At 29.1% G+C, this 72,089-nt stretch overlaps 3 protein-coding genes and 1 non-coding gene across 4 annotated transcripts in view; 1 reads left to right on the plus strand and 3 right to left on the minus strand.

Annotated features, from left to right (window-relative positions):
* The window catches only part of LOC117923130, a 1,438-nt gene extending 180 nt beyond the window's left edge, over positions 1–1,258 (minus strand). Inside the window, exons 1-3 of the mRNA XM_034841372.1 lie at positions 595–1,258; positions 91–135; positions 1–29 (exon numbers count right to left, since the gene is read on the minus strand). The exon at positions 1–29 is cut by the window's left edge and continues 180 nt beyond it. Of these exons, the coding sequence (XP_034697263.1) occupies positions 1–29; positions 91–135; positions 595–1,258 (738 nt within the window). The remainder of the gene's footprint in view (positions 30–90; positions 136–594) is intronic.
* A 4,694-nt stretch (positions 1,259–5,952) lies between these two features.
* Positions 5,953–58,886, plus strand: LOC117923131. The gene is made up of 10 exons (XM_034841373.1): positions 5,953–6,201; positions 6,550–6,797; positions 6,883–7,207; positions 7,821–7,912; positions 32,807–33,134; positions 33,773–33,874; positions 46,555–46,590; positions 57,871–58,118; positions 58,192–58,516; positions 58,847–58,886. The coding sequence occupies exons 1-10, from the start codon at positions 5,953–5,955 to the stop codon at positions 58,865–58,867; spliced, it is 1,974 nt and encodes a 657-aa protein (XP_034697264.1). The 3' UTR covers positions 58,868–58,886.
* LOC117924429 lies at positions 53,861–53,967 on the minus strand. Its single transcript, XR_004652794.1, has one exon. It is a non-coding gene; the product is annotated as a small nucleolar RNA R71 (small nucleolar RNA).
* Positions 58,887–66,258: 7,372 nt separating the features above from the next.
* Positions 66,259–68,478, minus strand: LOC117923132 (protein SRG1-like). Its single transcript, XM_034841374.1, has 4 exons — positions 68,230–68,478; positions 67,650–67,897; positions 67,239–67,563; positions 66,259–66,734 (listed from the first exon to the last, which is right to left on the minus strand). The coding sequence occupies exons 1-4, from the start codon at positions 68,476–68,478 to the stop codon at positions 66,477–66,479; spliced, it is 1,080 nt and encodes a 359-aa protein (XP_034697265.1). The 3' UTR covers positions 66,259–66,476.
* Positions 68,479–72,089: the final 3,611 nt, after the last annotated feature.

The raw sequence follows: 72,089 nt of genomic DNA on the forward strand, positions 1-72,089 counted from the left end.
ATTCAGAGATTCTAACAGCCGCCCTCTGTCTGGGTGAACATTTACACATATAGTTATGATAAAGTAGATATTCACCATTTCTAGTATTACCTCTTATATTTCTAAATGAAGCACTTGAAGATGCCATGATGTAACCTGTATTTCAATGGAAAACAAGTTAAACAAATGTAATGAACATGTACAAAGTCGATAATGATCTTCAAAATAACATTAAAAACATGGTTACAAACCACCCTAAATAATGATAAGATCATAAGTCTAAAATAGTGGCATATGTAATACAAACATCTTTGTCATGACAATCAAGTAAATAAGTAAGTTCCATAACAATTTCTTACAGATTCTAATTTCATAAACCACACATATCATCACAATCAAAATAAGATAAAAAGTAGCATGCCACCATACAAGCATAACACTAGAATCATGGAGCGGGTAATGGATTTTTGCATGAAGCTCGATTATGGCCTGCAACTTGACATCGTGAACAGAAGATAAGCCTTTTTGAACTAAATTGAGACTTTATTCGATGGTGTCGAGGCCTTCCAGGTGGTCGTTTTGAGCATGGAGGTTTAAGTGAAGGATATAAGTGACCTTGAGCATCACGAACACATCCATCAGCATCAACTATAGGCATATTGTGATTTGGAATTGAATTAAAGTGTCCAGAATATATCAACTCTTGCATTGGAAGCTTGAAATATGAGTCAACATATTCATAAACATCTTGTTTCATCTGGCGTATTGCTGCACATGCATGCTCACAAGGTATTCCGGCCATTTGCCAAGCCTTACAAGTACATGTACGCTCTCTCAAATTCACGTCTACATATACTTTCATATTGAATACCTTAAACACACCACCAACATAGGGATATACAGGCAATGACCCACTCTTTATAATGTTTTCCAACAACTTTTCCTCGGTCTTTGGGCCAATTGGAGCTTTCCAATTTTCTGTAGCACCCATATGATAACATGCTAGATGAGCAAACTTATCCATATGTGTCATTACTAAGTTGAAAATTGTGTAATGACGTTCCTCCTTCAGCCAAGCATTGAATGATTCAGCAAGATTAGTTGTCATCTTATCCCATCGTTTTTTGGCAAACTTTGACATTGCCCAATGTTGTGGACTGTTCTCTTCAACCCACTTCGCTAGGTCACTGTTATATGTCTTTAATTTTTCCATGGCTACAACATAATCATCATCCAACCTAGCATACGCAACATTATCAAGTAGCAACAATGCATCCATTTTACATTTTTTTCCCTTCATACTATGTTTCGTCACATAGCTACTAAAATTCTCTTTCACATGACGATAGCAATATGCATGATTTTCTACTCCAAAAAGTTGAGAAACACTACGAAGGATTGCTTGATGCCTATTTGATATTATGACTACCTCTTTATCTTGAAGTATGCCCTTCAATTTCTATAAAAACCATAGCCAATCCTCATAGTTTTCTGAACTTACAACACCAAATGCAATTGGGAACATGCCATCATCAACATCATAAGCTGTTGCAGAAAATAAGGAGCCCCTATAAGGTCCACTCAAATGAGTTGAGTCAATTGCAATAACAGGTCGACAACCCATTAAAAACCCTTGAATTGAAAAAGAATGTGCAATGAACAATTGCCAAAAATGTCCATCTTGTCTGCTACATTCAGCAATCGTCCCTGGATTAATGTCTACCAATCTCTGACATAACCATGGCAACAACATATATGAGTTTTCTGGAAGACCATATATTCTCTCTTTTGCCATTTCTTTGTATGTCCAAGCTTGCTTATAACTCAATGAAACACCATACCGACTCCTAAAGTCTTTGCAAATTTGATGGGGCAAATACTGAGGGGTTGCCCTTATTTCTTGCTCTATGACACGAGCACCTCTCATTCCCCGCATTGAAGGTTGGCTTGAACACTCAACATCCGCACAATGATTGTGTACATCAATGAAGATGTTAACCTTCAAAATTTTGGTTGTGCCTATTGAATTAGCAGTTATTCTCCAAGGGCACCCATCCACTAAAATGTCATATGCTGAATTAGCAATTAATATCCAATCGTTCACATGCCTTTGAAACAAATTCAGCATATGACATCCCTTGTCCAATGTACATGTCTTTTTGTTGCCCACCCTTGTATTGTATTTGTTTATCCTCCTTAGGTACAATCTCCCCTCCTTCATGAAGGTAGCCATAAATGGAATTTTCCAAGTCCATTTACCAATTCAGAAGTACGTCTTCTTTCACCGACAATCAAATCAATCTATTTCACAATATTACAATCAATGAAAATTTTACAACGAATACAAAATAAACAAATGAAAATTATAATCAATTGAGACATATTTTATATAATAAATAACAATATTTGTTGTATATTATACACATTAGGGATATGCTAAAGAACCCATAATTGCCCAGTTTCATAAGAAATTTAACATTTTCAAAATTTTACCTTATCGTAATGTATCGTAATGTTATTGTATTTGTATTGTAATTGTAGTGTATTTTTATTACACCTCTATATTTTTATATAAAAAAAATTAATTTTATAGATTTTTTTTTATCCATCATTGGATTATCATCAACAACTTCATGTATTGAAATTACAATAGTGTATTTTTGTTGTTTTTTTTTTTATATATATATAATTTTGACTTGCAAGGATGTTTTATGATAGGAATACAACATGATAGCCTAGAAATGCCAATTCAGTAAAAAAATAATTCAATATTTTGTCATTTTGGTATATTGTAATGTATCATAATGTTAATGTTTTTTCATTGTAACTATATTGCATTTGTATTGTACTTGTACTTTATAACTGAAATAATGGTTCTTTTACACACCTCAAACTACTAGGCATTTGACTCATCATACCAAAATAATACTTATACAAAGAGGTAACAAATTTATAACAAAAATATAGTGATCTTAACTCTTTAACAAATTCATAATAAAAGACAAAGTGGTCCCAAACAAGCATGAAACAACTGAGAACATTTTTTCTTCAATCATGTCAAAAAGTCTTAACAACAAAACTAAAGTGCATATTCAATATGACCAAAATAAAAACAACCCACCCAGAAAATAAATTAAAAATAAAAACACATATTCAATATGACCAAAATAATATAAAAAAAAATTCAAAATAATAAATTTAAATAACATTTAAAAAAATGTAATTTCTTTCTCAAAACCTCATTCAATATTTCAGATCTAATATCTTACAGCTACATTGTTAAAATTATTAACTTTTCCATCATTCAATCTGATTTTTAAATTATTTATTTATTTTTCCATAAACTGACGTTTTTTTTTGTATTTAAAAAAAAAAAAAACTAACCTTTAATGGATTTCTTGCTAGATTCACACAAAAAAAAAATAAGTTTTGTGTAAACGGTTGCAGATAATGACCTGAAGTGCTGGACCTTTTTCCTTTCCCTTTTTTCTTCTATAACACCAACAAACTCTAGGTAGGTTAAAGAAAACTCTTTTTTATTTTCTGTTGCTTTTCACTTTGCTGTTGCTTTTCACTTATTAAGGATAGTATTTGCATTTAAACAAAATAAGGCCTTTAGAGGAATTATCATAATTTTACCCTACCCTTTACAATAATTATCAAATTTACCCACCCTCATCGGTCATATTTTTCCCTAGCCTACCCTTAAGGGTAATTCTCCCTAGATTTAATATCTTTCTTTAGCTCACGTGGTTGTGTCCCTGAGGAGTACTTCCATCAAGTCCTCACTTTTCATATGCTTGATACGTAATTTTAGGAAGCTATCATATACTCTCTTTCATTTCCTTTTCATTTGTCAAAAAGAAATGCCCATTAATCTCCATCTTGCCAACTAAAAATATTATTTATGCACCTCCCCATGAACATGTATTTATCTGCAAAGCCGTTATCTGTATTCTTAGTGCATGATTTGTCCCAAGAGCCCATACTGGTTATTGTGCAATAGCAACTCTCATTGTATATTTAGATTTCAAAATTAAAGGGAACCAAAAGTAGTAATTAGCCCTAAATAAAATTAGTATTTTGTTTGCATGATTAATTTGTTGTTGGAAATGAAATATTATAACTACTTTGCAAATTTACTGCACACATTTGAAGAGAAAGAGTTAGGCTCTGTTTGAAAGGTGTTTTCAATATTAGGTTGTTTGTCCCATGTGTGGGTTGGACTCATAAATGGGCTTTAGCCCAATTGCCTTCAAAAAAAAAGGGGGGGGGGGGGGGGGGAGTGCATGATATAGAGAAAGAGAAGCCGAGAGAGTGGGAGAGAAAAATAGGGTTTGTGTGAAACTTGTGCAAGATCATTAGGTAGTGAAACGATGTTGGTTTGAGCTCAAATTTGATGTGGTGAACCCATGTGATGAGTTTCTCACTTCTATTGGGCTTGATTTTCCGTTTGATCTCTCTAAGGTGTTCGCCCAAAATACCCACTTAATGAGATCTACACTTTACTATTGGTGTAATTTTGAGATATCCATCTTTATTGATGATGAAGATTATTGTTAGCCAAGAATGATGTATTTCTTGATGATTGTGAGCCTCTAGTCTTATTTAGAGAGAAACTTTGTAAACCCATTGTTTTCACATGGTGGAAGTCGACAACGTACTATGACCCTATCGTTTTTTCCTTCACATTGAAGGGTTTTCCATGTAAAAATCTATATATTATTTGTGTTTGTATTATTTATTATTATTGTGTTGCTTTTGGTTGACATATTTTATGATATTGGTTTTGCTAGAATTTATTTGAAATCTCATTTTAATCACACAAAGAGGGAAAAGATTTCCGTTGCTAGGTACTATTATAAGTAGTTTTCCAAACAAGTGGTATTAAAGCTAGATTGGCTAGAATTGTGTGTGTTGAAATGGAGTAGCAAAATTTGTTTGGGATGATAAAATTAATGTCATCGAATTATTCTATTTGGAAATGGAAAATGTGGGATTTGTTGTATTGTAAAAATTTGTTTAAGCTTGTTAAAGGCATGACAAAACCAAAAGGAATGAGTGATGATGATTGGGAAATATTGCATACAAGGTTGTTGCTACAATCAAATACTGGGTTGACACAATATTTTTCATCATATTTCTAAAGAGACCAAAGCTGATGTTTAGGATGAGTAACAAACATTGTTACATCTCAGCTCCTTGCCTAATAGTTAGGATACTTTGGTGGTTCCATTAAGGAACACTGTTAATAGAAGAATATAAATAAATTACATACGAAGATATATAAGATTTTGACGTGATCCTATCAATCATGTTTACTTCAACGGATGAGAGATATCATTTCACTATGGGATAAAAAATATTATAAATGACAAAAATAAATACAAGTACTAGGTCTTGAAACATCGCATGTCTTTTATTTAACTATTATATTTTTGTTTTGGTATCATAAAACAAATATTCCTTCACATGTTTTACAGACATGGAAAAATATTCCTTGAGCGCTGAGTCTTACATTTCTACAAGGACCATCTTCATCAAAGATGGCCGTGACAATTAACTTGAGTGATTGATGAGATATATTTTCTAATTTTTTGTTTTCCAAATTAGAAAATAATATGGTATGCTTATATAAAAAGTATAAATTTATAATTTTTAAAATTTGAGACAATAAAAATTTGTTTAATAATTTTCAGAATTTATAAAATAAATCTCAAAAAACTCTTCTATTTCTATTTTTAAAAATAGATTAAAGTAGTAAATATATCCAAACAACACCTTATGCTTCTCGTAATATTTTGGAGTAGCCTCGAAGTTATAACGTGAATAACAGTGGTTTGACACGGTTCAATTGTTGTTGCTGCTTTAGGTTTTGTTTTTTTTTTCTTTTTCTTTCCCTTAAGTATATTTGCTTTATAAATACCCACCTTAAGATGGCTCAATAGGTCACTGAAATTAGGTCAATTAACAATGGCATCAACACAGTTTCCAAGCTTTCGAGCTGCTCCTGTACAAAGTGTTCAGGAGCTCATCAAAGAGCCCATCCCTGCAGTCCCACAGCCCTTTATCCTGGATGATCCGCAGTCTCCAATTCTCTCAGCCAGCACTCCCCTGCCACTACTTCCCACCATTAACATGAAACATTTAATCATGAGTGAAACCGCAGATTCTGAGCTAGAGAAGTTGCACTCAACTTGCAAAGAATGGGGTTTCTTTCAGGTTTCTCTCAAAATCAATAATCTTTAATCATTTGTCTATGTAGCACTTGAACTTTTAAGGGCTGTTTTGTTTTGCATGAAATCTAGTTTCATGTGTCCAGGCAAATGAAGAGGACGATGTGGGGCGACAGAAAATTATTAGGAAATTAATAATTTGGCACATATGATATTCATTACAATTTTGTATAAAGCATACCCCTATAATCTGTTTGCACCTTGCATGACATATATATATATATATATATATATATATATATATATATATATATATTAAACTAAATCCAATATGAAAAAATAATAATAATAAATAACAATACAGAAACTAACATGTGTGTTCATGGATGCGCAGTTGGTGAACCATGGAGTCAGCTCTTCACTTGTGGAGAAACTGAAATCTGAGATCGGAGAATTTTACAAACTTCCCTTGGAAGAGAGAATAAAATACAAGATGAGGCCCGGGGATTTTGAAGGGTATGGGCTTTCCCCGATCCGGTCAGAAGATCAAAAACTTGACTGGGGTGATAGGTTTTATATGACAACCAACCCTATACATACAAGGAAGCCGTATCTATTACCAGAGCTCCCCCCATCGCTAAGGTTCTCTCTCATCATCATCATCTTCTTCTTCTTCTTCTTCTTCTTCTTCTTTCAGCTCTATATATGTTTTCTTCTTTAACTGCAGGGATAGCTTGGAATGCTACTTAGCGGAGCTGCAGAAACTGGCGATGATACTTCTAGGGTTTATGGCCAAAGCTCTAAAGTTGGAGAAAGGAGAGATGGAAGAGTTGTTTGAGGATGGGATGCAATCAGTGAGGATGACTTACTATCCTCCATGCCCACAACCAGAGCTGGTTATGGGGCTTACGCCTCACTCTGATGCTACCGGCATCACTATCCTTCTCCAGATTAATGGAGTGGATGGTCTCCAAATTAAAAAGGATGGGGTTTGGATTCCTGTGAGCTTCCTTCCAGATGCACTTGTTGTGAATATAGGAGACATTCTCGAGGTTTCCCCACATACTCCTTTCTACATTTTGGAAACCGTAGCTACCGTTTTCAAACTTAATTTTTTCTGTTTTAATTAAATATCATTTTCAGTCCATGCTTCATGGTTTTAATAATTATGGGTTTATTAGAATGTAGGCTCCGTATATGCTTGGATCATGTAAAAAGCCTAGTTGTTCTTTCATTCTTTCTTTCTGTTTTTTTCTCTCACCTTTTAAATAGATTTTAGGAATTATGAGTTTAATTATTAGAACATAAGCTTCCACTTATGATTGTAATTTTTTTTTATTGTGCTCTAAAAATAGCCAAATAAAGTAAAATATAATTAAAATTAGTTAAAAATTTATATATTTTTAAATCATTTAATTTTTATATTAAGAATTAAAATAAGTAAAATAAATTTAAATTAATATATAAAAATAATTTATTAGTTTTAAATTTATTTTTTATTTTCTTGCTTTTTTTGTCTCGTTTTATTTTTAGGAATCAAATATGGAGAACAGGGGAAAGAAAAAAGAAAAGAAGATAGAAGGCACACACAACACTAAATAATGAGTAGAACTTAAGAAAAAATTCCACTTTTTTAACCAACTGCCGCGTCTTCCTATTTTGCAGATTCTGAGCAACGGGGTATACACTAGCATAGAGCACCGGGCAACAGTAAATGCAGCAAAAGAGAGGATCTCCATTGCCATGTTCTTCAACCCCAAATCCTCAGCTCAGATTAAACCTGCAACCAGTCTGATAAATCCTCACAATCCGTCATTGTTCAAATAAGTAAGCATGGAAAAATACGTCAAGGATTTCGTCTCCCGTAAGCTGGATGGAAAATGGTACATAGAGCATTTGAAGATCAAAAATGAGGAAGAATACCGTACCTGAAGCCTGGCTACATGTATATGGTTATGTTTAATTATGCTATGCTATGGTTTGGTAGTTGCATGGATCCAAGAAATACTATAGCTTTGAGGTTGGTGTGATGTCGTTGCCTTGTTATGCATAAATATATAAAGAAGGAAACCCTTGACATTGCACCGGAGTTACTTGATTTTCTGATCACTTAAATATTCAAAGTAATTAGTAATAATAAACAAGGGCCCGTTTAAGAAAAATATATATAGTGTTTTAGAATAGTTTTTAAATACAATAATCCATTGTTTTTAAAAACAAATTTTCATTTAAAAACTTATATATATACCAATTTACTCTTTGTGAAAATACACCTATGTAGAATGTAAAGGTTATTGGCGTTTCGGATTTGTTCTCAAAAATCAATATACTTTGATAATAAATTCTCAACAACTGTTTTAAATAAAAATTATTCAAATATTTTTTTTTTAAGTTAAAATTTTATTTTTATTTTAAAAATAAAAACTATTTTTCAGAACAAATTTCAAACCAAGCCTGATTCATCAAAACTTATGTTGTTAGCTAGAATTTGACTATCCATGTCAAGGTGGTAGAAATGAATTCAGGTTCTTGCACAGATGAAATTGGATAATGTTGGGTCCAATTTCCAACCTAAATGAACAACTCTCAATTTAACCTTGCATTGTCTATTCTTAAATTATTTTGATTAAGGATAATTTTTCTCCTCCTTATACATAATATGACCTTCCTCAAATTTCACAACCTTTCATTAAATTTTGGATTATTAGACAGATCTAAATATTACACTACAAAATTTACCTTTACTTCAAAATACTATATTAACCTCTTTGTCATTGTGATTAAACAAATTAAAAACTCAAAATGATATTTTTACCCTTTCTTGTATCATGATGGAAAGAAGTCACTTCAAACATGCATGCTTTACCTTCTAAATTCTTCTTTTTTACTTCTTAAACTCATTTCTCTCATAATCTTATCAACATCACCAAACTTAATTATATTTTCCCTTTGAAATGTTGTTTTAAACTTCTTCCTATTCTTAACCTCATCTCTTCTTGAACCCTAATCAACATCACAACCTAATTTAACAAATCTTCCCTAAAAAACTTAATTAATTGCAAAATATTTATACTAAAAGCAATCAATATCTCGATTTTTTGTCTTGTCCAAAGTCATATCCCCTATCAATATGTTGAGAAATTTTAAGATAATTCCCTTTTTTTCTTTTAACCCAATGTTGAAGTTGAAGTTAAAATTATGATTTTCAAAAAATAATATCAATATTGTAAAAGTTTTACTAAATATAAAATAACTTTTTATATAAATCAAGATAAAGCTTTGTTAAGAAGTAACATTTTTCTAACTTTTATATTGAGATATTTTTAAGTTATAAACTCTTTAAATAAAATTAATTAGATAAATATAAAAAAAATTATTCATCTTTAAAAATATAAATAAAATAAAAAAGAGTTTTTTACTCCTCAAAAGTCATTTCACGCGTCTTATGATTGAAACATGTTAACTCATGATGTCACTTTTGAGAGTCATAGTTAAATCACTTTTTAAATATAAAAAGGCAACAAAAATATGATAGGTTAGCAACACTATTGAATAATCAATAACAAAAATTAAAATGAAAGAGAATGAAGGAAGAACAAGCACAGTTACTTGAAGAACATGATAGGCAAAATGAATGAAATTAAAGAGTTGAACATAATTTTTGGAAATTGATTTGTTAATTAATAAAAGTGAATATGATTCTCAATATCCTATTCATTTTCAAATGGTTTCCCATGTGAAGCAATTCTCAATCCCTCATTTGAAACATACATTGAAGCCCGCTTTTATGGTGTTCAAAATGAACATTTTGAGGTCGGAGATGGTGTCGAGAACTGCTTTTATGCCAATGGCAGGCGCGGTGGGACAATGCCCTTAAGGATGCATGTCCCTATCAGAAATAACCTTGGTGTTAAAAGCATTGATTAGCTTTTGTAATTATTTTTTATGGGAAGAATAGAAGAGAATGGTATTGATGGAAGAGGTGCACTGATGATAAATTAATGAAAGGGGTGACAAATGGTGTTGATGCATCATTTTCATATTGTATTTAAGTTTTAAACCAACAATACATTTTATAACCTATTTAACCTATTTCATGATTAGGTATTGTTTAATAATCAAATGGAATTAAATCTTGTATGAGTTTATATAATTAACCTTACGATTTTACTTCGACTTGTTTATTCAAAATCAAATTTTTAATGAATTAAATAGGTTAAAAGTATTATCACTATTATCACATATATCAATTTAAATCAAATTTATATAATATAAGTTGGTCAAAGATATAGAATAACATATTTATCAAACAAGTAATATATATTTACATGAATTTACTCTAAATATGAATATATATATATATATATATATATATATATATATATATATATATATATTCAACCAAAATTTATAAAGGAACAGTTGGATTCTAATCATGTTGTGTTAATCATTTTAAACTTTGTGACCCTTACAAAGGATTGGGCCTTTTGGGGATTTTATGAAATGATAATTTTTCACATAAAAGTTAAGAAAAGAAAAAAATGTGGGTGAGATATAACTCAATATGAGAAGATATATTAGATGAGATTTTAAAAAGCCAAAATTGAGAAGAGGTAGATGGTTTTCAAAAATTAAAAAAATAAAAGATTTTGTGAGTTTGAGCATATGAGAAATAAAAAATATTTATGAAAATGAAGATGAAGATGATTTACGAAAGATATATGATACTCTCAAGCTTAGAGTAGAATCTTCAAATTAGCCAAAAAAAAAAAGGTTTTTCATACTAGAGTTTCATCTACACTAATTAAGATGGGTATTGTGTATTGAAAAATAAGTTAACGTTAATTAAAGTAATTTAGTTTAGATTGAAATTAATTTACACACCTTTATACACATACGCAACTGGTTAAAGGCAAGTCAATAAAGCGATTAGTAAATGAGATTAGGTAAAAACGTTCATATTTGTCAAATATTTCAAAATAGATCACAAGTTGATTTGGACAAATCGTTAAGATAGGTTTTTTATTAATCTTGAGTAGCTTGAAAGTCTATGATTGTTCAATCCTCTATATCAAATTCAGTCTTGTTTGATTTTAGAGTGTTCAGTAAATGGAATCCTGGCCTGTCGATGTCCACAGGAGCTGAGAATGCCCAGTCTGTCCCATTCAAAGGAAGCTAGTTAACCATTCATGTATGGGTTGAGTCATACTTTGTGTTTTCTAGTTCTACACGAGATTCAAATTTTTTTGCCTTACATATGTTTTTGTCCCTTCTTTTGTATGATCCACCGGAGCTTTTCTAGGTACATCCCCCAGTACAGCGTGCCTGCTGTGCCATGTATTATTCTTACTAAAACCCTAACGAGGGTTTTGGGGTTAGTCGACACAATAGAAATGGAAAACACACTCACAATTATAGAAAAAATAAACGCGAAGACATGATGTTTGAGGGGCATTTGTTTTGCAAATTGACCTCTTTTTGAGGCCACTTCCATCTAACCCAACCTTCTTTTGTCTAAAATCCAAGCCGAACCAAACCCCATTTTCTCATAAAAATCCAGATTTTCCACCAGACCCACCAGCTAATAATGGAAGAAGTAAGAGAAACTGGTAGTGGATAATGAGAGAAAGTGAACTTTATTTGTCCCAACATGGCACTCACTTTCTAAGTATAGCTGTAGGGTTACAACCCACCAAAATTGGGGCCTCTTCTCTTGTTTTAAGGGATCTGCTTCGGAGAGAACTAATGAGATCCCTCTAATCTGCATGACACTGTGACCAACCCCACCTCACTCCATTACTACACCTTGATTGCCTTCTCCCCTGTACTATTCCCTACCTCACTTGTAACTGCTGCTCCCCATTTTCTTTCATCCGGCGGCCCATCCGCCTGACCCACCTTGTTTTTTGTCCTTAGAAATGATGGTGAATTGGGTTTTGGCCTCATAATTATAACCAAACTTTTTTTCTTAGCTTAATTTATCACATTTGAGACCACCTATACCCCTACTTAATATGCCTGTTTTGGCCACTTCTAAAGTTCTCTACCATAATTATGAGAACATTACAATGTCTTTTGATTATGTTAAATCACTAATTTAATTCTTGATTTGGACTTTAGAAATGATGGTGAATTGGGTTTTGGGCTCGTTATTATGACCAAACCTTTTTTATTAGCTTAATTTGTCACATTTGGGACCATCTTGATCCCTACTTAATATGCCTGTTTTGGCCACTTTTAAAGTTCTCTACCATAATTATGAGAACATTACAATGTCTTTGATTATGTTAAATCACCTTAGAAATGATGGCGGATCCGGTTTTGGGGTCATAACTATAACCAAAGCTTTTTTATTAGCTTAATTTGTCACATCTGGGATCACCTTTATCCCTCATTAATATGCCTGTTTTGGCCACTTTTAAAGTTCTCTACCATAATTATGAGAACATCACAACGTCTTTGATTATATTAAATTACTAATTTAATTCTCGATTTGGACTAAAGCCCCAACACCGGGTTTCATGAGTGACTTTCTTTTGGGTTAATTTGTATGTGAACGTACAATATGGTGAGGTTCACAATCAAGACTTTGATATATGTCATGTTTTAAGTTACTGATTTAACTAAAAGTTTTCAAGTCATTAGCTAATAACTAACAATAAAGTGTATATAGTAAGTTGACTTTAAATAAAATCCTAACAAGTAACCACTAAAAACCATTTATTTCCACAAATGTCTTATCTTTTGGTCCTTAATATTGAAAGAATGGAGAAGGAAATGAGAGGAGAGATTATAATTTGGGATTTGAAAATGGAAGGCCTTTTTGTCTTGTAGCTAATACATAAAGATAGGGGGCATTACGTGAAGTTGACTAGCTTATTGCATTCACAGTTAGGATCCACCATTACGTAGATGCCCCAAGAAGAGTTTTGCAACTTGTTTTATGACTTCACATTGTAATTAGTATAGTTGACTCCACCTCAAATTGAATTATGATCACTAGTCAAGAAGAGTAGAAGATTATTGAAGAAATTGGACTTTTTGAAATGCTTCCACACAATCATTCAAGTATTTTAGTTTCTTCTATCTCTCCCTTTAAAATCATATCAATCCCTTGCTCTCAAACTAGTCTTCCATAAAGCTCTTCCACCACTCATTGTGGTCGAGACTTATTGCTTATATCAAATTGCAAGTAGTCAAAACATATTAGTATAAAATAATGGTTTATCTTGAGTCTTGATTAGTTTTCCACCTTCCACTTGAAATCTCCAAGCATTCTACAGATTTTGAATATGTATTTATACGTATCTCCATGAGCAACCATGAGTGGATATCACAATCACTACTTATAATTTATAAAGAGCACATGATTTTATTAGGAGTTTTGAAGTTTTAAATATCACTTTTATATTTGTTATTCAGACCAAATGATGAATCTCTCAATGGGATTTACTATATTTTGATTGAGAAAAACATTTCTTTCAAAAACATTTCTTTAAAAAGAGGATTAAGTGCCAAATGACTTTCTACTTTAATTGGAAAAATGAATCATATATTGAAAACTATATATAGATTATCACAATGATAAAATTCCATTACTAGTATAACATGAGTGGTTTACATCAAATTGTATTTTATACTTATAATAAATAGGAAATATAACATTTGTGTCCCACATTGACTATATGTAGTAATTTTTCTTAAAACTCATTTTAAGTTATGAGGGTTTATTAGACCTAAAATAGATAATATCTATATAGGAGAAAGTAGCTCATTACAAAATGTTATCAAAACCCTATTCATAGAGTGAGACTTTGAATGGTCCCATCAATCCCGTGTAGGGATGGCAATGAGGCGAGTTCGGCTTGCCCCCATTTCAACCTCATTTCTTTTATTCAAAATAATTATTATCCTCATCCCATTAAAAAAATTAAACAGGGTTGGATGAATTTGTAAATTTCCCATACCCCATTCTACCTTATCTCGTTTAACTTAAAAAAAAAAAAAAAAAAAAATAGTTTAAATTTTTCTAAAAAAAAATTAGTTTAATTTTTTTAATTACATTAAAATAAATATATTTTATAAATAATTAAAATAATATAATTTTTATAACTTATTTTATTGAAAAGTATTCTATTATTATTATTATTACATTAAAAATAGAAAATTAAAATTAAATTAAATAAATTCAATATATAATCGGGGTGAGGAGTGATGGGACAAGACAATACTTGAACCCGCCCTAAACCCATCCCACGTTTAAAAAAAAAATTCCAAACCCAACCCTAACCTGTTTATTTAAATTTTAAACCTGTCTCATTAGGGGCATGGTGGGATGGGTATCCAAAAAAATCTGTCTCATTGTCATCTCTAATCTCATGGAATAGAATGATGACAATATATTTGCATAAGGCGAACTATGATATCTCATATCAATTCAAGGAAGACGTTTCTGACATTATTTATGTAATGAGTTTCTCTTAACTTTTTGAACATGTTTTAAAGCCAAAATGACTCATGGGTTCAAAGTGAATAATATCTATACATGAAGGAATAAATTGTTGTAAAATGATATATCACATGGGACACAATAAGGATATTGTATCTATATAAAGAGGTGATTGTGATATCTTCTCATATTAGATAGAGGGTCATGAGGGCCTATTGAGCCTAGAATGGACAATATTTGCATGAAAGAAAGTGGATCCTTATAATGGTACGGTCAATCCTTGACTTGAGAATGAGATTTTGAGTGAGTGTTCTAAGTAGTTTTGCAATCCTATGAGACACAGTGAAGATGTTGTGTTTGTACAAGGGATGATTGTAATATCATATCCCAAAAGAGAGAGAAAACTTTTTAGCACTATATATATAGTGATTTTTTATTTATTTTTATACATTGCTTGTTTTAAAACTATGAGAACTCATTGGAACCAAAATGAACAGTAACCATACAAGATCAAGTGAGTCCTTACAAATAGTATTAAAGTCAATTCTTATTTCTAATGTGGGGCTCTATTTATTTAACCTCATAAGGGTGTCTATTTGTCTAATCCCACAATCTCAAGGTACAAGATGATAATATTGTTTATATGGGAGGAGGAACAAAGGTTGATTGGATGTCTTACATCACTTAAGAAAAGAAATTACTGGCACTATATATGTAGTAAACTCATTTTAATCAAGTAGACATATTTGAAAACCATGAGGGCTCATTGAGTCAAGCTGAAAAAAATCTGCAGGATAGAAAACATGTTACTACAAGTGGCATAACTAATCATCAACCTTAGTGTAGGACTTTGAATGAGTGTTTTGAGTGTTCGTATTCTCACAATCTCGTGGGATACAAGAATGACATTTTATATGTATAAGTGGTAATTGTGATATCCCACTTCAATAAGGGAAGATATTTCTTTCATCATATATGAAAACTTTTTTAAACTGGGCATGTACGTTTTAAATTTGTAAGAACTTATTAAACCCAGAGTGGGCAATATCTATTTGAGAGGAAATGAATCATTACAATTTTTATTTCTACTTTTTTATTTGCTCAATTAACATGTTCCATAACATGGTTTTCAATGTTTAATTTTTAGAACATTTTATAATGTAGCATTATGAAAAGATCCTAATAAATTTTTTGCAAGTAAATGTATGTTTCTTTTATTTACTAAAAATTTTAATTTAATTGATTATATAAATTTTTATAATAATGTTCTTTTAAAATTTGAGCATTGACATTTTAAGTTTAGTATCTAACTCATTAGCAATATAACATCTTGTATGGGCAAACTTTTTTTGGGAAAAAAAACTTACACATGGAGTTAACAAACAGAGGAAAATAAATATCCCAATTTCTAACATAGAAAAAAACATTCAAAACAAGAAGCAATTTTTTTTATTGTTTTCATTTTTGTTTTGTGGTATATTTGCAGCTAGTGTAGCTTGCTTAGATGATAGCTATAGGATTCACATGATATGGCATTCCACTAGCTGATACTGATTTGAGTGCTTCGTTCATAAGTCTTGGTGAAGGCAGAAGACAATGCTGTGTCTTCACTATATCCTTTAGTTAATTTTAACTTCAAGATTAAGGTAAAACTTAGTTTGATTAAATGAAGAATTTTAGTACCACACGTATGTAAGTTTGATTAAATGTAGGACAAGTAAATTATGTAAGAATCATTTTTATCCTCTTGTATGAATTAATCCGATACAGGTATTATATATAAATGTTTTTCCTTCAAGATTAACTAGAGGATGACAGCGATGGTTTTCCTTCAAGATTAATTAGGGAATGATAGCAAAAGTAGGTTTGAAAAGTTATTATTATCCCAATTTGTCTTAATTATTTATATTTATATTTATATTTATTTTTATCTTTTTTAGATAGAGAAAAATCAAAATAAAAAAGCAAAGGAATTTTCCACCCCCTCCCTCCTTCATTTATCAATAATTTTTTTTAAAAAAATTATATTAAAAATACGTATTACTTATAAATAAAATATAATTTAGAAATAAATTTTATTTATTTATTTGTATTAAAAATTGAAAAACAAACAATTAAATTAATTTTTATTTAACCATTTTTATAATCAATACTGGTGAAGGTAAGACAATAAACCTAACTTGGAAAAAAAAAAAAAACCAAATTCTTGACTCTAACCCATTTATAGTTATTCTAAATCAATCATCTTATATATATCCCTTCAATCCCTTTTTAAATTCCAAACAAGGTCATTTTCAATCACGTGGGGGAAAAGAGATATTATTTTCAAGCAAGGTTAAGTGTCTGGAGAGATGTTGTTGGTGGCCAAATCCCATCCACAATAATCTAATTAATTAGAATCTGATAAGAAAATACAGAATTAGTAACAAGTCAGTCAGTTTAGGAACCTCCTTTGATTTTTAAATCATAGAAATGAGTGGTCCAGTAGGCTTGCTAGTCAAGTCAATAATGCACCCATCACGGATGTATACCGGCAAGACCAAATTAAGATAGGCTCAAAATTCATGTCAGTATGACACTTGTGACAGGGAAATCAATGGTTACTATTTTCGGGCTCAATAATTTTTGGATGGAGTATGCTGACTAATTGTCTGCCTCTTTTCCACTAAATTATCACGTTTTTATTATTACTTAAAGTGCTGAATGATGGAACCTGCCTGCATCATCTGTCAGTCCCGATAGAATCCGAATAAATAAAGGGATACACTCTTTTGAAATATTATTAATAATAATAAATAACCCTTTGAAAATAATTCATGGTTTATCCCCTTGGTATTAGAAGAATTAGAGTTAGAGGAAGCCTCCATAGAGAAGATTGCAAAAATTATTATTATTATTATAAAAAAAACTATAATTATTATTATTATGAAAAAATGTGTGGTTTTATACCCACATGAAAAAAATAAATAAATTTATTTAAAAACAATTAAAAATTTATGCACTTTTTATTTAAAGTTAATATTTTGAGTGGTTGAAGTACTATCCTTATTTTAGAGTACAAAAGACTTGGGATGACTTTTAAAGGATTGTATCTTATGAATATTTTCAAATGAGCCCATGAATTTACAGTTTTCCCTGTTAAACTTCCTCTTTCTTTACTTGTCAATCTTCTCTCCTCGTAGCCTAAAGATTAAGGTGTCAAATGTCAATGAACACTGGCTTCTCCCTTTCCCAAAAATGCTTCTAAGCCATAGCCACTATCCCCGGTTAGCATAGGAAATGCTAAAAACCCTTTGAAAATAATTCATGGTTTATCCCCTTAGTATTAGAAGAATTAGAGTTAGAGGAAGCCTCCATAGAGAAGATTGCAAAAATTATTATTATTATTATAAAAAAAAACTATAGTTATTATTATTATGAAAAAATGTGTGGTTTTATACCCACATGAAAAAAAAAATTAAATTTATTTAAAAACAATTAAAAATTTATGCACTTTTTATTTAACGTTAATATTTTGAGTGGTTGAAGTACTATCCTTATTTTAGAGTACAAAAGACTTGGGATGACTTTTAAAGGATTGTATCTTATGAATATTTTCAAATGAGCCCATGAAATTACAGTTTTCCCTGTTAAACTTCCTCTTTCTTTACTTGTCAATCTTCTCTCCTCGTAGCCTAAAGATTAAGGTGTCAAATGTCAATGAACACTGGCTTCTCCCTTTCCCAAAAATGCTTCTAAGCCATAGCCACTATCCCCAGTTAGCATAGGAAATGCTAAAAACCCTTTGAAAATAATTCATGGTTTATCCCCTTAGTAATTTTTGGATACACTCTTTTGAAATATTAATAATAATAATAATCAATAACCCTTTGAAAATAATTCATGGTTTATCCCCTTAGTATTAGAAGAATTAGAATTAGAGTGAATTCATAAATCTTACTAAATGTATAAGATAATAATTTAAAAAGAAAAATCATGAGCCAAATGAAATATAAATAAATAATTGATGAAATAAAAATAATAATAAATAAAAATTCATAATATAATACTAAGTAATTTTTTATAATTTCTATGTTTTTTCAACTCTTTCTATAAATTATCGCATATTTAAAATCTTTTTATCTTTTTTATATTTAAATCTTCAAATAAAGCATAACAGAAATTAGGTTAAGTAATCAATTGCATGAAAGTGTTTGTAGTGAAATCAAAAGCCCTAGATCGTTTAAATCATAAGAATTTGAATTTATTTTCTTTAATTGTTTAATTTACTTTCTTCTGCATCTTTGAAAATTCAGTTGATCAATTAGTAGTAGAAATAATAAATTTTAGTAATTAGTATCATAGTATTTGTGGGTTTGATATCCGTACTTAGGTACAATTATATTACTTGAACGATTTGTATACTTGCGAAATTGCACATCAAGTTTTTGGCGCCGCTATCGGGGACTATTTGTTACTAATATTAATACTAGTTATTTTTATGCTAATTTGATTTATTTTCTTTTTATTCTTACTTAATTGTTTTTCTCTTTTTAGGTTTTCTTAGTGTATGAGACGTACAAGGAGTTTGGACTTAGTACCAATCAACCTTGATATCAATAAAACACTATGAAAGCTAAATCGGAAACGCAAGCAACAAGTAATTCAAGAGGTTCCTACAATGGGGGATGAGAATCGCAATGATAATGGAGTCCCAAATAGGGCACTCAATGATTATTATGTTCCTAATGTGGGTGTCTCAAGCATTCGAAGGCCACCCGTCCAAGCTAACAATTATGTTCCAAATGACAATAACGATTTTATTGGTGATACTAAAGCAAATTTCAGGAACCAAGGTGCAAGTATTTTACACCAAAATTAAAAAGAAAAAAGTAAAGTTCCAAAACATCACATTTTTTATAGTTGGTGTATGGTTAGATGATTTCCCCTAAATTAAATTAGAGATCTTAAATCTCTTTCTATTTTTGTTGATTGATAATTTTTGTCAACAAAATATAGTTTTAAATTTAATTGTTATTCATAATTCATAATACTCTAAATTTTTATTTTTATTTTAAAGATTTTAAATAAAATTTCAAAAATCTCTTTTTTTTTCTTTCTTTCTTTTTTTTTTTTTTTCAACTGTATGTAAATTATAAAATGGGTTTATATTTTCAAGAATAGCTTTTGGAGAAAATGGTTTTTAAAAATGTCATTGCACTTCCCACCCTAAATCAATCCAATAGGAGAATTTAGATTGATTTTTACAGTTGTCTTGCTTTCAAGAGGAAGCTAATTTCCTTGATTCGACTGAACCTACACCCATGTATGGGATTAATGCCTGCAAGATGTGCTCATCTGATTGAAAACTTGTAAATAATAGTATTATCCAAACAAATCCTTTTGGTGGATTTCCAGTCTGGAACCTGTCATCACTGATGACGATTTATTATTTAAGTGGATTTTACATGTGTCCCCTGCAGGATGGCCTGTCTCAGTCAGGAATTCATATAAAATATACCTATTTTTAATTAGTCAAACCTCATGGTTCTTCTTTTGTGCATAAAGTAATTGGTAATTAAGCACATTGCTACAGAAGAAGCTTAAAAAATTCATGCCTTGAGTAACACGGAAGTAGAAGAAAACGACATCCATCATCCATTATACAATCAAGACCTGTTCAAGCGATGCCACATATATTACTTTTAATGAAACATAACTTCCCTTGACCGCCATGGTTTTAATATTTTTCGTTAGCCCAAGTGGCTGTGTCTCTGAGGCGTACTTCCGTCAAGCTCTCACTTTCATATGTTTGATGCGTAATTTTATAATCCCTTTCATTTCCTTTTCATTTGTCAAAAAGAAATGCTCATTAGTCTCCATCTTGCCAACTAAAATTAGTATTTATGCACCTCCCCCATGAACCTTTATTTAGCAACTTTCATTGTATATTTAGGTTTCAAAATTAAAGGATCCAAAAATACTTACCCTAAATAGAATTAGAATTTTGTATACATGGTTAATTTGTTGTTGGAAATGAAATATTATAACTACTGTGCAAATTCACTGTAAATATTTGTTAAAGGACAATTAATGTTAAAGAAAATTAAAGAGTTAAGAGTCTATTTGAAAGGTATTTTTGATGTTGGGTTGTCTACCCCATGTGTGGGTTGAACGTACGTATCAATGAATGGACTTTAGCTCAATTGCTTTAAAAAAACAAACAAATAAATAAAAATTAGGAGTGCGAGATACAAAGAGTAGAAAGCAGAGAAGGAGAAAATTAAAATAGGGTTTGGGTGAAACTTGTGCAAGACGATCAAGTGGTAAATTGCATTGATTTTAGAATAAATTTGATTTGGTGAATCCTTGCAATGAGATTTTTGTTTTTATTGGGCTTAATTCCCCATTTGATCTCTCTGAGGTGTTCTTCCAAAATACCTACTTAGTGAGATATACACTTTGCTATTGGTGTAATGTTGAAATATCCATCTTTATTGATGATAAGAATTATTGTTAGTCAAAAATGATGTATTTTTTAATAATTATGAGCCTCTAGTTTTATCTACAGAGAAACCTTATAAACTCATTGTTTTAACACAGTGGAAGTTAATAATGTACTTCGACCTTGTAAATTTTCTTGTGTGTTGAAATGGAGTAGCAAAATTTATTTTGGATGATAAAATTAACCCCATTTGTCAACCATGCTTTTCTATTATTTTATTTTCAAGATAAAGAAAGTTGTTTTAAAAAACAATTCTCAAACGTGGCCAGGTTCCTGAATCCACGCAAATGAGGAGGAAGATCATACCGGGGTGCTAAAAAGTCGTTTAGAAATAATGTGGCCATATCATGTTAATTGTTGTATTTTTTTATAGAGTATACTTAAATTATGGCCAAATGGACCTTCATATTTCAGTTGTGCCATGGCCGGCAACATGGTTATCGTAAAATGTACCAGGAAAAAAATAATACAAATTAATATTATTTAATCTAAAGGGCTTGTTATGCACCGTTTATGAACCCTGGTCGGCTCTTTTGGAAAATACAAGATGAGGCCAGGAGATGTTGAAGATATGGAATGTCCCTAATCCGATGACAAGATGGAAAACTTGACTGGGGTGATATATTTTATATGATAGCCAGCCCTATCCATAGAAGGAAGCCATATTTATCGCCAAAGCTCCCTCCCTCCATCACTGAGGTTCTCTCATCATCATTATCATGATCTTTTCTTCATACTTTTTCAATCATTTAATTTACGTTTTCTTCTCTTGATTGCAGGGATACATGACTGTTACTTATCGGAGTTGCAGGAACTTTGCGTTGACGCTTGTAGGGTTTATGGTCAAAGCTCTAAATTTGGACAAGAGACGGATGGACAAGAGACGCTTGTAAGTGATGATGACTTATCCTCCATGCCCATAACAAGAGCTGGTCATGGGCCTTACGCCTCACTCCGATTTCACCGGAATACCATCCTTCTCTCAAGTGCATTTGTCGTGAATGTGGGAGACATTCTAGAGGTGTTCCCATACAGCTCTCACTGGCAACAAATAATAATAATAATAATAATAATAAATATAGTCGGATCAACATTTCAAACCTAATTTATAACCGTTCTAATTAATTTTCTTCCAACTGGCTGCAGCATTATTCAACTACTAATTCAATTGGATATCAAAATTAATAATACAAAGTATAAACATCTTATTTTGAAACATAAAATGGTTTTTTTATCTTAAAAACATAAAAATTTTATTGTTATTTTGTTTTTTTTACTTTTTTTGTCCTTTATTTTTTTTTAAACTTTCAAAAAATAAAAAAGAAGACTAGTTTTTACTATCACAATAAATCAAGTCAATGCATGAAGGGTGACCAAATGACCATCTTGGATAAAACAACTAACCCATCAAATGAATCTCTTGCATATATGTGTGTGTGAAAAATGTTAGTGGTATTTATCAAAATTCAAATTTGAACTTTTAAATATATGTAATGAAATTAAAGTCATTAAATGAGGGTATAAACAAACGAAATTAAGATACAAATTATAGATCTTAATTAAAAACATATATATCACTATAGATCTTAATTGAAAACATATATATCACTCTCTGATTGATAGTGCATTTTCAATATTGAGTGAAAAAACACCTTTGGATATTCTAAATGGACCCATCAAATGTCATGTCATGTATAAAGTTAGTTAACCTAATTAAGATGTAGAATTGAAGGATTTAGATTTTACATAGATATGACAAGTATGATAGAGAAATCAATGACTTCAATTGGACTAAACAATTTTTAGTCCAATTTTTTGGATTGAATGTCCCTTACTTTTCTTCTTTCTTATCTTCTCACTTTTTTCTTATTATGAATGATGGATGTGATAAGTATGGTATACGTATATGTTATGCTACAAGCGTGTCAAGAATATATAAGACTTAAACCAAAATACAAAAATTAAATGAAGTCTTATCATAATATGATTGATTATTATTTTTCCTTTGGAATGATTGTTAAATTATGGATGGGGTGATAACTCCCAAGTTTACTGAAAAATTGTTATAAGAATAATGTAAATGCTTTTACTTTTACCAAAAAAAATAAATATAAAAATAAAATTATATACTTCAATCTAAACTTATTAAAAAGAAATTTAAATAATAAATCATTTTCTTAATGAAATAAATTAAAGGGGCTGTTAATTTAATTGCTATTCTATCAAAATGAATTATTGGGACATCATTTCTCATTCTTCCTAATCGGATTTTGAGATATAATAAGAAAATCTATACATAAGTAATATAACATGAATGTATTCAATCTATATAAATTCTTTAATAGTTTTCTAGTTTGAGCAAATTTATTGTTACGAAATTCATTGTATGTTGAGGAAATCCACTATTAGGGTCAAGGCATGTAACAAGTAAAGTCTAATTCAATACCCCAACTCAGACCCATTTATGGGAACATCCCTAAATATCCAATTTTGTACTCTAATTATAGGTTAAGATTTGTTGCTTCAATCCTATGCATATGCATGTGTTTATACTCAACGTATACTACCATTCCAGTAAGATAAGCGTCAAAGATAAATTGCTAAGACGAGCGAGCATTATATTTTACATTTACAATAGGCCATGTTTGATTCATTCCATCTTGAGAAACTTAGTGAGCATTTTCGTTCCTGTAAGACAATTCAAATCCATCATGTTTCATTTTTAATTCATTTTTGGATGCTTATTCTAGACACTTCAGTAAAATTCTTCCACTCCATTTAGGTTCCTTTATAGTTCACAAATACGGTCTAGATCGATCATCCAGTCAAGGATTTATTATAGGACCTTGCAAATTAAGTCAAGGCTGTTTTTTTTTATTTAGTCAAAACCTGCCACATGTTTTGGTGATAAATTTATAAATTAGACACGTTTATATACTGAAGAAGCTTAGAAAATTTCTGCCTCAACCAACACTTAAATAAGAGAAAACGGCATCTATCCATCATACAACCAAGACCTGTCCAAGGTTTTGGTATGTCATTGGTTGAAAATTATCTGCCATTTGCTTTTGATTTGTCAGAAAACAACTAGATCTTCATTAATATCCATGTTGATTTGCCATTTGCTAAATAAAAAAGGACTAGCATGTTGGTACAAGCTGTTCACATTGTTTACTTCTTGAAACATGGGCATCTAAGAAAAGCTCCAAGAAGAGCTGTCACTTAACGTGGTTTACAGTCAAGGAAAAAAAAAAATTCTTGAGCACCGAACCATCTTCATGGATTGTAGATGGGCAGAAACAGTGAGCATAAAGCTAGCTAACATTATTAACATATAGAATGAAGGGGTTGAAAGTTATACATGGACACGACAAGTATGATAAAGATATTAATGACTTCAATTTGGCTAGCTACTTAGGTTTTGGCTTGCATGTCACACATTTAATGTTCTTATTATTGATGTGACAAGTATGTTTTACATTTCTATCATAGGCATGTTTATGCCATTATATTGAAATGAAATTAGTGAGTCATTTTCATTAATTTCATTTCCGTGTATTAAGAATTGGAATATAAAAGTAAATATGTCTCACCTAGTATGAAAAATCTCATTTCTCACTTTTAAAGAATGAATCACTTAATTGCACAAAGTACCTACATAATGATAGTATAATAGTTATTAGAAAATTCTTTATTTTTACTATCAATCTAGAAATTGGATGTGATAAATAATGGTCTTTTTATTTTAATTAACTAAATGCAAGTTTGTTTTAGTAATTAATTTCAATCAATTAGTACACATGCAATGAGAAATTTGATTCATTTATATCTTAAAAAACTAAACTCTATTTGTTTTTAAATTTATTTAAAATAAAATAGTATTAGCAATTATTGGTTTTGAATTATTATTTATTTTTAGCAAAATGAATGCATTATTTTTTTTAATAAATGAAATAAGGAATGAGATGTATTTTCTCACTCCTCATTGTCATGTACCAAATATTACCTTACAATCATGGAAAACATTCTTGAGTGGAGGTCTCATGTTTCTACATTGATTCACACCCAAATTATAAATGTATCAAAGATGGGTGGTACGTAATATTAATTAACATATGCTTAATTACAGAAGTATTTTGGAGTGATTTAAAGGTTATAACATAAATAACAATGGTTTGATAATATTAGTTAGTGTGTTTATTTATTTTTTTTTTTTTACTCCCTTGAGTATATTTGCTTTATAAATGCTCACCTTAGGAGGGTTAATAAACTCATGTAAGGGAACCTTTTAAATCTATTGATTTTTGGTTTTTACAAGGAGACAAGTAATGTTTTATATAGATGTACATGGTTGAAACTTAGATGGAAATCTACATAGCAGGAGGATACATGTATGGAAATTTAATATAAATAGGAATATGGTTATTCTATAACAGTTGTGTGATTAACCTTTGACAACCTTCCTTACTACTGCAACAAGCAATGACAACTTTCCTTGTCTTCTTTAGGAGAAGAATCTCCCTTAACAAAAGAATCTTCCTTAACACCCTCCTCAAGTTGAAGAGGGAATAGAAGTTGACTCACAACTTATCTTAAAAGAAAGAGAATGTCATCAGAGGTTTTGTGAAGGTATCAACGGGTTAAGAGGATGAAGAAATGTATTGGGTGACAAGAGTACCCATAAAAACTTTCTCATAAACAAAATGGTAGTCAATCATGATATGTTTAGATCAAGCATAGAACATTAGGTTGATGGATATATGGAATACACTTATCACAGAACAACTAAGGAGGGTGAGGAAGTGTCGTACCAATGTCTTGTAGTAAGAATGTTAACCAAGTAATTTCGACTATTGTAGATGTCATGGACCTATGTTCTGCCTCAAAACTAGAACATGCAATTGTCGGTCGCTTCTTTCAACACCATAAAATACAATTTGCCCTAAATAAGACACAAAAACCAATGGTGCTTCTCCTTGTAATTGAACATCCAGCTCAATTAGCATCACTAAAGACATATAATGGATTTTATGAAAGATAGTGTAATCCAAAGTGTTAAGTGCCCTTTAGATACTAAAGGATTCGCTTCATTACCTATAAATGAATCGACGTAGGATCATTGAAATGTTGACATACCCGATTTACAGTGGGCATAATGTCAAATTTTGTAAAGGTTAAATATTGCAAGACACCAACAACACTATGATAATCAATGGTATCAATAGAATTTGTCAATAGAAGTTTCCTTCTCTTGGAGGAACATTAGTGTGACTATGGGGGAACTGTGAAGCATCTTCGTTCTAGTGAGAAGGTCTTGAATTTATTTTGTTTGAGAAAGGGAAATCACGACTAAGTTGATGTTCTTTATTGCAAACTCACGACTAAGTTGGGTAATTAAATCTATAATAAAGGGATCATTAATTATTACCACCAACAAAAATGTCATCCACATATATAAAAAGAACAATGCTGATATTACTTGTATGATAAATGAACAAAGAAGAGTCAGACTTGGTATAATAGAACGTGTGAGTAAATATTGAAAGGGGAAAAAATTATTTTGAAATAATTTGGCGCATATCATGTTAATTATATTTTTGGATCGAGTAGACTTAAAGTTCGGGCAATGGATGTTCTATATTTCAGTTACACCATGGCATATATGGCTATGCTAAATAATAATAATAATAACATTTAAAGTAAAACGTGTGTTATGCACACTTGATGAACCATGGTCTGCTCTTCACTTTTGGAGAATCTAAAATATGAGATTGGAGAATTTTACAAGCTCCCAGGGGAAGAGAGAATTTCCAACCGTAATAATTAACTGAATTCCAACTGACAGAAGCATTATCCCACTACTAATTCAATTGGATTTTTAAATTAATAATGCAAAGTATAAAATCTTATTTTGAAATGAAAGGAGGATATAAATAGAAAAATATGTTCAGCAATCAAAGAATAAATAAATCACTATAAAACAAAAGATATTTTAAAATAAAAATAAATAAATAAAAATATAGAAAGTAGATTAAGAACATTTTAAGTTTTCAAAATCATTTTCAAAAAACACTTGGCAAACAACTTTTAGGGTCCTTCCTCAAGCAGTTGGAATAGAACTCAATATATAAATCAATCTTGTGGCATAATTTTGCGAAAATGTCCAAAAGCTAGCCTTTTGGAAAAGGTATGTTTCTCTCTATAAATATGTATAGCCTTTATCAAATACTATATAAAACTTAATAAAATAACTATATATGAAATTTCCACTAGTGAGGGTCGAAATTTATAAGTGATTAAGACGGCAGATCTAATGGTGAAGACTATATAACTTATAATTTAAAAGTATGGAAGCAATTGTCGGCACGGTCCCATTTTTCATTGTTTTAATAACCACCATTTGTTAACTAAAATATTTAACGGGTTTGTCGGGTCAACATTGGAGTATATGCAATGGTGTCTTAGCCCCGAAGGAATCAACATACCTGATTTGGAAGGGCATGTGGTTCTCTTGGAAGATTTAAATTGGATGGGCAAAATCTTCCCCAAGTAGTTGGAATCAGTAGTATAACTCAATCTACAAATCAACCCTCTTGCGAGATCTAATTTGCAAAAGGTTCAGTCACATTTAAACTAGCCTTTTGAAAAAGGGTATGTCCCCCTCTATAAACATAAATATACAGCCTTCATCTAAAGTCATGTAGGCTACCAAGACAACATTATAACAGATTTCCATAAATGAGATTGATATAAAGTAGGATGACAAATCTGATACCTTATAACGCCAACATTCAGTTGAAAACCATGAGTTATAATTTATAATAAAACCAATTGCCGTCCCATGTTTAATGGTTTTAATGTCTATATTTTCTTAACTAAAATACATAAGAGCAGGGTTTTTTGGGTCAAGGTCAATTTTAGAGTGTATGTGATTAATTGTGTTTTACCTTGTAGAATCATTTAAGAGAATCAAATATTTAGAATTTATTTCACAGTAATTCTAAAAAGTGTTTATATCTTCTTTTTTATCTTCTCACATTTTTCTTATTATGGATGTAACAAATATGATATTTTATCCTTTAGGATTAATTATTTTTTTTCTTATTGAATGATCCTTGAATTATTAATGGAGTGATATCTCCCAAGTTAACCAATAAATTGTTACAAGAGTAACCTAAATGTTCTTACTTTAATAAATAATAATAATAATAATAATAAATAATAAATAAAAATAAAAAGATCATATACCATTATTGAAAAGATCTTACTTTGATAAAAAAAATTAAATAAATAAAAAGATTATTGAAAAAATTTAAATAATAAATCATTTTCAAATGAATTTAATAAAAAAAAATTAAAGGAGTTGTTAATTAAATTTATATTCTATCAAAATGAAATACTGACACATTATTTATCATATAACACAATTAAAATATTCATACATAAATAATAAAACATGTATTCAGTCTATATAAATTCTTTAATAGTTTTTTTCAAACTTTTAAGTGTCTTTCTAGTCTTCATTGTAAGTTAAGTTCATAATTTTGTTCCATTCATCCTGTTTTAGGATTCTACGTACTTTCATGTGATTTAAACTCCTTTAAAGGTTCAAAGTTGTTGTAGAATCAATTGAGATTAAACATGAAAGTATTGTTGAATTATTTGAGAATAATGATATAAAAGACTTAAAGTGGACTTATAGAATTAGAAATAAAATTAATTTGAAAAGAATTTTAAATGGAGAATTTAAAAAGAAAAATCTTTTCAAATAATAAAAATAATTTTTAAAAACTTTTAAGTTGAGAATTTAAAAAAAAAAAAAATCCAAATCTTTTATGGAATTTAAAAAAGAAGTTAAATTAACAATTTTAATTTTTTTTTCAAATTTTTTAAATTTAAAATATGAAAATTTTCCAAATTTTTCTAAAATTCTTAAGTTTTTAAATTATTTTTAGTAAAATATAGTTTCTAAATTGACTCTAGGTCCATTGAGTTTTCTCTTATATACACCAATTGGGCAAATTCTCTCAAGTACAAATGCACCTTAACTTTTAGGTCATTATTATTTACACTTAACTCTCTCTCAAAAAGTTCATGATTTTTATACTTGGGTTCATAAGATAGATTTGTTGAATTGAGCCCTTAAAAAACAAGACATGATATAATCAAATCGGACTTAATTGTCCCTTTACTGTCATTTTTATGCATTGATATTGATTTGAACATTCAACACATATCTTTTACATTGTATATGACTTAAGAATATTAGGAGTTATATAAAAAAAATATAAGTCATAGGTTATTTGTACGTAGATAAGTTGTGCACAATCAATTCATAAATTTTGGTAATCTAATAGAGATTATAGTGCAACACCTCTTAATTGAAAGAATGACTTATCTTGAGTATCAGGATGAGTTTCTCCTGGTGAGTCTACTAGTATATGTAATGCATATTGGATAGAACCTACGATGAATTATAATATAAAACTATCAAATGTAATGATTCATTAGTTACTATATTGTATGAACTCTTATAACCTTGAGAGGATATTAAATTTATACTGAAATCGATCAACAGGAAAATTTGACTTATGAATGAGACCTTAAAGTTGTCATATATCCCTATGAATTAAGTTACTATTGATAAAGACTAGTGACAACGGATATTCTCAATAGAGACATAATGATATTTCATGAGATTGAAACATTGTGTCCCCTTGGGTGATCTATAGGATATGTGATCATAAAATCTATAATTGCAATAATTCATTTAGTGGAATTTAACATGTTTCTTAGAGTTAAAGTATGTTAGTTGATTACATAATAAATGAGATTTATAACTCAATGATTTGAAAGATAGTCTCGATAAGTGATAACACTATATTATTAGATTACAAATATTAGTTCATTGAATGTTTGCATGTAGTGGATAGCAGGTACAAACCCGAGCTTCATCTCATTGTCATTTATATAAGGTACTAAAGTGTAGTTGATAATTTGTAGTGTAAAATCTTGCATCAACTTCATAGTTAGATTTTAAGGGAGTTAGTACTCCTATGGGTCCTAGTGGTCCTTACTCTAAGTTCATATACCATGATGACAAGGTTTATAAGAGTTGAATTAACTTTAGGTTAATTCTTATACATAAGGGCGTTTTGGTAATTATGCAAGGTTGTACAAGAGATAGTGAACAAGTTTTCTGAAATAAACTAATTGATTAATTAGACGATCATGTGTGATTAATTAATCAATTCAGACTTATTTTGTGTTATATTAAGTGACCCCAACTTTGGTGAGTTCAAATCATATAAACTAAGAAAACTGTATAAATACTCTTTTAAGGGTTAAAGTTTCTATAATTAATACATATTTTGTTAGACTTAATATTTTATTTATATAAATAATAATAAATACAATTCAAGTGTATTTAACAAAAATCTTAAGAAATATGATTGAAATTAACCATAATAATAAATATATATGCATTTTATTGTGGTTTCTATTAAGTAAATAAGTCAAATCCTTCATTTTTAATGCATTTCCGGATTCTTATCCTAGACACTTCAATAAATTTCTTAATTTTGATTTATATTAGGTGCTTTCATTCTATTTCCACTCCATTTTGATTCCTCCTGTCTTCGATTTCCACCCTGCTTTCAATAGTTAAAAAATGCCAATCTAATCAAGGATTTTATTATAGGACCTTGCAAATTAACCCTCCATCAAGCGCAAACCCTCTAAAACTTGGCATCACAGGTGACGGTATGATAATGATATCGTTTCTGGCACACATGATTATTTTCTTTTTTTCCTTTTTTCTTTTTTTAGTCAAAACCTGCCACATGATTTGGCAATGAATTTGTAAATTCCGCACGTTTACAGGAAGAAGTTTAGAAAATTCATGCCTTAACTAACACTTAAATAGGAGAAAGCGACACCCATCCATCATGCAACCAAGACCGGCTCAAGGGCTGATTATGAGATAAGAATTAATTAATTTTTCTTTATTGTCTATGATGTTATAATTTAAAATAATTTTGATTTGTAATAATAAATTTATTCTAAACTTGACTAATCGATAACTTGTTGTGCCAATGGAAACGTCATGGTAAACATATTAATAAAAGAATATAAATAAATTACATATAAAGATATACAAGATTTTAACATGATCCGATCAATCATGTTTACTTCAATAGATGAGAGATATCATTTTATTATACGATAAAAAATATTATAAATGACAAAAATAAATACAAGTACTAGATCTTGAAACATCCCATATTTTTTACTTTATTATTATATTTTTGTTATCGTACCATAAAACAAATATTTCTTCACATGTTTTACAGACATGGAAAAATATTCCTTGAGCGCCAAGTCTTACATTTCTACAAGGACCATCTTCAACATAGACGGCCGTGATAATTGAGTGATTGATGGGATATATTTTCTGATTTTTTTGTTTTCCAAATTAGAAAATAATATGGTATGCTTATATAAAAAGTATAAATTATTAAAAATTTGTTTAATAATTTTCAGAAATGTTATTGCCTTTATAAAATAAATCTCATAAAACTCTTCTATTTCTATTTTTAAAAACAGATGAAAGTAGTAAATATATCCAAACAACACCTTATGCTTCTCGTAATATTTTGGAGTAGCCTCGAAGTTATAACGTGAATAACAGTGGTTTGACACGGTTCAATTGTTGTTCCCCCCTCCCTTAAGTATATTTGCTTTATAAATACCCACCTTAAGATGGTTCAATAGGTCACTGAAATTAGGTCAATTAACAATGGCATCAACACAGTTTCCAAGCTTTCGAGCTGCTCCTGTACAAAGTGTTCAGGAGCTCATCAAAGAGCCCATCCCTGCAGTCCCACGGCCCTTTATCCTGGATGATCCGCAGTCTCCAATTCTCTCAGCCAGCACTCCCCTGCCACTACTCCCCACCATTGACATGAAACATTTAATCATGAGTGAAACCGCAGATTCTGAGCTAGAGAAGTTGCACTCAACTTGCAAAGAATGGGGTTTCTTTCAGGTTTCTCTCAAAATCAATAATCTTTAATCATTTGTCTATGTAGCACTTGAACTTTGAAGGGCTGTTTTGTGGTGCATGAAACCTAGTTTCATGTGTCCAGGCAAATGAAGAGGACGATGTGGGGCGACAGAAAATTATTCGGAAATTAATAATTTGGCACATATGATATCCATTACAATTTTGTATAAAGCATACCCCTATAATCTGTTTGCACCTTGCATGATATATATATATATATATATATATATATATATATATATATTAAACTAAATCCAATATGAAAAAATAATAATAAAAAATAACAATACAGAAACTAACATGTGTGTTCATGGATGCGCAGTTGGTGAACCATGGAGTCAGCTCTTCACTTGTGGAGAAACTGAAATCTGAGATCGGAGAATTTTACAAACTTCCCTTGGAAGAGAGAATAAAATACAAGATGAGGCCCGGGGATTTTGAAGGGTATGGGCTTTCCCCGATCCGATCAGAAGATCAAAAACTTGACTGGGGTGATATGTTTTATATGACAACCAACCCTACACATACAAGGAAGCCGTATCTATTACCAGAGCTCCCTCCATCGCTAAGGTTCTCTCTCATCATCATCTCCCTTCTTCTTCTTCTTCTTCTTCTTCTTCTTTCAGTTCTATATATGTTTTCTTCTTTAACTGCAGGGATAGCTTGGAATGCTACTTAGCGGAGTTGCAGAAACTGGCGATGATGCTTCTAGGGTTTATGGCCAAAGCTCTAAAGTTGGAGAAAGGAGAGATGGAAGAGCTGTTTGAGGATGGGATGCAATCAGTGAGGATGACTTACTATCCTCCATGCCCACAACCAGAGCTGGTTATGGGGCTTACGCCTCACTCTGATGCAACCGGCATCACCATCCTTCTCCAAATTAATGCAGTGGATGGTCTCCAAATTAAAAAGGATGGGATTTGGATTCCTGTGAGCTTCCTTCCAGATGCATTTGTTGTGAATGTAGGAGACATTCTCGAGGTTTCCCCACATACTCCTTTCTACATTTTAGAAACCGTAGCTACCGTTTTCAAACTTAATTTTTTCTGTTTTATTTAAATATCATTTTCAGCCCATGCTTCATGGTTTTAATAATTATGGGTTTATTAGAATGTAGGCTCCGTATATGCTTGGATCATGTAAAAAGCCTAGTTGTTCTTTCATTCTTTCTTTTTGTTTTTTTCTCTCACCTTTTGGATAGATTTTGGTTTCTTTTTTAGGAATTATGAGTTTAATTATTAGAACATAAGCTTCCACTTATGATTGTAATTTTTTTTTTATTGTGCTCTAAAAATAGCCAAATAAAGTAAAATATAATTAAAATGAGTTAAAAATTTAGATATTTTTAAATCATTTCATTTTTATATTAAGAATTAAAATAAGTAAAATAAATTTAAAGAAATATATAAAAATAATTTATTAGTTTTAAATTTATTTTTTATTTTTTACTTTCTTGCTTCTTCTTTTTTTTTTCGTTTTATTTTTAGGAATCAAATATGGAGAACAGGGGAAAGAAAAAAGAAAAGAAGATAGAAGGCACACACAACACTAAATAATGAGTAGAACTTAAGAAAAAATTCCCCTTTTTTAACCAACTGCCGCGTCTTCCTATTTTGCAGATTCTGAGCAACGGGGTATACACTAGCATAGAGCACCGGGCAACAGTAAATGCATCAAAAGAGAGGATCTCCATTGCCATGTTCTTCAACCCCAAATCCTCAGCTCAGATTAAACCTGCAACCAGTCTGATAAATCCTCATAATCCGTCATTGTTCAAACAAGTAAGCATGGAAAAATACGTCAAGGATTTCGTCTCCCGTAAGCTGGATGGAAAATGGTACATAGAGCATTTGAAGATAAAAAATGAGGAAGAATACCGTACCTGAACCCTGGCTACATGTATATGGTTATGTTTAATTATGCTATGCTATGGTTTGGTAGTTGCATGGATCCAAGAAATACTATAGCTTTGAGGTTGGTAGTACTGTTCCTATCGTACTACGTACGTTCATGTCCAATAACTTCTGTAAAGCATGCATAATAAGAACCCCGCTCCACTGGGGCACTACTTGCCTGTAAAATAAGCATTCCCTGTAGCTGGTTGTTGTGATGTCGTTGCCTTGTTATGCATAAATATATAAAGAAGGAAAAACTTAGAATGATTGTGTTCCCTTGACATTGCACCGGAGTTACTTGATTTTCTGATCACTTAAATATTCAAAGTAATCAGTAATAATAAACAAGGGCCCGTTTAAGAAATATATATATAGTTTTTTGAAATAGTTTTTTAAATACAATAATCCATTGTTTTTAAAAACAAAATTTCATTTAAAAACTTATATATATATATATATATATATATATATATATATATATATATATATATATATATAAATCAATTTACTCTTTGTGAAAATACACCTATCACTACTACAAAAATAATTTATGGTGTTACTTTTAAAATAATGACATCATATGACTTAAAATCCATAAAGGTGACATATCATATAAAAAATTTCAATTAAGATAGATGATATTAATTTTAAGTTTATAGTGTGAGTTTTTTAAAAGTAACGCTATATAAAATAAAAAATTTAAAATACTATTAACTTAATGGGCCCACTTTGAAAATAATAATAGTATATAAAAAAAAACTCATTGTTTCCACATACTCACAATCCAAAAAAATCTCATTCCATAACCCTAACCATAATTTTCTTCTACCTCTTCTCACACTCATAGTTAACACACAATTGTTTTTCTCTACTTCGTGAACTCTCAGATAACCCAAAATTTCTTAAACCTATCATTTTTTTATTATTAATATCAAAATCTTTATTAGCATAATTGATTTATATTTATTAAAAATCTCATTCCATAACGCTAACCATAATTTTCTTATACCTCTTCTCACACCTATAGTTAACACATAATTACTCTTCTCTACTTCGTAGACTCTCAAGTAACCCAAAATCTCTTAGATCTACCATTTTCATTTTCTTTTATTAATGTCAAAATCTTTATTAGCATAATTGATTTATATTCATTGATTTGGTATATTTGTAATATGGATTGTGTAAATAGGGTTTTCTTATTGAGTTGTAGGAAAGTAAAAATTAGGTTTGACATTCCACCGTATCTTTTGTTTCATTGTTAAACTCATAAACCTTAAAATGAAAGAAAATAAGATAAATGAATGATTTTTTTGACATCTTTCATACTCAGAATGAGGGATAAATATTTTACAATATGAAATTTTCTTTTGATCTTACAAGAAATTTCCTTTGATGGGACTTTATGTTTATTTTCTATGAATATTATAGTATATTGTGATGAGGATATGTATCGGTGATATTTGAAAAATAGTTTTTTAGAAATTTATTCTTAATATTGTCATCTCCCACAAAAGGAAAAATGAAATAGTTTCCATATCATGTTGGAGTTGGTTTGGAATGTTGGAATTAACAATGAAAAATTAATTTTATCTTTTATTTATTAATGTAAATGAATTGTTTTTTAAATTTAAATAGGAATGAAAATTTTTATAATTATAAAAATGATCAAATCTTATATTTTTATTTTTTTTATTCTTTTACATGGTATTATTGTTAATATCTCATTTTGTTCTATTCATACTATTTCTATTCTTAAAATGTGTTTTTTGTTTTTTGTTTTTACCTTTTTTTCTTATTGTTTTTATATGCATGGACCAAAATTTAGAATTTCCCTTTCAAAGTTAGAAAATTTCTATAAAATCCTTTTATTACATAAATTTTTTCAATTCCTTCCATAAAACTGTTCCTTTTTTTTTTTTTTTCCTTTTTTAAGAAAATGTTTTATAATTTTCTTTTGATTTTCTATAAAATTTCCTTTAATCAGACTCTTCATTGATGAAGATATTGGTTGGTCATATTTGGAAAATAATTTTTGAGAAAATTATTCTCAATATTGTCATTTCCCGCAAAAAGATTCTAAAAACATGTTTTATTTTTTCCTTCTTTTCTTATTGTTTTTATATGCATTGACCAAACTTTGGAGTAATTTGAAATTGATGATGAAATTTTCCTTTCAAGGTTAAGAAATTTCTATAAAATCCTTTTATTACAAAAAATTTTTCAATTCCTCCCATAAAACTCTTCTTTTTCTTTATTTTTTCTGGAAAAAAAAAATGTTTGATAATTTATTGATCTAAAGAATATTAAAAGTAATTTTTTATTATTTTTATTTGAACATATTTTTCATATCCAATTTTTTTTATTAATTATTTTAATTAGAATAAAGAAATATCAATTGCTAAAAAATCAACAATTTTTATGAAAAAATTTTTAATTCTTTCTTATACTATTTTTTATCTTAACATTTTTTAATAATGAATTAGGTTTTTTGTCTTATATACACAATTTTTTTTTTTATATAATTGAGATGATATTTAATGGATATTATTATTTCACAAAATGAACATTAAAAAAAATATTGAAATTAAGAAATTCCTTCCAAGAAATTAATATATATATAAAGAATTAAATGTTAAAAAAGATTTTTAAAAGCATAACGAATTATAAAAAATAAATTTAAAAAGTGTAGATTTTAAGTGGAATATTAGTATTTTCTAAAATTTTATATTTATATTTTGATTTTGTAGTTTTGATTTATTTTTTATTTTCTTGAATTGTTTTTATTTGAGTTCAAATGTGACGACTACTTTGTTATGAGATTCATTAAAGATGTAATTGTTGATTCTACAATTATTGCATTAAAGGTTTTACTCATTTAATGAATTGTATATAGTTTCATACTTCCAATTATTGTGATATTAATGTTATTCTCAATTGATTTCAATTTGATGATAAAAAAAAAAAAACATATTCTTAAGTAGAATTTAATAAAATTAGAGGAGAATTGACTACTTTTGTGTTATAATTAATCATGAATTATGTTGATGTATTGTGATCATGCTTGGTGAGTCCCTTAGTTGTTATATGAGTTTTCCATTAGTATTGTATAACATTACTAATTCTTTACGAACTATTTGTATATCAAAACGGGAAAAAGGAAAAAGAAAACATTAGTACTTAGATTTGTTTATTTTTTATAACATTAATTCATTTTTATTTTCAATAAGAACTCTAAAACTCATTAAACTATGAAATGCAGTTATATACTCTTTGGAGGACAATATGAAGAATAAAAAGAAAGGAGAAAAAGGCAACAAGATTTTAGGTTTTTAGATATGACTCTCTTATGCCATACATTATAGGACATTAACGTTACTTTATTTGGTATTGAGAATTTTGGGTTTTTGGATGCAACTCTTGTGTCATTTTATGGTTAGCTGGTTTTATGCATATGAATTGCAGGTATACATAAATGTTGGGATGCTTCACATTTCTAAATCATGTTTTAATGTGCATTCACTTTTCTCTTTTAGTTTTTGTGGGTTTGATGTACTATCGTTTTGTGAACATTTGTTATACAAATATTACTGGATGATGTAATGTATTACAGGTTAATCCATAAGCATTACGAAAATATAAGTTAAATGTGATATAATTATTATATTTATGGACAAAATATGCATAGGTTGATCTTATTTATTAATAAGCATTACAAAAATCTATAGGCTAATCAACCAAAAACAATTATATCTTCCATAATCATTTACAATGATATGATACCATAACTCAAATGTAATGCATTTAACGTGAAACCATAACTCAAAGGTGATGCATTTAATATGACACCTTATATATCTCACACAACTCTATATCAAATTAAGCATCACTAGAAATATATGGTGTCGCTTTTGAATATCTCATCATTTATCTACTTTAGTGTCACTTCCAAATACGTCACCAATTGGTACCTTCTATGATGTCAGTGGATAAGGTGACGCTATGTTGTAGCGACACCCTATGTTTATAGTGACTCATTATAAATGTCACTATATATTTTTTTTCCTTGTAGTGTATGTAGAATGTAAAGGTTATTGGCGTAGTATTAGTATTTTCAATTATTTTTTAAAAATATTTAACCAAAAATAAATAAACGCTTCGGATTTGTTCTAAAAAATCAATATACTTTGATAATAAATTCTCAAAAACTGTTTTGAATCAAAATTAATCAAATACATATTTTTTTAAGTTAAAAAATTATTTTTATTTAAAAAAATAAAAACCATTTTTCAGAACAAATTTCAAACCAAGCCCGAGTCATCAAAACTTATGTTGTTAGCTAGAATTTGACTAACCATATCAAGGTGGTAGAAATGAATTCAGGTTCTTGCACAGATGAAATTGGATAATATTGAGTCCAATTTCCAACCTAAATGAACAACTCTCAATTTAACCCTGCATTGTTTATTCTTAAATTATTTTGATTAAGGATAATTTTTCTCCTCCTTGTACATAATATGACCTTCCTCAAATTTCACAACCTTTCGTTAAATTTTGGATTATAAGACAGATCTAAATATTACACTACAAAATTTACCTTTACTTCAAAATACTATGTTAACCTCTTTGTCAAGGTTTTTCGCAGGATTCTGATTAAATAAATTAAAAACTCAAAATGATATTTTTACCCTTCCTTGTATCATGATGGAAAGAAGTCACTTCAAACATGCATGTTTTACCTTCTATATTCTTCTTTTTTACTTCTTAATCTCATTTCTCTCGTAATCTTATCAACATCCTCAAACTTAATTATATTTTCCCTTTGAAATGTTCTTTTAAACTTCTTCCTATTGTTAACCTCATCTCTTCTTGAACCCTAATCAACATCACAACCTAATTTATCAAATCTTTCCTAAAAAACTTAATTAATTGCAAAATATTTATATTGAAAGCAATCAATATCTCGATTTTTTATCTTATCCAAAGTTGTATCCCCTATCAATATGTTGAGAACTTTTAAGATAATTCCTTTTTTTTTTTTAACCCAATGTTGAAGTTGAAGTTAAAATTATGATTTTCAAAAAATAATATTAATATTGTAAAAATTTTATTAAATATGAAATAACTTCTTACATAAATCAAGATAAAGTTTTGTTAAGAAGTAACATTTTTCCAACTTTTATATTGAGATGTTTTTAAGTTATAAACTCTTTAATTAAAATTAATTAGTTAAATATAAAAAAATTTATTCATCTTTAAAAATAAAAATAAATAAATAAAATAAAAAAAGAGTTTTTTACTTCTCAAAAGTCATTCCACACGTCTTATGATTGAAACTTGTTAACTCATGATGTCACTTTTGAGAGTCATTGTTAAATCACTTTTTAGGTATAAAAAAGGCAGCAAAAATATAATAAGTTAGCAACACTATTGAATAATCGATAACAAAAATTAAAATGAAAGAGAATGAAGGAAGAACAAGCACAGTTACTTGAAGAACATGAGAGGCAAAATGAATGAAATTAAAGGGTTGAACGTAATTTTTGGAAATTGATTTGTTAATTAAAGAAAGTGAATATGATTCTCAATATCCTATTCATTTTCAAATGGTTTCCCATTTGAAGCAATTCTCAATCCCTCATTTGAAACATACATTGAAGCCCGCTTTTATGGTGTTCAAAATGAACATTTTGAAGTCGAAGATGGTGTCGAGAACTGCTTTTATGCCAATGGCAGGAGCGGTGGGACATGCCCTTAAGGATGCATGTCCCTATCAGAAATAACCTTGGTGGTAAAAGCATTGATTAGCTTTTGTAATTATTTTTTCTGGGAAGAATATAAGAGAATGGTATTGATGGAAGAGGTGACGCACTGATGATAAATTATTGAAAGTAGGGATGGCAATGGGTGGGTTTTTTCGGGTACTCGTCCCGCCCTGCCCCTAATGGGACGGGGTTTAATTTTACTAAATGGATTTGGGACGAGTATGAGATTTTTATTTAAAACCCAGGGTGGGTTCGAGTATTGTCCCGCCCCACCCCTATTATATATAAAATTTAATTTAATTTAAAATTTAAAATTAATTTAATTTAAAATTTTATTTAACTATTTTTAATATATAGATAATAATAAAAAAATTTAATAAAATAAGTTATAAAAAATAAAATAATTTTATTATTTATAAAATATATTTATTTTAATGTAATTAAAAATTTTTAAAGTAATTTTAAAAAAAAAAAGTTAAACAGGGCAGGAATGGGAATTGTTTTTAATAAATAGGGCAGGGTTGGGATGGGGGCAACCTATCTCGAACCCGCCCCGTTGCCATTCTTAAATGAAAGGGGTGACAAATGGTGTTGATGCATCATTTTCATATTGTATTTAAGTTTAAACCAACAATACATTTTGTAATATATTTAACCTATTTCATGATTAGGTATTGTTTAATAATCAAGTGGAATTAAATCTTGTACGAGTTTATATAATTAACCTTATGATTTAACTTCGACTTGTTTATTCAAAATCAAATTTATGTTATACAAACTGGTCAAAGATATAGAATAACATATTTATCAAACAAGTAATATATATTGACATGAATTTACTCTAAATATGAATATATATATATATATATATATATATATATATATATATATATATATATATATATATATATATATATATATATATATATTCAACCCAAATTTGTAAAGGAGCAGTTGGATTCTAATCATGTTGTGTTAATCATTTTAAACTTTGTGACCCTTACAAAGGATTGGGCCTTTTGGGGATCTTATGAAATGATAATTTTTCACATAAAAGTTAAGAAAAAAAAGTTGTGGGTGAGATATAACTCAAGATGAGAAGATATATTAGATGGGATTTTTAAAAAGCCAAAATTGAGAAGAGATAGATGGTTTTCAAAAATTAAAAAATTAAAAGATTTTGTGAGTTTGAGCATATGAGAAATAAAAAATATTTATGAAAATGAAGATGAAGATGATTTATGAAAGATATATGATACTCTCGAGCTTAGAGTAGAATCTTTAAATTAGCCAAAAAAAAAAAGGTTTTTCATGCTAGAGTTTCATCTACACTAATTAAGATGGGTATTATGTATTGAAAAATAAGTTAACGTTAATTAAAGTAATTTGGTTTTGATTGAAATTAATTTACACACCTTTAGACACATACGCAACTGGTTAAACAAACCAATAAAGCGATTAGATAAAAAGGTTCATATTTGTCAAATGTTTCATAATGGATAACAAGTTGATTTGGACAAATCGTAAAATGTCATATGCATTGTTAGATTATCCATCCCTCTAATAGCAAGTACGGCTAGGTACATTGGATAATATTTTTATTTGACATGTTTATAGTGAAAATGCTAAAGAATCATATGTAAAATGACTTTTAAGAAAATGATTTTTTAATTTTTTTTAAAAATTATTTAAATTTTATCAAATGTCTAATTTTTCTTTAAAAACATGTTTTATAATAAAAAATAATAATTTTTAAAAAGCATTGTTAAATAGACTTTCGCTCTTGAAAAAAGATACCTCTAAAAGAAGATGTCAAATAAAATGATTTTTAAAAATACATTTATTTCAACACTTACCCAAAGTTTCAATAGAAATGAAGTGAAATAAACCTACCCTTTTAAACACTTTAGCACACATTTTTTTCATGTCACATGGTGTCATAAATGTTTCTTTGTGCTTCATTTGGAGAAAAGCATTTTTACAACTACTCTGAAACAAATAAATGAAAAACATCATTTTCATTTATAATCATCTTATTTTATGTTTAGTCTTATTTTTTTCAATCAAGTTTTCTCTAATACCACACATATAAGTTTGATTAAATGAAGGATTTTAGTACCACACGTATTTAAGTTTGATTAAATATAGGACAAGTAAATCATGTAAGAATCATTTTTATCCTCCTATATGAATTAATCCAATACAGGTATATATAGATGTTTTTCTTTCAAGATTAATTAGGGGATGATAGCGATGTTTTTCCTTCAAGATTAACTAGGAATGATAGCAAAAGTAGGTTTGAGAAGTTACTATTATCCCAATTTGTCTTGATTATTTACATTTATTTTTATCTTTTTTTAGATAGAGAAAAATCAAAATAAAAAAGCAAAGGAATTTTCCACCCCCACCCTCCTTCTTAATTTATCAATAATTTTTTTAAAAAAAATTATATTAAAAATATGTATTACTTATAAATAAAATATAATTTAGAAATAAATTTTATTTATTTATTTGTATTAAAAATAGAAAAACAAACAATTAAATTAATTTTTATTTAACCATTTTTATAATCAATATTGGTGGAGAAAGGTAAGACAATAAACCTAACTTGGAAAAAAAAATCAAATTCTTGACTCCTAACCCATTTATAGTTATTCTAAATCAATCATCTTATATATATCTCTTCAATCCCTTTCTAAATTCCAAACAAGGCCATTTTCAATCACGTGGGGAAAAGAGATGTGATTCACAAAAAAATTAATGTTTGAAAATCTGGGTTGCTTGACTAATCAGGAATTGGACAAAGAAAGCAAGGTTAAGAGTCTGGAGAGATGAAGTTGTTGGTGACCAAATGCCATCCACAATAATATAATTAATTAGAATCTGATAAGAAAATACAGAATTAGTAACAAGTCAGTCAGTTTAGGAACCTCCTTTGATTTTTAAATCATAGAAATGGAGTGGTCCAGTGGGCTTGCTAGTCAAGTCAATACAATAATGCACCCATCACGGGGATATATATCGGCAAGACCAAATTAAGATAGGCTCAAAATTCATGCCAGCATGACACTTGTGACAAGGAAATCAATGGTTACCATCTTCGGGCTCAACAGTTTTTGGATGGATTATGCTGACTAATTGTCTGTCTCTTTTCCACTAAATTATCACGTTTTTATTATTACTTAAAGTGCTGAATGATGGGACCTGCCTGCATCATCTGTCAGTCCCGATAGAATCCGAATAAATAAAGGGGTACACTCTTTTGAAATATTAATAATAATAATAAATAACCCTTTGAAAATAATTTATGGTGTATCCCCTTAGTATTAGAAGAATTAGAGTTAGAGGAAGCCTCCATAAATTTATAAATCTTACTAAATGTATAAGATAATAATTTAAAAAGAAAAATTATGAGCCAAATGAAATATAAATAAATAATTGATGAAATAAAAATAATAATAAATAAAAATTCACAATATAATACTAAGTAATCTTTTATAATTTCTATGTTTTCAACTCTTTCTATAAATGATTGCATATTTAAAATCTTTTTATCTTTTTGATATTACATTTTGACATCATTTTTTAATAGTTTTATTATTTTTATAATTAATAATTATTTTTTAAGAGTATTTTAGGTTTTTATGTATTAATTTTTTACCACTTATATTATTTTTGGATTGATAAATCACACAAATAATAGAAATATAATGCTCTTTCCAAATTGATGAATTATTTATTTGTCAATGAATCAATAAATTTTTATTCATCCAAAAATTAGTAATCCTACTAGGAAAATAATTTAATTTTTTATTATATTTTTTATCTATTATAAATTAAAGGGAAAATCATCTAACCATACACCAACTACAAAAAAATTTGAGATTTGGGAACTTTACTTTTTTTCTTTTTAATTTTGGTATAAAATGGAAAAAAATATTGTCGATTCATGCACTCCAATAGTGCTTTCAAATTTGTTTCACAATTACCTTCAAAAGTAAAGGACAAAGTATACACTAATTTAATATCATTTGTTAACAAATACATGTGTCGTTTATTTTTATTATTTTTCTCACATCAATATATCTCTCTTACTACTTGTCACGTTTCCACTTTCTATTTTTATTTTTATTTTTCTGTTTTTTCCCTCTTCTGCCATCATAATCCGTTGTCACCTATTATAGTTTTTATTATTATTTTTCTTTTTTCCTTTATATTCTTTTTAATATGCTTGTGCATTTTCTCATAAAACTTCTTTAATTTTAATTTATTTTTACTCTCTAATTTGTCTATATTTATTGATTTTAATTATTTTTTTGACATATTAAACTTAAAATGATAATATATAATAAATAATTAATATAACAAATTAAATGAAAACAAAATATATATAATGGACAAATTTTGGTACATCCAATCATCGGGCTATATTTGTCTATATTTATTGATTTTATTATTTTACCTCATTTTCATTTTTGTCCATTATATATTTTGTTTTTATTTAATTTTTTATATTAACTATTTATTATATATTATCATTTTAAGTTTAATATGTCAAAAAAATAATTAAAATCAATAAATATAGGCAAATTAGAGAGTAAAAATAATTTTGGGTTGTTGTATTTTGGGTTGTTGATTGGCCTTGTTAATTGAACACGAAGTGTTCTCGAGAGAATGAAAGGACATGGCTAAGAAATCGTTTCTTGTTGATAACAGCAATAATTTTATTTACTAATGGCTTCAAAATAATCTTTCGTGTTTGAGCTGAATTTTGTGTGCTTGCTATCAGGCCTTATGGTCATCCTCATCTAGTGTTTCTACTTGGATATTCACTAAGCTGATCAAATGAAGGATGCCTTTAAAGACAAAATTATGGCTGTTGGTGATCTCATTCTCCACATGAAACTGATTTCAAGTTCTCATCTGTACACACTTGTGCAAGATGATTAGGTAGTGAAACGATGTTGGTTTGAGCTCAAATTTGATGTGGTGAATCCATGTGATGAGTTTCTCACTTCTATTGGGCTTGATTCTCTGTTTGATCTTTCTAAGGTGCTCGCCCAAAATATCCACTTAATGAGATCTACACTTTACTATTGGTGTAGTTTTGAGATATCCATCTTTATTGATGATGAAGATTATTGTTAGTCAAGAATGATGTATTTCTTGATGATTGTGAGCCTCTAGTCTTATCTAGAGAAAAACTTTGTAAACCCATTGTTTTCACATGGTGGAAGTCGACAACGTACTATGACCTTATCGTTTTTTCCTTCACATTGAAGGGTTTTTCATGTAAAAATCTATATCTTATTTGTGTCTGTATTATTTATTATTATTGTGTTGCTTTTGGTTGACATATTTTATGGTATTGGTTTTGCTAGAATTTATTTGAAATCTCATTTTAATCACACAAAGAGGGAAAAGATTTCTGTTGCTAGGTACTATTATAAGTAGTTTTCCAAACAAGTGGTATTGGAGCTAGGTTGGCTAGAATTGTGTGTGTTGAAATGGAGTAGCAAAATTTGTTTGGGATGATAAAATTAATGTCGTCGAATTATTCTATTTGGAAATGGAAAATGTGGGATCTGTTGTATTGTAAAAATTTGTTTAAGCTTGTTAAAGGCATGACAAAACCAAAAGGAATGAGTGATGATGATCGAGAAATATTGCATACGAAGGTTGTTGCTACAATCAAATAATGGGTTGACACAATATTTTTCATCATATTTCTAAAGAGACCAAAGCTGATGTTTAGGATGAGTAACAAATATTGTTACATCTCAACTCCTTGCCTAACAGTTAGGATACTTCGGTGGTTCCATTAAGCAACACTGTTAATAGAAGAATATAAATAAATTACATACGAAGATATGTAAGATTTTAACATGATCTGATCAATCATGTTTACTTCAACGGATGAGAGATATCATTTTACTATACGATAAAAAATATTATAAATGACAAAAATAAATACAAGTACTAGGTCTTGAAACATTGCATGTTTTTTACTTAACTATTATATTTTTATTTTCGTATCATAAAACAAATATTCCTTCACATGTTTTATGGACATGAAAAAATATTCCTTGAGCACTAAGTCTTACATTTCTACAAGGACCATCTTCGTCATAGACGGCCGTGACAATTAACTTGAGTGATTGATGGGATATGTTTTCTGGTTTTATTGTTTTCCAAATTAGAAAATAATATGGTATGCTTATATAAAAGGTATAAATTTATAATTTTTAAAATTTGAGACAGTAAAAATTTGTTTAATAATTTTCAGAATTTATAAAATAAATCTCATAAAACTCTTCTATTTCTATTTTTAAAAACAGATTAAAGTAGTAAATATATCCAAACAACACCTTATGCTTCTCGTAATATTTTGGAGTAGCCTCGAAGTTATAACGTGAATAACAGTGGTTTGACACGGTTCAATTGTTGTTCCCCCCTCCCTTAAGTATATTTGCTTTATAAATACTCACCTTAAGATGGTTCAATAGATCACTGAAATTAGGTCAATTAACAATGGCATCAACACAGTTTCCAAGCTTTCGAGCTGCTCCTGTACAAAGTGTTCAGGAGCTCATCAAAGAGCCCATCCCTGCAGTCCCACATCCCTTTATCCTGGATGATCCGCAGTCTCCAATTCTCTCAGCCAGCACTCCCCTGCCACTACTCCCCACCATTGACATGAAACATTTAATCATGAGTGAAACCGCAGATTCTGAGCTAGAGAAGTTGCACTCAACTTGCAAAGAATGGGGTTTCTTTCAGGTTTCTCTCAAAATCAATAATCTTTAATCATTTGTCTATGTAGCACTTGAACTTTGAAGGGCTGTTTTGTTGTGCATGAAATCTAGTTTCATGCGTCCAGGCAAATGAAGAGGACGATGTGGGGCGACAGAAAGTTATTCGGAAATTAATAATTTGGCACATATGATATCCATTACAATTTTGTATAAAGCATACCCCTATAATCTGTTTGCACCTTGCATGACATATATATATATATATATATATATATAGATATTAAACTAAATCCAATATGAAAAAATAATAATAATAAATAACAATACAGAAACTAACATGTGTGTTCATGGATGCGCAGTTGGTGAACCATGGAGTCAGCTCTTCACTTGTGGAGAAACTGAAATCTTAAGGATGCATGTCCCTATCAGAAATAACCTTGGTGTTAAAAGCATTGATTAGCTTTTGTAATTATTTTTTCTGGGAAGAATAGAAGAGAATGGTATTGATGGAAGAGGTGACGCACTGATGATAAATTAATGAAAGGGGTGACAAATAGTGTTGATGCATCATTTTCATATTGTATTTAAGTTTTAAACCAACAATACATTTTATAATCTATTTAACCTATTTCATGATTAGGTATTGTTTAATAATCAAATGGAATTAAATCTTGTATGAGTTTATATAATTAACCTTACTATTTTACTTCGACTTGTTTATTCAAAATCAATTTTTTAATGAATTAAATAGGCTAAAAGCATTATCACTATTATCACATATATCAATTTAAATCAAATTTATGTTATATAAGCTGTCAAAGATATAGAATAACATATTTATCAAACAAGTAATATATATTGACATGAATTTACTCTAAATATGAATATATATATATATATATATATATATATATATATATATATATATATATATATATATATTCAACCCAAATTTATAAAGGAACAGTTAGGTTTTAATCATTAATCATTTTAAACTTTGTGACCCTTACAAAGGATTGGGCCTTTTGGGGATTTTATGAAATGATAATTTTTCACATAAAAGTTAAGAAAAGAAAAAAATGTGGGTGAGATATAACTCAAGATGAGAAGATATATTAGATGAGATTTTAAAAAGCCAAAATTGAGAAGAGGTAGATGGTTTTCAAAAATTAAAAAAATAAAAGATTTTGTGAGTTTGAGCATATGAGAAATAAAAAATATTTATGAAAATGAAGATGAAGATGATTTATGAAAGATATATGATAGTCTTGAGCTTAGAGTAGAATCTTCAAATTAGCCATAAAAAAAAAAAAAAAAAAAGGTTTTCCATGCTAGAGTTTCATATACACTAATTAAGATGGGTTTATGTATTGAAAAATAAGTTAACATTAATTAAGTAATTTGGTTTTGATTGAAATTAATTTACACACCTTTATACACATACACAACTGGTTAAAGGTCAAGCCAATAAAGCGATTAGTAAATGAGATTAGGTAAAAACGTTCATATTTGTCAAATGTTTCAAAATAGATCACAAGTTGATTTGGACAAATCGTAAAATGTCATATGCATTGGTAGATTATCCATCCCTCCAATAGCAAATACGGCTAGGTACCTTGGATAATATTTTTATTTGATATGTTTTTAGTGAAAATGCTTTTGAAAGAATCATATGTAAAATGACTTTTAAGAAAATGATTTTATAATTTTTTTAAAATATTATTTAAATTTTATCAAATGTCTAATTTTTCTTTAAAAACATGTTTTATAATAAAAAAAATATTTTTTAAAAAGCATTGTTAAATAGACTCTCACTCTTGAAAAAAGATACCCTGAAAGAAGATGCCAAATAAAATGATTTTAAAAAATGCACTTATTTCAACATTTACTATGACCCAAAGTTTCAATAGAAATAAAGTGAAATAAACCTACCCTTTTAAACACTTTAGCATGCATTTTTTTCTTGTCACATGGTGTCATAAATGTTTCTTTGTGCTACATATGGAGAAAAACATTTTTATAACTACTCTGAAACAAATAAATTAAAAACATCATTTTCATTTATAATTCTCTTATTTTATGGTTAGTCTTATTTTTTTCAATCAAGTTTTCTCTAATACCACACATATAAGTTTGATTAAATGAAGGATTTTAATACCACACGTATATAAGTTTGATTAAATGTAGGACAAGTAAATCATGTAAGAATCATTTTTATCCTCCTGTATGAATTAATCCAATACAAGTATATATAAATGTTTTTCCTTCAAGATTAACTAGGGGATGATTGCGATGTTTTTCCTTCAAGATTAACTAAGGAATGATAGCAAAAGTAGGTTTGAAAAGTTACTATTATCCCAATTTGTCTTGATTATTTATATTTATTTTTATTTTTATCTTTTTTTAGATAGAGAAAAAACAAAATAAAAAAGCAATGGAATTTTCCACCCCCTCCCTCCTTCATTTATCAATAATTTAAAAAAAATATATATTAAAAATACGTATTACTTATAAATAAAATATAATTTAGAAATAAATTTTATTTATTTATTTTTATTAAAAATAGAAAAACAAACAATTAAATTAATTTTTATTTAACCATTTTTATAATCAATACTGGTGAAGGTAAGACAATAAACCTAACTTGGAAAAAAAAAAAAAAACCAAATTCTTGACTCCTAACCCATTTATAGTTATTCTAAATCAATCATCTTTTACATATATATATATATATATATCCCTTCAATCCCTTTCTAAATTCCAAACAAGGCCATTTTCAATCACGTGGGGGAAAAGAGATGTGATTCACCAAAAATTAATGTTTGAAAATCCAGGTTGCTTTACTAATCAGGAATTGGACAATGCCCTTAAGGATGCATGTCCCTATCAGAAATAACCTTGGTGTTAAAAGCATTGATTAGCTTTTGTAATTATTTTTTATGGGAAGAATAGAAGAGAATGGTATTGATGGAAGAGGTGCACTGATGATAAATTAATGAAAGGGGTGACAAATGGTGTTGATGCATCATTTTCATATTGTATTTAAGTTTTAAACCAACAATACATTTTATAACCTATTTAACCTATTTCATGATTAGGTATTGTTTAATAATCAAATGGAATTAAATCTTATATGAGTTTATATAATTAACCTTACGATTTTACTTCGACTTGTTTATTCAAAATCAAATTTTTAATGAATTAAATAGGTTAAAAGTATTATCACTATTATCACATATATCAATTTAAATCAAAGTTATGTAATATAAGTTGGTCAAAGATATAGAATAACATATTTATCAAACAAGTAATATATATTGACATGAATTTACTCTAAATATGAATATATATATATATATATACTCAACCAAAATTTATAAAGGAACAGTTGGATTCTAATCATGTTGTGTTAATCATTTTAAACTTTGTGACCCTTACAAAGGATTGGGCTTTTTGGGGATTTTATGAAATGATAATTTTTCACATAAAAGTTAAGAAAAGAAAAAAATGTGGATGAGATATAACTCAATATGAGAAGATATATTAGATGAGATTTTAAAAAGCCAAAATTGAGAAGAGGTAGATGGTTTTCAAAAATTAAAAAAATAAAAGATTTTGTGAGTTTGAGCATATGAGAAATAAAAAATATTTATGAAAATGAAGATGAAGATGATTTACGAAAGATATATGATACTCTCAAGCTTAGAATAGAATCTTCAAATTAGCCAAAAAAAAAGAAGGTTTTTCATACTAGAGTTTCATCTACACTAATTAAGATGGGTATTGTGTATTGAAAAATAAGTTAACGTTAATTAAAGTAATTTGGTTTTGATTGAAATTAATTTACACACCTTTATACACATACGCAACTGGTTAAAGGCCAAGTCAATAAAGCGATTAGTAAATGAGATTAGGTAAAAACGTTCATATTTGTCAAATGTTTCAAAATAGATCACAAGTTGATTTGGATAAATCGTAAAATGTCATATGCATTGGTAGATTATCCATCCCTCCAATAGCAAATACGGCTAGGTACATTGGATAATATTTTTATTTGATGTGTTTTTAGTGAAAAGGCTTTTGAAAGAATCTTATGTAAAATGACTTTTAAGAAAATGATTTTATAATTTTTTTTAAATATTATTTAAATTTTATCAAATGTCTAATTTTTCTTTAAAAACATGTTTTATAATAAAAAAATATTTTTTAAAAAGCATTGTTAAATAGACTCTCACTCTTGAAAAAAGATTACTATGAAAGAAGATGCCAAATAAAATAATTTTCAAAAATGCGCTTATTTCAACACTTACTATGACCCAAAGTTTCAATAGAAATGAGGTGAAATAAACCTACTCTTTTAAACACTTTAGCACGCATTTTTTTCTTGTCACATGGTGTCATAAATGTTTCTTTGTGCTTCATATCGAGAAAAACATTTTTACAATTACTCTGAAACAAAAAAATTATGATACCACACATATGTAAGTTTGATTAAATGTAGGACAAGTAAATTATGTAAGAATCATTTTTATCCTCTTGTATGAATTAATCCGATACAGGTATATATATAAATGTTTTTCCTTCAAGATTAACTAGGGGATGACAGCGATGTTTTTCCTTCAAGATTAATTAGGGAATGATAGCAAAAGTAGGTTTGAAAAGTTACTATTATCCCAATTTGTCTTAATTATTTATATTTATTTTTATTTTTATTTTTATCTTTTTTAGATAGAGAAAAATCAAAATAAAAAAGCAAAGGAATTTTCCACCCCCTCCCTCCTTCATTTATCAATAATTTAAAAAAAAATTATATTAAAAATACGTATTACTTATAAATAAAATATAATTTAGAAATAAATTTTATTTATTTATTTGTATTAAAAATTGAAAAACAAACAATTATATTAATTTTTATTTAACCATTTTTATAATCAATACTGGTGAAGGTAAGACGATAAACCTAACTTGGAAAAAAAAAACCAAATTCTTGACTCCTAACCCATTTATAGTTATTCTAAATCAATCATCTTATATATATCCCTTCAATCCCTTTTTAAATTCCAAACAAGGTCATTTTCAATCACGTGGGGGAAAAGAGAGATTATTTTCAAGCAAGGTTAAGTGTCTGGAGAGATGTTGTTGGTGGCCAAATGCCATCCACAATAATATAATTAATTAGAATCTGATAAGAAAATACAGAATTAGTAACAAGTCAGTCAGTTTAGGAACCTCCTTTAATTTTTAAATCATAGAAAGGGAGTGGTACAGTAGGCTTGCTAGTCAAGTCAATAATGCACCCATCACGGATGTATACCGGCAAGACCAAATTAAGATAGGCTCAAAATTCATGTCAGTATGACACTTGTGACAGGGAAATCAATGGTTACTATTTGTTGGCCTCTTTTCCACTAAATTATCACGTTTTTATTATTACTTAAAGTGCTGAATGATGGAACCTGCCTGCATCATCTGTCAGTCCCGATAGAATCCGAATAAATAAAGGGATACACTCTTTTGAAATATTAATAATAATAATAAATAACCCTTTGAAAATAATTCATGGTTTATCCCCTTAGTATTAGAAGAATTAGAGTTAGAGGAAGCCTCCATAGAGAAGATTGCAAAATTTATTATTATTATTATTATGAAAAATACTATAATTATTATTATTATGAAAAAATGTGTGGTTTTATACCCACATGAAAAAAAAAATTAAATTTATTTAAAAACAATTAAAAATTTATGCACTTTTTATTTAAAGTTAATATTTTGAATGGTTGAAGTACTATCCTTATTTTAGAGTACAAAAGACTTGGGATGACTTTTAAAGGATTGTATCTTATGAATATTTTCAAATGAGCCCATGAAATTACAGTTTTCCCTGTTAAACTTCCTCTTTCTTTACTTGTCAATCTTCTCTCCTCGTAGCCTAAAGATTAAGGTGTCAAATGTCAATGAACACTGGCTTCTCCCTTTCCCAAATATGCTTCGAAGCCATAGCCACTATCCCCAGTTAGGATAGGAAATGCTAAAAACCCTTTGAAAATAATTCATGGTTTATCCCTTAGTAATTTTTGGATACACTCTTTTGAAATATTAATAATAATAATAATCAATAACCCTTTGAAAATAATTCATGGTTTATCCCCTTAGTATTAGAAGAATTAGAGTTAGAGTGAATTCATAAATCTTACTAAATGTATAAGATAATAATTTAAAAAGACAAATTATGAGCCGAATGACATATAAATAAATAATTGATGAAATAAAAATTCATAATATAGTACTAAGTAATCTTTTATAATTTCTATGTTTTCAACTCTTTCTATAAATTATCGCATATTTAAAATATTTTTATCTTTTTGATATTTAAATCTCCAAATAAAGCATAACATAAATTAGGTTAAGTAATCAATTGCATGAAAGTGTTTGTAGTGAAATCAAAAGCCCTAAATCGTTTAAATCATAAGAATTTGAATTTATTTTCTTTAATTGTTTAATTTACTTTCTTCTGCATCTTTGAAAATTCAGTTGATCAATTAGTAGTAGAAATAATAAATTTTAGTAATTAGTGTCATGGTCGTTGTGGGTTTGATATCCGTACTTAGGTACAATTATATTACTTGAACAATTTGTATACTTGCGAAATTGCACATCAAGTTTTTGGCGCCGCTATCGGGGACTATTTGTTACTAATATTAATACTAGTTATTTTTATGCTAATTTGATTTATTTTCTTTTTATTCTTACTTAATTGTTTTTCTCTTTTTAAGTTTTCTTAGTGTATGAGACATACAAGGAGTTTGGACTTAGTACCAATCGACCTTGATATCAACAAAACACTGTGAAAGCTAAATCGGAAACGCAAGTAACAAGTAATTCAAGAGGTTCCTACAATGGGGGATGAGAATCACAGTGATAATGGAATCCCAAATAGGGCACTCAATGATTATTCTGTTCCTAATGTGGGTGTCTCAAGCATTCGAAGGCCACCCGTCCAAGCTAACAATTTTGAGATCAAACCGAAAGTTATTCAAATGATTCAATCTTCGGTACAATTTGGAGGATTGGCCAATGATGATCCTAATCTACATATTGCAAATTTCTTAGAAATTTCTAATACCTTCAAGCATAATGGTGTGACCGATGATGCAATAAGACTTCAATTGTTTCCATTCTCTCTAAATAACAAGTCTAAGGCACGGTTGACTTCATTACCTCCTGGGACAATCACTACATGGGATGGACTGGTTAACACTTTTCTTACTAAATACTTCCAACCGGTAAAATCTGCAAGGATGAAGAATGATATAACTAACTTTTTACAGCAAGATCAAGAGTCTCTTTATGAAACTTGGGAGATGTTCAAGGATCTTTTAAGAAAGTGTCCTCACCATGGCCTACCAATGTGGATGCAAGTGCAAACGTTCTACAATAGTTTGCATCATAATAATCAAACCATGGTGGATGCAGCAAGCGGAGGAGCTTTTATTAATAAGACACTAGAGGAGGGATATCAACTTATAGAAGTGATGGCTAGCAACAATTTCTTGAAGTCTACAAATATAAATGCACAAAAGAGTTCATGATATTGATGCTTTTAATAATTTGGCTGCTCAAGTTGCAATTTTAAATAATAATTTTAAGAAAATGAATGTTGCTACAGTTTCTAATGTTCCAAAATTAAAAAGAAAAAAGTAAAGTTCCAAAATATCATATTTTTTATAATTGGTGTATGGTTAGACGATTTCCCCTTAATTAAATTGGAGATCTTAAATCTCTTTCTATTTTTGTTGATTGATACTTTCTGTCAGTAAAATGTAGTTTTTAATTTAATTGTTATTCATAATTCATAATACTCTTAATTTTTTTAAAAAAAAAAGATTTTAAATAAAATTTCAAAAATCTCTTTTTTTTTTCTTTCTTTTTTTCTTTTTTTTCAACTGTATGTAAATTATAAAATGGGTTTATATTTTCAAGAATAGCTTTTGGAGAAAATGGTTTTTAAAAATCTCATTGCACTTCCCACCCTAAATCAATCCAATAGGAGAATTTAGATACAGTTGTCTTGCTTTCAAGAGGAAGCTAATTTCCTTGATTAGACTGAACCTACACCCAGGTATGGGATTAATGCCTGCAAGATGTGCTCGTCTGATTGAAAACTTGTAAATAATAGTATTATCCAAACAAATCCTTTTCGTGGATTTCCAGTCTGGAACCTGTCATCACTGATGACGATTTATTATTTAAGTGGATTTTAAACGTGTCCCCTGCAGGATGGCCTGTCTCAGTCAGGAATTCATATAAAATATACCTAGTTTTAATTAGTCAAACCTCATGGTTCTTCTTTTGTGCATGAAGTAATTGGTAATTAAGCACGTTGCTACAGAAGAAGCTTAAAAAATTCATGCCTTGAGTAACACGGAAGTAGAAGAAAACGACATCCATCATCCATTATACAATCAAGACCTGTTCAAGCGATGCCATATATATTACTTTTAATGAAACATAACTTCCCTTGACCGCCATGGTTTTAATATTTTTCGTTAGCCCAAGTGGCTGTGTCTCTGAGGAGTACTTCCGTCAAGCTCTCACTTTCATATGTTTGATGCGTAATTTTATAATCCCTTTCATTTCCTTTTCATTTGCCAAAAAGAAATGCTCATTAGTCTCCATCTTGCCAACTAAAATTAGTATTTATGCACCTTCCCCATGAACCTGTATTTAGCAACTTTCATTGTATTTTTAGGTTTCAAAATTAAAGGAGCCAAAAAGACTTATCCTAAATAGAATTAGTATTTTGTATACATGGTTAATTTGTTGTTGGAAATGAAATATTATAACTACTATGCAAATTCACTGTAAATATTTGTTAAAGGGCATTTAATGTTGAAAAAAATTAAAGATTAGACTCTGTTTGAAAGGTATTTTTGATGTTGGGTTGTCTACCCCATGTGTGGGTTGAACGTATCAATGAATGGGCTTTATCCCAATTGCTTTAAAAAAAAACAAATAAATAAATAAAAATTAGGAGTGCGCGATATGATGCATTGATTTTAACCTAAATTTGATTTGGTGAATCCTTGCAATGAGCTTTTTGTTTCTATTGGGTTTAATTCCCCATTTGATCTCTCTAAGGTGTTCTTCCAAAATACCCACTTAGTGAGATCTATATTTTGCTATTGGTGTTATATTGAAATATCAATCTTTATTGATGATGAGAATTATTGTTAGTCAAGAATGATGTATTTTTAATAATTATGAGCTTCTAGTTTTATCTAAAGAGAAACCTTATAAATCCATTGTTTTTATACAGTGGAAGTTGATAATGTACTTCGACCTTGTAAATTTTCTTGTGTGTTGAAATGGAGTAGCAAAATTTATTTTGGATGATAAAATTAACCCCATTTTTCAACCATGCTTTTCTATTATTTTATTTTTCAAGATAAAGAAAGTTGTTTTAAAAAACCATTCTCAAACGTGGCCAGGTTTCCTGAATCCACGCAAATGAGGAGGAAGATCATACTGGGGTGCTAAAAAGTCGTTGAGAAATAATGTGGCCATATCATGTTAATTGTTGTATTTTTTATAGAGTAGACTTAAATTATGGCCAAATGGACCTTCATATTTCAGTTGTGCCATGACCGGCAACATGGTTATCGTAAAATGTACCAGGAAAAAAAATAATAAAAATTAATATTATTTAATCTAATGGGGTGTGGATGGTTTTCAAATAAGAAAAATAAAAAATAAAAATGATGGGTTTGGATGCCTGTGAACTTTCTCTCAAGTGCATTTGTCGTGAATGTAGGAGACATTCTAGAGGTGTTCCCTAGTTTAAAATTCTTCCACTCCATTTAGGTTCCTTTATAGTTCAAAAATACGGCCTCAACCAGTCAAGGATTTATTATAGGACCTTGCAAATTAAGTCAAGGCTATTTAGTCAAAATCTGCCACATGTTTTGGTGATAAATTTATAAAAAAAGACACGTTTATATACTGAAGAAGCTTAGAAAATTTCTGCCTCAACCAACACTTAAATAAGAGAAAACGGTATCTATCCATCATACAACCAAGACCTGTCCAAGGTTTTGGTATGTCATTGGTTGAAAATTATCTGCCATTTGTTTTTGATTTGTTAAAAAACAACTAGATATTCATTAATATCTATATTTGCTAAATAAAAAAGGACTAGCACGTTGGTACAAGCTGTTCACATTGTTAACTTCTTGAAACATAGGTATTGCATTTGTCATAAGGGCATCTAAGAAAAGCTCCAAGAAGAGCTGTCACTTAACGTGGTTTACAGTCAAGGAAAAAAAAATTATTGAGCACCGAACCATCTTAGATGGGCAGAAACAATGAGCTGGAATGTTGGTTTGAATAGAAAATAATTAATACCATCTTGTGTAGTATCTTTTTTTATAATAAGTACGAACTTAAATTCTTAAAGATTGTTTAAAATTTGAGAGAATAAATTTTCTTAATGTTTAAAATTTTTAAAAATAATTTTTAAAAGATATTATATTTTTAAGGCAAGTTTGAAAAGTTTTTGTATTTCTATTTTTAATTGGAAGTACTAAATATATACATTCAAACAACACCTTATACTTCTAGAAATATTCTGGGGTACTGGCTTACAAGTTGTAACGTGAATAACAATGGTTTGACACGGTTCAGTTGTATTTCTATTTTTTCTATTTTTCCTTTTTCTTTTTCGTCTTCCTCAAGTATATTTGCATTATAAATACCCACCTCCAGATGGTTCAATTGGTCACTGAAATTAGGCCAATTAGCAATGGCATCGACACAATCTTCAAGCTTTCGTGCTGCTCCTATTCACAGTGTTCAGGAGCTCATCAATGAGCCCATCCCTGCAGTCCCACAGCCATTTATCCTGGATGATCCGCAGCCTCCAATTCTCTCAGCCAGCACTCCCCTGCCACTACTCCCCACCATTGACATGAAACATTTAATTATGAGTGAAACCGCAGGTTCTGAGCTGGAGAAGTTGCACTCAACTTGCAAAGAATGGGGTTTCTTTCAGGTTTCTCTCAACATCGATAATCTCTAATCATTTTTTCTGTATTGCACTTGAACTTTAGGGGCTGTTTTGTTGTGTCCAGGCAAATCTAGAGGACCATTTGGGGCGACTGACAAAATTACTCAGAAATTAATGCTTTGGCTCATATAATCCGTTTGCACCTTGCATGACATATATATAGATATTAAACCAAATCCAATGTGAAAAAAATAATAACAAATAACAATACAGAAACTAACATGTGTGTTCATGGATGCATAGTTGGTGAACCATGGAGTCAGCTCTTCACTTGTGGAGAAACTGAAATCGGAGATCGGAGGATTTTACAAACTTCCCTTGGAAGAGAGAATGAAATACAAGATGAGGCCCGGTGATGTTGAAGGGTACGGGCATCTTCCAATCCGGTCAGAAGATCAAAAACTTGACTGGGGTGATAGGTTTTATATGACAACCAACCCTATACATACAAGGAAGCCGTATCTATTACCAGAACTCCCTTCATCGCTAAGGTTCTCTCTCATCATCATCTTCTTCGTCTTCTTCTTCTTATAGCTTTATATATGTTTTCTTCTTTAACTGCAGGGATAGCTTGGAACGTTACTTAGCGGAGTTGCAGAAACTAGCGATGATGCTTCTAGGGTTTATGGCCAAAGCTCTAAAGTTGGAGAAACGAGAGATGGAAGAGTTGTTTGAGGATGGGATGCAATCAGTGAGAATGACTTACTATCCTCCCTGCCCACAACCAGAGCTGGTTATGGGGCTTACGCCTCACTCTGATGCATCCGGCATCACCATCCTTCTCCAAATTAATGGAGTGGATGGTCTCCAAATTAAAAAGGATGGGGTTTGGATTCCTGTGAGCTTCCTTCCAGATGCTCTTGTTGTGAATGTAGGAGACGTTCTCGAGGTTTCCCCACAGACTCCTTTCTCTCTTTCAAAAAAAATAAATAAAATGGAAAATGCTAAATGGAATCCGCTCTATATTTTCGAAACCCTAGCTACCATTTTCAAACGTAAATCTTTTGTGTTTTAATTAAATATCATTTGCAGCCCTAGTGGAGCTGTTACTTTGAGATTACAGGCACTAGAATGTGTTTCTCTTTAATATTCATTCAAACCTAAAGTACAATACAGGGGTAGAAAAAGAATAGAACACACACACAACACCGAATAATGACTAGTACTTGAGGAAAAATGCCCCCTTTTTTACCAACTGCCGCGTGTTCCTATTTTGCAGATTCTGAGCAACGGAGTATAACCAGCATAGAGCACCGGGCAACAGTAAATGCAGCAAAAGAGAGGATCTCCATTGCCATGTTCTTCAATCCCAAATCCTCAGCTCAGATTAAACCTGCACCCAGCCTGATAAATCCTCAAAATCCGCCACTGTTCAAACAAGTAGGCATGGAAAAATACTTCAAAGATTTCTTCTCCCGTAAGCTGGATGGAAAATCGTATCTAGAGCATATGAAGATCAAAAATGAGGAAGATTACAGTACCTGAAGTCTGGCTACATGTATATGGTTATGTTTAATTATGGTATGCTATGGTTGGCAGTTGCATGGATCCAAGAAAGATTATAGCTTTGACATCGGTCGTACTATTACTATCTTATTACGTACACTTGTCAAATAATTTCTGTAAAATAAGGATTCCCATTATATAAAGAAGAAAAAAAAAAATTGTCGTGCTTGTGTTTCTTGACACCACCATTGCTAGTAATAATAAACAAGGGTTTGGCAACATGATAAAAAAAAAAAAAGGTTTTTAAATAGAGTTTTTAAATATTATCAATTATTTTTAAAAACAAGTTTTTTTTTTAAAAAAAAAACTTAGATATAAAAAACAAGTTTCTTAATTTATTCTTTGTAAAATCACTATGCACCTATATTAAATGTAAATTTACTCAACAAAGTATATTTATATTTTCATTTTTAGAATTTTTTTTTTTTAAAAAAAAAAACCCTCAAATTTGTTCTCAAAAATCAATATATTAAATTCTCTAAAACTGTGTTAGGTAAATAAAAAAAAATAACTGATATGTTTTTTTAAGTTAAAAAATTATTTTTTATTTTAAAAAATAAAATACTATTTTTCAGAATAATTTTAAAATAAATCCTAATTCATTAAAACTTATTTTACTAGCTTAGATGTTGACTACTAACTTATTTTACTAGCTAGATTTTGACTACGAAGCCATTGTAAGGTGATTGAAAATAATTCAATTTCTTGAATAGAATAAATTGTATAATGTTGTTCCAATTTCAATTCTATATGAGCGAGTCTTAATTTAGTCATACATTTCCTATTCTTAAATTATTTTGATTAAGGGTAACTTTTCTCTTTTTTACACCGGTATCATCTTCTCAAATTTCATAATATTACACAAATTTTTGCTTTATATTAAACTACTAGACAAATCTAAATATTATACTACAAAATTTACGTCTATTTCTAAACATTATATTTACCTCTTCATCAAGCTTTGTTTCCAAATTGTGATTAAATAAAATTATAAAATGACATTTTTATTCTTTCTTAGATCATGATGGAATGAAATCGTTTCAAATATGGTTCCCATTCTTAATTCTTCTTTTTAATTCCTAGTCTCATTTCTCCCCACGATCTAATCAACATCCCCAAACTTAATTTGATTTTCCTTCTAAATGTTCTTTTATACTTCCTCCCATTCTTAACTTCATCTCTTCTTGAACCCTAATCAACATCACAAACTAATAACCAATACGATTTCCCAATACCCTTTACATACGGTTTCCCATTTGAAGCAATTCCCAACCTCCCTTTTGAATCATACATTGAAGCCAATAAAAAAATGGATTTAGATGAGTATCAAAATTGACATCCCAAAATCAAACATAGAATGAAAAAGAAGTAAATTTCACCAAATCCATGATGAAAAAGAAAAAGAAAAAGAAAAAGACAAAATCCCCACCCACCTTATTCCCGATTCATCATCTCACCTTTCAATTGTCATCCACAGATGCATCTTCCTGAAATCTAATTTCTAATCAAACCCCTTTTTTTTTTACCCAAAAGCTTCAACCTTCCTACCTCAAAAATCCTTATCTTTTACTCTAAAATACTCATTTTTAGTTTTCAACTCATCTTCTGGTGTCCAGATTTGAAAGAAAAGAGAGCAGAGATATGTATGTTTTTAAGTTGAAATGCAGGTCATGATCGAAACTTGAAGGATTTTTGTGTCCAAAACGACCATTTTGAGGTCGCAGATGGTGTGGAGAACTGGTTTTATGCCATATGGCAGGCATGGTGGGACATGTCCTTAAGTATGTCCATTTTCGTACGTATCAGAAAGTGACCTTAGTCTTAAAAGCAATTATTAGTTTTTTTTTTTTTTGTCTTCTTTTCCTTTTTTTTGCTTTTTTGATGGTAGAGTAGAGGAAGAGTGATGGTAAAGGAAGGGATGAAAAATTGTGTTGGTGAATTATGCTCATGTTATGTAAAATGTTAATTACTCAACTAAATAGATCAACTTATATATGATATAAATAATTATCAAATAAAAATAATAAATTTAAGCATTATATAATTATTAAAGACCCAACACATCTTATAACTTATTTAACTAATTTAATAATCATGTACTATTTGATAATCAAATCGAATTAAATCTAAAGTAAGTCTATATATTTAACCTTTTCACTTAATTTTGATTTATTTATTTAAAATCAAATTTTAAAATAAATTAGAGTTATAATTAGGTTAATAAATATGATTAATTAGAATTAAATTTATGCTCTACAGGTTATAAAAAAAACCTATTTATTAAATTGATTACATAGACAAAAATGTGTCTCAACACAAGTATAATTAATTTAAATATGTGAATACTGTGTTGAATTTGAGTCAAATTGATGAATCATTTCAAACTTTACTACCTCGGATTGCGTCTTTTGATTTTTATAAAGTGACTCTTTTATTAAATAAATAAAACTAATAAATAAATGATAAAAGAGGAGAGGCAAATAGTCTCGGGTGGGATATAAGTCAAGATAAAAAAGATAGATTAGATAGGATTTTAAAAAACAAATTTGAAAGCGGAGAAGAAATGGATGGTTTTCAAAAAGTCATTGGTCTCATGCCTAGATGAGATGATACAGGATCAATTCAATTTAATACAATTGAAAATTTGAAGATGGATATATACAGGATTCCCATTTCATTTCAATTCAAAAAAATTTAAAAATTAAAAATTAAAAATAATTGTGAGTATATATAGAGCCTAGCCGATGAGAGATAAAAATGAAATATTTGCTTAAAATGATGAAATAATCCCCAAATAAAATATTTAACAATTTTCATGTTTTTGTTTTTATAGAAAAGTAACTTATTTTTTATCTAAATGTCATTTTCTATTTCAACTTTTACACGTAGGTTTTAAGAAAAAGAGTTTATTCACAAGAAAATAATGAGGACATTTTTATTTAAATAATGCCAAAAAATGATGAGAGATTAAATTTCAAAAATTGAGTTTTGAGACACCCTTTTAATCAAATAACCCAATAAAATATATATGAAGATAAAGATCATAAATAAAAGATATATGATGCCCTTCGGGGTTAGTTTAGAATCTTTAGATTAACAAAAAAAAGGTTTTTCAAGTTAGGGTTTCATCTACACTAATTAAGGTGATTATTATGCATTGAAAAATAAGTTAATGTTAATTAATGTAACTCAATGTTGATTAAATCTAATTTATAAATTAATTTAATAGAGATATCTTAGAAATATTTGAGGGTGGTGAAAAAACACCTTTTTTTTCTCAATAGCTAATTGCAAATGATTGGTAATTAATTTTGCATTAAAAAAACATTATTTGCCACAAAAATTTTTAGATCATTTCCCAAATAAATTTTGGTTAATGGACCTAACCGAAGAAACCTTCATTTATGACTATTTCATAATATTTTCCTATTTGTAATAGTGCCCAAAAAAGGTTTGGGTCCATCCTTTGTTTTACTCAGATTAATCAATTCTATTTCTTAATAAAGGGATTAGTAAATGGGATTAGGTAGAAAGTAGTTCATATTTGTCGGATGATGTCAAGGGGGAATGATTTTCAAACACGCTTATTTCAAAACTTGACTAATACTGACTCAAACTTGACTAGTCCAAAGTGGACAAGAAGTGAAATAAACCTACCCTTTTCATACCAATTAAGCACTTTTACACTTGTTTCTTTCTTGTGTCAAGCAAAAGGTGGTGTTATAAATTTTTCTAAACACAGGTACTTTGACTATATATAGCTTTATAAAAACAGTGTTTGAAAATATTTACAAATCATAAAGAAAACTAATGCCTGATCTTTCAAAAATATCCTTTTGTATTTCTCTTATTTTTCCTTAGTCTTATTTTCCTCGATCAAACTCTTTTTTCTAATACCACATATGCGTAAATTTAATTAAATAAAAGGATAAGTAGATCGTGTAAATATCGGTTTTGTCCTCTTATATGAATTAACCAACACGTTCATAGATAGACATTTTTCTTTTATGGTTAATTAGGTATAATAAGGGGAGTCGATTTCGGAGGTGATTCTTATTTCAACCTGTCATGATTATTTATATTTATTTTTATCTCTATCCAAAAGAAAAAAAAATTTCTCTATGGGAGTTTGGAGCAAATGAACATGAGAATTTTTTCATACCTATTACACGATCTATGTTTTTCATTTTTTAAAATTTAAATTATATTTAAAACAAATCTAGCTTATAAATAAAATATAATTTATAATTTATAAATGAATTTCCTTTTTTGTATTAAAAATAGGAAAATGAAAAAAATACTTAAATTAAATTATTTTTATTTAATCATATTAATTTATAATCAAGACAGATGGAGTGAGGTAAGATAATATTTGATCCCAACATGAGTTTGGAAAAAAAATAATAATTTGAAATTCACTCCAAATACTCCCAATCTATATATATATTATCTTGCTTCTCTAAGCTAACTACTAATTTTAATAGTTTTTAATTATTTATAAACAAACAACCTAGTAGCCTTTGGTATTGAACTCATTTAGACATATATAACTCTTTCAACCAACCTAAAACTTTTTATTAATCAAAATAGAACAACATTATTCATCTTCATGGGACTTTAATTCTTGACTTCATTCATACCTCACTCTAACATTTCGGGTGCATGCCCCAAAAGCTTTTCAATATCATCTTTATTAATGAAAATGTTTATAAATATTAACAAGTAATGAAAAATATGAAAAAAAAATCAAGTGTACATAATATAATATACAATTGACTAGATGAAAAATACATTTAATGGTGAAATCAAGTTTAAGATGTAATATTTACCTTTATTACCAAACAATATATGATATCAAATAATAACGAGATTTATTTCAACATCTATACATTTGCATCTATCAGGAGCGCTCTTCCTCCACTACCATCAGACATTTAAAGAACAATTTAGTCCAACTTCTCACCAACTAGATCAATGTATTTGCCTTTCTTCAACATCTATTCAAACAAGTTGCTATAAAATATAACCTTACAGAGCTTTTATTAAAAGTCCAAACAAGTCTCTTTTTAATCATGTGATGAAAATGGGATTAAAAAATTGACAAAATGGTTAAAAATATCTGGTTTATCTTGACCTGCTGGTATAGGATGTACATAGCACATGGGTAACCTTATTTAAGTGCTTGTGAATAATGAGTCTAACTGAACAAATGGTAGCCAAATTGACATAATTTGTTAAGAACATAAAAAAACTTTTAAGACAAACTTCCATCTAACATCCATTCAAACAAGCTGTTCTGAATTATCCGCCTATAAACCTTTATTAAGATCGTTTTTATCATCAAGTGATGAAAATGGGATGAGAATAAGACAAAATGGTCCAGAATCTGGCTTACCTTGACCTGCTGGTTTGGACTCAAAAAATATCAATTGTTAAATATAATGTCCTTATAATAATTGATCAAATGATAACTAAATTGACATAAATCTGTTAAGAATTACAAGAAATTAATCAATCATTTTATGAATCTCCTTATGTTTGGTTTCCTAAAATTCTAAGGAAAAGAAAAACAATATAAAAATAAGAATTTTAATATTCAAGTTAGTATTAAAATATAATTAAACTATTTAATTTTTAAATAAAAGAAGGAAAGTAAGTAAAATAATTTTGAAGACTAAGCAAGAAAGAAATAGTTTATTAATTTTAAATTATTAACTATTGCTTTTTTTTTTTTTTTTTGGTTTCCTTTTTCTTCTATTTTTCTTATTTATTTTTTCCCTGATATTTTTTCTTAAACATTTCCAAAATCAAACAAGGGCTAGCTTTTATTATCATGATAAATCATGTCAATGCATCAAGGGGGACCAAATGACCATCATGGATAAAGTCAGCTAACCTAACTAGGGGTTAGAGTTTATATATATGGACATATGATAAAAGAAAGTAATGACTTTAGTTGGGTTAAAGAGTTATTTTGGATTGAATGCCACTTCTCCCTTATTTTCTCATGATTTTCTTATTTTATGTTTATATGCATAGCAAGGGCACCAAATGTTAGGTCTAGCATAAAGCCAACTAGCCTAATTAAGATTTATAATTAAAGGGTTCGGAGTTTATGTGACATGACACAAATTTTTGACCATTCTCCAAAAAATAAATAAATAAAAGGTTAATGTTGATTATTTTCATATACAGGATTAGCTTAACTTATTTGGAAATATTCGTAAAAATAATTATCAAAAACAATCTTTGAAAGTAGAATCTATTTGGGACAAGTCATGTTATGCATAAAACTACTTAACCTAATTAAGATAGAGAATTAAAAGGTTAATGACAAGTGTTTCTCAATAGCTTCAATCAACCTAAACAATTTTTTGAATTCAATGTCACTCACTTATCTTATTTAATTCTTATCTTCTCACATTTTTCTTATTTTGGATGTGACAAATATCATATCTTATCTTTTGTGAATTGACTATTGTTTTTATTTTGGAATGATCCTTAAATAACAAATGGAATAATATGTCCCAAGTTTACTAATAACTTGTTACAAGAATAATCTAAATGTTCTTACTTTCATAAAAGGAAAAAAGAAAAAAAATGATCATATATATTTATTGGAAAAAAAAATTAAAGAACAAATAATTTTCATTAATAGAATAATTATTATTTTAATAAAGTTTTGGTTACAATACCGATGTGTATATTTTTTATAGTTATCAAAAAAATTCTATTAATTAAGTGGTATGATGATTATATTTTTAGGTTGCATTGTCTGTATTTTAATTCTATTTATTTATATTGTATATATTAATTTAATTTATTTATATATTTATTTAATGATATAAATCTCATCGTTTAGATATTTTGTTTGGCGGGTGCTAGATATTTTGTTTGGTGGACCACCACCACCATATGTTAATATTTTCCTTTCATTAATTCTTTATTTTTATCATGAAAAGTATTGATTTGATGTGATAAAGAGTAATCCTTATTTTTCAACCTTTTACATTCAATATTTGTCATTTACCAACTAAAAAGGTAATAAAAATAATAATAAACGCCCCTGCAAAATAATAGTAGAAACAAGCTTTTTTAATCATGACAAGTTTTTTCCCTCTTTGTATATTTATACAATACTATTTATGAATAACAAGGAAACAACATCACAACAACCCGCTACAGGGAATCTTTATTTTACAGAACTTATTCGATAAGTGTAGGTAATGAGATAGGAACAGTACTACAAACCTCAAAGCTATAATATTTCTTGGATCCATGCAACTGCCAAACCATACCATACTTAAACATAACCATACGCATGTAGCAGGACTTCAGGTACTTTATGCTTCCTCATTTTTTATCTTCATATGCTCTAAATATGATTTTCCATCCAGCTTACGGGAGAAGAAATCTTTGAAGTATTTTTCCATCCCTACTTGTTTGAACAGCGGCGGATTTTGAGGATTTATCAGACTGGCTGCAGGTTTAATCTGAGCTGAGGATTTGGGGTTGAAGAACATGGCAATGGAGATCCTCTCTTTTGCTGCATTTACTGTTGCCCGGTGCTCTATGCTAGTGTACACTCCGTTGCTCAGAATCTGCAAAATAGGACGCGGCGGTTGGTTAAAAAAGGGGCATTTTTCCTTGAGTTCTACTTATTGTTTAGTGTTGTGTGTGCCTTTTATTTTCTTTCTTTTGTTTTCCTTTTTAGAAAACTTGAAGGAAAATGCAAGAAAGAGAAAATTGAGAGAGAAAATTGAAAATAGAAAATTAAAAAATTAAAAATAAAGTCAATAAATTAATTTTATATATCACTTCAAATTTATTTCACTTATTTTAAATATTTAATATAAAGAATAAATAATTTTAAAAATATTTTAATTTTTAATTAATTTTAATAATATTTTATTTTCTTTTGTTATTTGTAGAGTACAATCAAACACAGGAAAATTATTATCATCGATGGTGGAAGCTTATGTTCTAATAATTAAAACACAAAAAAATTAAGTTTGAAAACCGTATATGGGGATTCCATTTAGCATGCATTTTCTAGTTTATTTTATTTTATTTTCTGAAAGAGAGAAAGGAGTCTGTGGGGAAACCTCGAGAATGTCTCCTACATTCACAACAAGAGCATCTGGAAGGAAGCTCACGGGAATCCAAACCCCATCCTTTTTAATTTGGAGACCATCCACTGCATTAATTTGGAGAAGGATGGTGATGCCGGTAGCATCAGAGTGAGGCGTAAGCCCCATAACCAGCTCTGGTTGTGGGCATGGAGGATAGTAGGTCATCCTCACTGATTGCATCCCATCATCAAACAACTCTTCCATCTCTCCTTTCTCCAACTTTAGAGCTTTGGCCATAAACCCTAGAAGCATCATCGCTAGTTTCTGCAGCTCCGCTAAGTAACATTCCAAGCTATCCCTGCAGTTAAAGAAGAAAACACATATATAGCTGAAAGAAGAAGAAGAAGAAGAATATGATGATGATAATGATGATGATGAGAGAACCTTAGTGCTGGAGGGAGCTCTGGCAATAGATACGGCTTCCTTGTATGTATAGGGTTGGTTACCATAAAGAACCTATCACCCCAATCAAGTTTTTGATCTTCTGACCGGATTGGAGAAAGCCCGTACCCTTCAACATCACCAGGCCTCATCTTGTATTTCATTCTCTCTTCCAAGGGAAGTTTGTAAAATTCTCCGATCTCCGATTTCAGTTTCTCCATGAGTGAAGAGCTGACTCCATGGTTCACCAACTGCGCAATCATGAACACACATGTTAGTTTCTGTATATTGTTATTTATTATTTTTTTTTTCATATTGGATTTACTTTAATATCTATATTTATGTCATGCAAAGTGCAAATGGATTATAGGGATCTGTTTGCACGAACCCTAGGTCTACTTTATACAAATTTGTAATGGACATTATATATGCTAAATTATTAATTTCTGAATAATTTTGTCAGTCGCCCCACACATCGTCCTCTTCATTTGCCTGGACACATGGAAACCAGACTTCATGCACAACAAAACAGCCTCTAAGAGTTCAAGAACTTAAAGAAAAGTGATTAGATTTTGAGAGAAACCTGAAAGAAACCCCATTCCTTGCAAATTGAGTGCAACTTCTCCAGCTCAGAACCTGCCGTTTCACTTATAATTAAATGTTTCATGTCAATGGTGGGGAGTTGTGGCAAGGGAGTGCTGGCTGAGAGGATTGGAGGCTGCGGATCATCCAGGATAAAGGGCTGTGGGACTGCAGGGATGGGCTCTTTGATGAGCTCCTGAACACTTTGTACCGGAGCAGCACGAATGCTTGAAAACTGTGTTGATGCCATTGCTGATTGAGCAAATTTCAGTGATCTATTGAACCATCTTAAGGTGGGTATTTATAAAGCAAAGGAAGGGGGGGGGGGGGGGGGGGAATAAAATAAAATAAAAACAAACAAAAACAAAAGCAACAACAACATTTGAACCGTGTCAAACCATTGTTATTCACGTTATAACTTTTAGGCTACTCCAAAATATTTCGAGAAGCATAAGGTGTTGTTTGCGTATATTTACTACTTTCATCTGCTTTTAAAAATAAAATACAAGATTTTTACGACATAATAACTTTCAAAATTTGTTAAATTTTTTTTTTATTATTTAAAATTTTAAAAATTTTAGAAATAATTTGAAAAACAATAAATTTATACTTTCTATATAATAAAAAACAAAAATTCGGAAATTATATCCGTCAATGATAAACATGGTCCTTGTGAAATGTAAGACCTGGTGCTCAAGAAATGTTTTTTTCCAAGTATGTAAAACATGTCAAGGAAGTGGGAGATCTTTCTCGAACTTTTCTTAAATGCCCTCATGAAATGCCATGCTCGTATTTAGTTCTTGAGAAAAATAAACCATGTAGACAACTTTTCCGATATAGATTAAGTGATCACTCTTTCATCGAATTTGGCATTAATAGTATTGTTTACCAAGCTGACATGCTAATGGTTTTTATTTAGCAACATATATATCAGTGAATATCTGTTTTTTTTTTTTTTTTTGACAAATCAAAAGCAAATGGCAGACAAATCTCAACAAATGACATACCAAAACTATAGGCAAATACATGCCACAAGAGCCGCATAATGGTGTGGACTAAAGCAAAATATTCATTCTATGGTTAAAAAATAAAACATATATGATAGTCAAATGACCTAATGTTTTATTTATTATGTTTCAAACTTTCTCAAATTTTTAATTGAAACATATTTCTTTTTGTAAAAAGATGATAATATAAAATATTTGTTAAGTTTATTTATAATTGTAATTAGATTTCTTATAAAATAAGAAAGTTAATATAAATATTTTAGGTCATAAAAGAAAAAAGTTAAGAGAGAGGACGACGATGAACAAGAGATACTTGATGGAACAAGATGACTCATCAAAATATAGATATGAGGAAAAATAAGAAATACATGGTAGAATAAAATGGTTCATAGTTCAAGGTTGAAATATAAAGAGTCAGAAAATATCGGATGTTTTGGGATCCAATACTCGTATTTGGATTCATCTTTATAATATTTTTTTATTATATAATGAAATGATATTTTTCATCTGTGAAAATAGACATGCTTGGTCAAATTGGGCTAAAACTTTATGTACCTTTATATATGATTTATTTTATTTTTGTGTAATTCCGTTAATGTTCATGTTTCAACTAGTACAACAAGTTAGCGGTCAGTCAAGCCAAGACCAAAATTGCTATTACAAATCAAAATGATTTTTAATTATAACATCATAAACAATAAAATAAAATAAAAAATCTTTTTTTTTCTCTCATAATTACCCCTTGAAGGGCTCTTGGTTACATGATGGATGCATGATTATATAAAATATTTGTTAAGTTGATTCATAATTGTAATTAAAATTTTTATAGAATAAGAAAAGTTAAATAGAAATATTTTTATAAATATTTTAGGTCATGAAAGGAAAAAATTATAATAGAGGACGGGGATAAACAAGAGACACTTGATGGAACAAGATGACTCATCAAAATATAAATACGAGGAAAAATAAGAAACATATGGTGGAATAAAATGGTTCATAGTTCAAGGTTGAAATATAAAGAGTGAGAAAATATTGGATGTTTTGGGATCTAATACTTTTATTTGGATTCATCTTTATAATATTTTTATTTTAATTACATAATGAAATGATATTTTTCATCCATGAAAATCGGAATGATTGATCAAACTAGGTTAAAACTTGATGTATCTTTATATGTAATTTATTTTATTTTTGTGTTATTCCTTTAATGTTTACATTTCAACTGGTACAATAAATTAGTGGTCAGTCAAGTCAAGACCATAATTGTTGTTACAAATCAAAATGATTTTTAATTATAAACAACAAAATAAAATAAAAAATCATTTTTTTTCCTCTCATAATTACCCCTTGAAGGGGTCTTGGTTACATGATGGACGAATGTCGTATTCTCCTATTTAAGTCTTAGTTGAGGCATGGATTTTCTAAGCTTCTTCCCATATAATAAATGTGCGGAATTTACAAATTTATTGCCAGACCAAGTGGCAGGTTTTTGACTAAATAAAAAAAAATAATGTCATATCGTCATCTGTGATGCCAAGTTTAGAGGTTGGCGCTAGGTGGATGGCTAATTTGGAAGGTCCTATAATAAAATCCTAGGTTAAATGATCCAGGCCGCAATTTTTAACCATTGGAAAAAAGGTGGAAGTCAAAAGACAAAAGGAACCAAAATGGTGTGGTAATAGAATGAAGGCGCGTAGTACAAATCAAAATAAAGAATTTTATTGGAGTGGCCAGGATAAGAATCCGGAAATGAATTAAAAATGAAATTTGATGGATTTGAAGTATTTACTTATAGAACCCAATGAAATGTACATATTTGTTATAAGAGTTTATCTCATTTAAACTTTTTGAGATTTTTATTAAGAGTTTGTTTAATAGTGATTTTAAAAAATATTTTTAATATTTTTAATACTTAAAAATTTTTATTATTCATGTATTAAAAAAATTAAAAATATTTTATAAAATTACTATCAAATAGGCTTTAAATATACTTATCTTTTGTTAGTTTAAAAGTTCATCTAATACCTCTCATTATTTTCTTTTGGTACTTTTACTTACCTCTCCGCCTTCACTTATTATTTTTACTTAATCATTTTCCATCTTACTCGAAATACTTATTTATTTATTTATTTTTATTATTATATTATTATTATTTTTTTGTTTTCTCCAAGGTTGTATCTCCTATCAATATGTTAAGAACTTTTAAGATACTTCCCTATTTTTTGTTTTAACCAAAGTTGAAGTTGCAATTCCCAATTCCCTGTTTGAAACATACATACATTAAAGTCCATAAAAACGAAAGGATTTTGATGAGTTTCAAAATCAACATCATCAAACAGAAAATATGTGAAACCCGTGTTTATGGGTTTCCAAGAGTTTTCTAAATCCCAATACTTCATCTACACTAATTAAGATGATTATTATGCATTGAAAAACAAGTTAATGTTAATTAAAGTAATTTGATTTTGATTAAAATTAATTTAAAATATGTATTTTGGAATATTTGAGAGTGACATTAATCATGATTCTGTTAATAAGTAGAGGGTACATTAACAGCCATCAATAACCATATTATATTTTTATCAAAACCTCCAGAAAGATCAGTTCAATATCCCAAAATTATAAGTGCAATGTTACCTATGAGTAAGGAAGAAAATGTCGCTATATTTCGGCTATAGTGCCCTCCCACCCGTTTACCACTTGGGCTAACTTGCCCTTTGATGTATAATATGCAATAAATATATATATACTTAAACTCATTATATAAAAAAAATATTAAAAGAATATTTTAAAGAGCAAATTAATTATAATTATTTTATAATTAAATGCAAAATCTTTTAATTAATTACCAAAA

This window comes from Vitis riparia, chromosome 10 (assembly GCF_004353265.1).
Source record: "Vitis riparia cultivar Riparia Gloire de Montpellier isolate 1030 chromosome 10, EGFV_Vit.rip_1.0, whole genome shotgun sequence".
Taxonomy (NCBI): domain Eukaryota; kingdom Viridiplantae; phylum Streptophyta; class Magnoliopsida; order Vitales; family Vitaceae; genus Vitis; species Vitis riparia.

Bases quoted from the DNA above. Each gene is read 5' to 3' on its own strand.
- LOC117923131 (XM_034841373.1), top strand. From the start codon at position 5,953: ATGGCATCAACACAGTTTCCAAGCTTTCGAGCTGCTCCTGTACAAAGT. The intron at 6,202-6,549 runs GTTTCTCTCAAA...ATGGATGCGCAG, and splicing joins AAGAATGGGGTTTCTTTCAG to TTGGTGAACCATGGAGTCAG. The intron at 46,591-57,870 runs GTTTCTCTCAAA...ATGGATGCATAG, and splicing joins AAGAATGGGGTTTCTTTCAG to TTGGTGAACCATGGAGTCAG.
- LOC117923132 (XM_034841374.1), bottom strand. From the start codon at position 68,478: ATGGCATCAACACAGTTTTCAAGCATTCGTGCTGCTCCGGTACAAAGT. The intron at 67,898-68,229 runs GTTTCTCTCAAA...ATGATTGCGCAG, and splicing joins AGGAATGGGGTTTCTTTCAG to TTGGTGAACCATGGAGTCAG. The intron at 67,564-67,649 runs GTTCTCTCATCA...CTTTAACTGCAG, and splicing joins GAGCTCCCTCCAGCACTAAG to GGATAGCTTGGAATGTTACT.